Source organism: Erinaceus europaeus, chromosome 18 (assembly GCF_950295315.1).
Source record: "Erinaceus europaeus chromosome 18, mEriEur2.1, whole genome shotgun sequence".
Lineage (NCBI taxonomy): Eukaryota > Metazoa > Chordata > Mammalia > Eulipotyphla > Erinaceidae > Erinaceus > Erinaceus europaeus.
Genome location: NC_080179.1, coordinates 69,492,827 through 69,564,915, shown reverse-complemented (window position 1 = coordinate 69,564,915; position 72,089 = coordinate 69,492,827).

Sequence of the window (72,089 nt, the reverse complement as noted above, 5' to 3'; positions counted from 1 at the left end):
TTGTCCGTCTCTCATACTACTGTCCACTTTCTAGTTTTCTGTACTTGTTTGCCCTGTTCTTCCTCCATCAGGGTAGAAGGACTGTAATCACCCTCTGAACCAAATGCACAAGGAAGGTGCTTGACAGTGATTTACTATGTAGACTGAACTGCAGCAATCATTTTATTTGTTCTCTTTTGTAATAATTTTTAATTTGTTATTAATAGTACAAGATTGTAAGAGAACAATGTATAGTTTCATACCACACCCACCACCAAAGATCTGTATCCCTGTCTTCCCAAAGATAACCACTATAGTTCTCAAAAGTTCAGCAATCATTTTAAAAAGAGCTAGCTGGTGGTTTTTGTTGTTGTTGTTGTTGTTGTCTTGATCATTCAAGTTTTATTAAGATTTCTGTAAAAAGTGTTGATGTGATGCAGAGTTTCAAAGAATTAAATATTCCTAGAGATGGCTTCACAAAGCAATGGTGCCCTTCGTAAATACTCAGAAGTCACTCTTTCAACTCTCTTTGGGCTTTTATTTTTCTATTATCTTATATTCCTAAATCACTTGCTTAGTAAGCTCCCATTCTCTCTCTCCATGTGTCTCTCTCTTTCTCCTCTCTTTCTCATCATTCTTTGCTCTAGCAAACAGTCTTATTCTATCTTACCTTGCCATTATGATTACTTTTTGCTTTTTTGTTGTTGATGTTTGTTTCACTGCTTGGGGCTGACATTTTCAGAGACAGACAGAGAGAGAAGAGAGAGAGAGACCACAGCATTCCTCCAATGCAGTGGAGATTGGGTTAGAACTTGGGTCATGCTCATAGCAAAGCTGGTACATTATCTAAATGCTCTATTTTTCCAGCTCTCAAACTCCTTGAGGATAGCCTCTAGTGCTATCAAAATTTCATTTCCTTAGAGCACTGTGCTCTGTCAGCATGGTTATGATTTATGTATTATTAGTAGTTGAACCCCCAAACACTCCTTCAATTACTTAAATCTCATCTCACTGTGTACAGACATGTCAGACGTTCCATCAATATCCCATCATCAGGTAAATTTCTCCTGCATCATCCTGCCCTGGTCCAGCCTGCTGTCCTCTCCTACAGGTCGCTCTGTGTGGGCACTGACTACAACAGCTCTGAAGTCTCCTTACCCCTCTCCTAGGCTCATTTCTTCTGCATACCTGGCTTAGCAGAATTTCACAGAAAGTATTTAGTGCATCATGCAGAGAAGTGAAGGATTACCAGGTCTGAAAATGTCTTCACTCAGTCCTTAGGCTTGATTGATACTAATCTATTCATAGAATGTTAGTTGGAAACAAATTTCAGTAAATGCTATTCCCTTGTCTTCAAGCTTCTAGTAGTCATTGTTAAGAAGCTTGAAATCTGGAGTCAGCTGGTAGCACAGTGGGTTAAGTACATGTGGCATAAAGCGCAAGGACCCACATAAGGATCCTGGTTTGAGCCCTGGCTCCCCACCTGCAGGGAAGTCGTTTCACAGGCTGTGAAGCAGGTCTGCAGGTGTCTGTCTTTCTCTCCCCGTCTCTGTCTTCCCCTCCTCTCTCCATCTTTCTCTTTCTTATCCAACAACGACTACAACAATAAAACAAGGGCAACAAAAGAGAATATATATATACATATACATATATATATGTATATATATTCTCTTTTGTATATATATATAAGCTTGAAATCTAATTCTGATTTTTTTGGGTATGTGAACATATGTGCAATCCTATTTTTTAATATTGCTTTTTCTTTCTTCTTTTTTTTTTAATTTGATAGGCTAGAGAGAAATTGAGATAAAAGGGGGAGATAGGGAGAGTGACAGAAAGATACTTGCAGCCCTACTCCACCACTATTGAAGCTTTCCCCCTGCAGGTGGGCTCAAACCCAGGTCCTTGCACATGGTGATATGTACACTTAACCAGGTGTGCCACCACCTGGCCCCTTGGGCAATCCTTATTTTGTCCCCAAAGGTTAGAAGTTTCCCAAAGATATACTGTGTGCTTACTATACTCAGTTAAAAATCTAGTGGGGTCCCATTGAAATACTTCTTTTGGATAGTATGCTGCTTTGTATGACTAATGTTTGAGTGCAGTGTTCTCTCTCTCTCTCTCTCTCTCTCTCTCTCTCCTTAATTCCTCTCTCTGTCTCTATCTAAAAAAAAAAAAATTTAATAGATATTCCACATTATCCCTCATAACAAAATGACCTGGATTTTTCAGAAATATTGCCTATATAATAGTTTTAATAGCTGAGAAAATTAATATATACTTAAATCATTATTCACTTAAATTTGCCCTGTTATTTAGCCTTATGAGCTTTCAGAAGATGAAAGCAAATGACGAAGATGTGTAATGATAATCTGATGGGTTATTGTTGTGAACACTGGAGACCTGGGGGCTGTGAACACTGTGGGAATACCAGGTGTTTAATGTCAACACTAGATTCTGTGGTAGCAGCAGCTGAGGGACAAAGTAGCAAGGAACTTCAATGGCCAAATCAAAACAATCGAAGATCAAAGAGGCTTTCTGTGTCTATTCTTGTTAGTTCATGGTTGAGTCTTACTATGCAACTGGCAGATTTCTCAACATCAGCAAATATGTAATGCTATTTTAAAAAATAATTTATTTACTTTACTTTTGAGAGAGATGCAGAGGGAGAGGGAGAGGTAGGAGACAGAGAGAAACATCAGAGCACTGCTCAGCTCTGGTTTATGGTGGTGCAGGGGATTGAACCTGGGACTTTGGAGCCTCAGGCATGAGAGTCTGTTTGCATAACCATTATGCTATCTCCCCCTCCCCTTTGTTGTTTTTTTCCCCTTCAGGTTTATTGCTCAGATTCAGTGTCTGCATGATTTCACTTTTCCCAGTAGCCATTATTTAAACTTCTTATTTAAATAGAAAAATGAGGAGCAGAGGGGGAGGAAGAGGGAAGGAAGACACTTGTTCCACCACTTGTGAATTCCCCCCCTCCGCAACCCTTGGAGGTGGATCAGAACTGAATGTTGGAACTTGGGCATGTTATTGTGTGCACTCTCCTTGGTGAATCACAACCAGGCCCCTGGAAAATGTTCTGAAGGCCATTCACTGAGGCTAGTACTTAGAGTGGTCTTCACAAGTAAGAGATCAAACATCTACATACAAACTATAAAAGATGACTATAGAAATAGGATAATTGTTTTGTAAAGGATGTTTCTATAAGGCTCTACGATTCCAGTTTCTATCCAGCACACCATCATTCTTCAGAGTTGAGCAGCGTGCTCTGGGGTAAAGAGAGAGAGAGGTGGAGGGGAGGGGAAGCAGGTGGAGAGAAGAGAGAGAAAAAAAATCTATAAAAAATAAATTCTCCAAGAAAAAAAAATCAGATCATAAACAGAAACAGGAAAGAGAATATCACACAACTTTGGAAGAAGAGAAAAAGCTATAAAATAGAGACTATGAAATTACAGTTAAAGAATGTTTTGGTAAATTCACCCATAAAATAAGATGTATGAAACTTACTAGTAACATATCCATATCTGTCACCACACCTCCAACTTTTTCTCAAGGAAATTGATTAGCCAGCCAGGGAGCTGGTCTCACTAATTCTGTGAACAAGAGCAGGACCAGGGACAGGCAGTTTGTGCTGTAGGGAGCAGAGCTAATAAAATGGGTGGCAGTTATTTTTTCTTTAATCAGAACAGTCTTAGCAAACTGCTGCTGGCAATTGGTTCTCTCATTTCTTCAGGTCCCATTCCAGGACAAAAGGAAAATTTTTATTCTGTCTTCAAAAATTTTCTACCTCTTTTATTTTTCTAGTTACATTTCCTTTTATGTTATCTTCACAACAGGCTTTAAACCCACTTTCCTTAGGGCTAAAAAAGCTTCACTCCCAACACCCTGAAGGAAAAAAAAAAAAAACACATAAGCAAAAAAAAAAAAAAAAAAAACAGGTTTGAAATGATGCATAAGAAAATAATATAAAATGTGGTTGGTGATGAGATGGGAGAAATAACAAAGCATAGAATCATACGTGTTGAGATTTCCCCCGAGGTTATTTTGGTCCTCTGAGAAAAAGAAATACTGCAAATCATTCTGTGCAGCCTCCCTGGTCCCTAATCGGAGCCAACCAACTCCATCCCACGCACAGTCCTGGTCATAAGCACATGGCCTGTGTGGGACATGGATGACAGAAGGGAACCAACAATTATTGTTCATTACAGTGTTATTTATACCTTTATGAAGCCACATAGTTCACGATGGAAAACTAAGGCAATAGAGAAACGTGTCAAAGGAAATACCTTAAAAGCATGGCATGCTTTATCATTAGCTAAAAATAACAACTTTAATTATTGCATCGCATTATATCCAGTGGTAAAGAAATTCAGGTGTGTGTGTTGCATTCATGAATATGAAAAACTAGTAGATCCCACCTGTACAGATAGGTCTGAACCTAACGATTCTGTCACAATGTATTTTTATATATCAAGAAATCTTATTTGAAAGATTGATTTTTACCGCACTGCTTACATTTCACCACTTTAAATAACCTAAGCTCTTCAAGCAAACACTTTTTTTGAACATTACTATGTTTTTGAAATTTTGAGTTTCTGGATTTTCAGTTTCCAGTTCTCTAATGGTTTCCTTTAGATCAGAATCAGGAAGTGAAAATATTTGAATCAAAAGATAAGATTGCACTGCTATTCGTATTTTATGTCTGTTGTAAAGACACGTACGGATATATATATATATATACATATATATGTATGTATATATGTATATATAATTTTACAAGTATATTTTCTGCACTTTAGGAAGGCTGTTTGAGTGTCAACTATGCAGCAGCAGAATGAAAACACTCTTCAACAAGTGTCCTTTCTAAATTTTTTTTAACATTACCTTTATTTATTTATTGGAAAGAGACAGTCAGAAATTGAGATGAAAGGGGGAAATAGAGAGGGAGAGACTGAGAGATACCTACAACACTGTTTCACCACCCATGAAGCTTTCCCCCTGCATGTGGGGACTGGGGGTTCAAACTCAGTCCCCTGCACACTGTAACATGTGTACTCAAGCAGGTATGCCACCACCCTGGCCCCTAATTTTTTTTTTTTTTTATATTTTGCTCTTTAGGCAACAGGGTGAAGTTAGTGTACAAAAATTAAATGTCTACATGTGATTAAGCCATTCTTGTTTTAATTAGAGTTTCTTTCATTATGAATAAAGTTGAGTTTTTAAATCCCATCTGCTAAAAAAAAAAATGGATTCTCCCTTTAGCTGGGAAATGTCCTGCTCAAATTGTCTGCTCATTTTTCTGATCAGTGTTTATATTTCCTTAGTGCGTTTTAAACATTAGCGCTTTCTTACTTCTTAAGGTCCTGTTGAAGAATTAGTGGCATGCGTTAACAATCTGCAAAAGTATTACTTTCATCAAGATTGTGAACATATCTATCAGCACGAAACGTTTCCTTGTGTCCTTTGTAAGGTGACCTTCCACACAACCACTCTGCTACTGCCTGATACCAAGGCAACTGCTGACCTCTGGATTGCTTCCAGTTTGAGGTTATTACAAATATAGCTTTTATAAACATTGTTGTAGACATTTTTACATGGCCATATGCTCTTACTTCTCTTGAATAAATAACTATGAGTAGAATGACTGGTTCATATGGCATAAGGGTGATTAGCCATTCTAGAACCCCCTAGCTTATTTTATAGCCTCACCAGCAGAAAGTTGCTTTACATTCTTGTTAACACTTAGTGTAGCAAGTCTTTTAAATGTTCACCATTCTACTAGATACGGAGTATCTTACTGCAATTTTAACTTGAACGGACCTGATAATAAAAGTAAACATACTTTCCTGTACTTGTGTAAGTGTTCTATTGTGAAATGTTTATTCAGTGTATTTCCCCATTAAAAAAAAGTACTATCTTAATAATAACATATGAAAGCCAGGTAAGGTTCAACCAGGAATACAGATCTAATTTTTCTGTTTCCTTTATGAGAGTACTGCTTAGCTTGGTTATTTGCGGAGCTGAGAATCAAACCTGGGACATCCCATATGCTATTGCACCAGCTCCTTGGTTCACACAAATATAGTTGTTTTTTTTTCAAGTTTTTTTTAAATGCTTGTTTATTTATTCCCTTTTGTTGCCCTTGTTTTATTGTTGTAGTTATTGTTGTTGCCGTCGTTGTTGGATAGGACAGAGAGAAATGGAGAGAGGAGGGGAAGACAGAGAGGGGAAGAGAAAGATAGACACCTGCAGACCTGCTTCACCGCCTGTGAAGCGACTCCCCTGTAGATGGGGAGCCCCGGGCTGGAACCCGGATCCTTACGCAGGTCCTTGTGCTTTGCGCCACCTGCGCTTGACCAGCTGCGGTACCGCCCAACTCCCAACACAAATATAGTTTTATATTTAAAAATGAATCAGTGTGCTGTGCAACAAGGACAAACTGAGGGGGAAAAAACATATAATCACTTTAATAGATGGGAAAAGAGCAACTGACATAATTTAATGTATTTTTCAGTAACAAAGATACTTCCAGCACATTAAAATAGAAGAGGAGTTGTTCGGAATGAGAATACTGTCAAAGAAAAAATTACAAATTACCTGATGGTGAAGCTTGAATACTTTTTTCCTAAAAGTATGATCAAAACAGAGATTCGTGTTTATATTACCTCTACTCAAAATTATATTTTAGTCACTGCAAAAATGCAAAAGGAAAAAAACACTTAGATTGGAAAGAAAGAATTAAAAATGTTTTTATTCACATTTCACATGGGTATAACATGAGATTGAATCTTAAAATATATACTAAAATGAACCAGGGATTTTACCAAGACTACAGGAGAAATTACATGCACAGTTCAGTTGTAATTCCCCATAATAACAATAAGAAACTGAAATTTAAAATACGATTTAAAAGAACATAAAAATTATGAAACAATGAGAGAAATTTGAAAAAAAGGAAAATGTAATGAAAAGTGAAAACTACTGTTGAGAGGAATTAAAAAGATGTGAATAAGTTTAAATATCATACCTCATTTATAGAACAGAATTAAAGGGGGTCTGGTGATAGCGAAGTGGTTAAGTGCACACGGCAGGAAGCGCAAGGACCAGCTTAAGGATCCGGGTTCCAGCCCCTTGCTCCCCACCTGCAGGGGAGTCGCTTCACAGGTGGTGAAGCAGGTCTGCAGGTGTCTGTCTTTCTCTCCCCCTATGTCTCCCCTCCTCTCTCCATTACTCTGTCCTATCAAACAACACGAACTACAATAATAAGTACAATAATAAAACAAGGGCAACAAAAATGGGGAAGAATGAGATTTCTAGTGCAGGTATTGAGCCCCAGCAATAACCCTGGAGGCAAAAAAAAAAAGGACAGAATTAATATTTTAAGAGGTTAAAGAGGTCAGTTCTTATAGAAATAATTTATAGATTCAGTGTAATCCCATGCACATTTGCAGGATGCATTTTGCTGAAATTTACAAGTCGATTTTTAAGATTCATAAGACAATGCTAAGATCTTACAAAAAGCACAGCAAAAATGAATAAAAAGGGAAAATAAAGTTGAAGAATTAGTGCCATACTATTTCAAAACTTATTGCTAAGACACTAAGACGCTATAGTTTTGGTGTTAAATGATGGACAAAAAGGGACCGGGTGGTGGCATACCCAGTAGAGATTGCATGTTGTGGGTGTCTCTGTCCTTCTCTTCCCTATAAGTTTTGCTTTGTGTTTATCCAATAAAGAAATAAAGAGTCGGGAGGTAGCGCAACAGGTTAAGCGCAGGTGGCGCAAAAGCAAGGACCTTTGTTAAGGATCCCGGTTCAAGCCCCCGGCTCCCCACCTGCAGGGCAGTCGCTTCACAGGCTGTGAAGCAGGTCTACAGGTGTCTGTCTTTCTCTCCCCTTCTCTGTCTTCCCCTCCTCTCTCCATTTCTCTCTGTCCTATCCAACAACGGCAACAACAATAATAACTACAACAAGAAAACAACAAGGGCAACAAAAAGGCAATAAATAAATATTTTTAAAAAGTTAAAAAAATAAATAAATGATAGGCAAATCCATCATTGGGATGAAACTAGAAGTGCAAAATGTACAGATATATGGAGTGTGATTCTTTACAGATGTGAGAATGCAAGATAACCAAGCACAAGTATAAAAATCGTTTCAATCAAAGATACTGGAAAATTAACATTTCTAGAGGCCCGGTGGTGGCATAGCTGTTTGAGCACACATGTTACAATATGCAAGGACTCAGGTTCAAGTCCCTGGTCCCCACCTGCAGAGGAAAGCTTTGCAAGTAGTAAAGCATTGCTGCAGATCTCTCTCTTTCTCTCTCTCTCCCTCTCTATCTCCCCCTTCTCTCTTGATTCCTGGATGTCTCTATCCAATAAATCAATAAAGATAAAATATACAAAGAAATTCAACATTTCTGTAGCCATTTTAAAGATATTAATTAATCCAACACACAAGAAAGACATGTTCTTGTATTTCTTTGTGTCATCTACTTCTTTTTTTAAAATTCCTATAGTTATCATTGTAAATGTCCATCTCCTTTGTTAGTTATTCCCAGGTATTTTAACTTGTTGGGTTCAATTGTAAATGAGATTGCTTCCTTCAGTTCCCTTTCCTCTGATTTATCATGTGCATAAAAATGCCACAGACTTATTCTGGTTGATTTTTTTCTTCTACTACTTTATTGATGATTTCAGTAGTTTCCACAAAGTTTTGGGAATGATATTATCTCATCTGCAAATAATGATAATTTAACTTCTTCTTTCACAATATGAATTCCTTTAATATTTCTCTCTTGCCTCATGGCACTGGTGAGGACTTCTGGGACACTGGGACAGTGTTGAATAGGAGCAGTGAGAGTGGACATCTTAGTTTGGTTCCTGGTGTCAGTTGGGAAATCTTTTAGCTTTTTTCCATTGAGTGTGATGTTAGCTGTGGGTTTGTCATATATTGCCTTTATTATGCTGAGAGATTTTCTTTCCACTCTCAACTACTTGAGAGTCTTTATCATGAATAGGTTTTGGATCTTGTCAAACGTTTTTTTTTTTTTTTATGATTTTTTTAATCCTTTGGTTGATGTGGTATGGATCACATTGCTTGATTTGTGGATATTGAACTATCCCTCTTTCTCAAGGATGAATCCACTTGGTCTTGGTGAATTATTCTTTTAATATGTTGCATCTGATTAGACAAGATTTTGTGGAAGATCTTTGCTTCAGTTATCAGGGATAAAAGTCTATAGGTTTCTTTTATTTTCTTTTTCTTCTTTTTTTTTTTTTTGGTAGAGTCCTTTCCTGCTTTGGGGATCAGAGTGATATTAGCCTCATAGATTATGCTTGGGAGTGTTCAGTTCTCTCTTGTATAATTTTCTGGAAGAGTTTGAGGACAATGGGAGTTTAGTTCTTCGAATGTCTTATAAAATTCATTAGTATAGCCATCTGGATCTGAGCTTCTGTTCCTGGGAAGACTTTGACGACTGCTTCAATTTCTTTACTAGTAGTTGGCCTATTCAGTCCACCTACTTCCTCTTTCCATAACAATCTCATATGAATTTTTGTATCTCTGTATCATCAGTTGTAATCTTACCTCTTATCTCTGACATTACCACAGCTTCCTGCCCTCCTCCCTGCTTCCTTTTTTCCTCTTTCTTTCTTTTTTTCTTTCTGTCTTCCTTCCTTCCTTTCTTTCTTGCTTTCTTTCTCTCTCTTTATTTTTTTTCTTATATCTTGTTATATCTAACCATTGATTTATCTATTTTATTTATCCTTTCAAAGAACCAAATCTTGGTTTCCTTAACTTGATTGGTTTTTTTTCTTCTTGTTTGTTTTCTATTCTAATACAGTTTTCATTTTAAGAAATAGAAGGAACCACCAAGGCACCAGGTTCACATAAATTAAGTAGATGACTTTTAATGAATCCAGGGCCTCATACACATGTGATGCCAACACCGATACTTCAGACCAATTCTTTTTATTTTCCATTTAGACAGAGGGAGGGAGAATGGAGAAGAGACAGACACAGAGAGAGGAGAAGCACCATAATATCACCCCTGCCCCCATCCCTGGACCTCTTCTACTATCATTCCTATTGCTCTCATGTGGTATCAGGGCTTGAACAGAGAACCCAGGATCGTAGGCACAGGTAGGTATGAGCTCTACTAGGAGAATCGTCTCCTACCATAGAAGGATTTGTATTTAAGTTATCTGCCTCTGTTGTTTAATTTGCTTTCTGATGGAGATGGCTTACTTTTCTTTTGACTGTTTTTTGTTTGTTTATTTGTTTGTTTATTTGTTTGTTTTCCCCTTTTTTCCCAGAGCATTGCTCAACTCTGATTTACCCTGGTAGAGGGCAATGGACCTGTGACTTTGAAGCCTCAAGCATGGGAGTCTGTTTGCATAACAACTGTGCTATCTATCCCCATCCTTACTTTTCTTTCTTTTTTCTTTTTAATATTTATTTTATTCCCTTTTTGTTGCCCTTGTTGTTTTATTGTTGTAGTTATTACTGATGTCGTCATTGTTGGATAGGACAGAGAGAAAATGGAGAGAGGAGGGGAAGACAGAGAGGGGGAGAGAAAGATAGACACCTGCACACCTGCTTCACAGCCTGTGAAGCGACTGCCCTGCAGGTGGGGAGCCAGGAGCTTGAACTGGGAACCTTATGCTGGTCCTTGAGCTTTGTGCCACCTGCCCTTAACCCACTGCGCTACCACCCGACTCCCACAGTTACTTTTCTTTGGAAGGTGGGAAAGCAGCAATTACAAAGAGGAAGATAAGGAAGTAGAATGGTAGTGTCAGAGTTGAGACTAGGACAAAATACGTGGATTAAGACAGAAAGTAGCTCCCAACTATGAGGAAAGTATATAAACACTGTTAACTGTAAACCCCATCGATCTGACCTAGGGCACCATGTCTATTAATATTTAGCACAGGGACCTGTGTAACCTCTGCATCCCTGTCAGTTTGAACTCACAGTCAGTCCATAGTCACAGCTAGGAACATTTTGGGTTGCACTCATTTCAGGACCAGTCTTCCTTGAGTGACACTGTAGGTGGTCTCAGCCACCCTTCGTAGAGTGGGGCAGTCCCTACCATTGCTGTTCTGTATTGAGGGCAAGGTCCAATAGAGGCCCACAAGAGGGCTTATGATGATGTTCTTTTTTTAAAATTATTTTATATTTATTTATTTATTTTCCCTTTTGTTGCCTTTGTTTTTTATTGTTGTTGTAGTTACTGCTGTCGTTGTTGTTAGGACAGAGAGAAACGTAGAGAGGAGGGGAAGACAGAGATGGGGGAGAGAAAGACAGACACCTGCAGACCTGCTTCACCACTTGTGAAGCAATTCCCCGGCAGGTGGGGAGCCCAGGGCTCAAACCAGGATCCTATGCCAGTCCTTGTGCTTCGCATCGTGTGTGCTTAACCCGCTGCGCTATGACGCAGCAACAATGATAACAATAACAATAATAACTACAACAATAAAAAAGAACAACAAAAGGGAAAATAAATAAATATTAAAAAAATATTTTATTAATTTACATGTATGAATAAAATGTAAATACAGACAGGGGAGTCGGGCGGTAGCGCAGCAGGTTAAGCACAGGTGACGCAAAGCACAAGGACCAGCATAAGGATCCCGGTTCGAGCCCCGGGCTCCCCACCTGCAGGGGAGTCGCTTCACAAGTGGTGAAGCAGGTCTGTAGGTGTCTGTCTTTCTCTCTCCTTCTCTACTTCCCCTCTTCTTTCTATTTCTCTCTGTCTTATCCAACAATAATAACATCAATAATAACAACAATAATAAAACAATAAGGACAACAAAAGGGAATAAATAAATATTTTAAATAAATACAGACAGAAATTGAGAAGGAAGTGGGAGAAAGAGAGGGAGAGACAGATATCTACAGCGTTACTTCACCACTTGTGAATCACCCTCCCTACAGGTGAGGACCAGGGGCTAGAACCCAGGTCTTTTGAATATTGTAACATGTGCATCCTGCCACTTGGCTCCAACTGATCACGTTCTAGGTTCAGTCTTGTGAAGACCCAGGAGGAAATTTCAATGCAGGAACAAGTTGTCCATGTGAATGAAATGGAAACTGAAGAAGGTTAGGATAAACAAAGAGAAATGTTTTTAGATTACTCAGGATCATAAGCTGCCAGGTTGGGAAAAGATTTTATCTCTGGGGCTTGGTGCTTACATGACTCCATTTTTCCTGGTGGCCATTTTTTTTTGAGAGAGTCAATGAGAGACAGAGAAAAAGAGGCAGAAAGAATAAGACATCACAGTGACTAGAGACGCTTCCTTCCTGTGATGGCTCCCATATGGTATCTGTGAAATGAGGACTGATTGACTTTGGAAAGTGTCTTTCACAAATGGTAATTAATGTGTGTGTTCTATCTACTGAGTCACTTACTGGTCCCATTTCTTTTATATTTTATTGTAGACTTGGGCCAGCAAAATAGCTCACTTAGTGCACTGCTTTACCATCTCTGAACACCAGAGCACTGAATTTGCAGTGCATTGATCTCTCTCTCTCTCTCTCTCTCTTTCTCTCTCTGCCTTTCAGGCTCTATCTGAAAAAGGAATGTAGACTTGAATCTGGGTCTTTCACATTGATGGGACCACTGAGTCCCCACAGTCCAACATTTTCATGCTTTCTTTTTGACAGAGAGAAAACAACAATATCTTCTGTACCCTTCACAGAGTTTCACTTGCTTCCCTCTGGTGCTCTCATGTGGTGCCAGGAGTCTAGTCCAGAATCTTGCTCCTGAAAGATTTGCTCTCTCCTTGCTGAACTACCACCTGGCCCATAACCTATTCAACACACACCGCACTGGACAATTGGGTAGAATTATCTTTACTGTCACTTTTACTCTGTAAGCATAAGAGATTTTAGGTTGTTTTTAAAAGAGATTCAGCAGAGCCAGGACCTTGCACATTTATGATTTCACACACACACACACACACACACACACACACACACACACACACACACACACACACCAGCCTCCATAGCTTTTCTTTCTTTTGTTCATTCAAATATGGAAACACACAGAAAGTGGGTGAGGCACCACAGCACTAGAACTGATTCTGATGCCTTACTACTTCTTGTATGATGCCAGGGTTCAAACCTAGGCTACACCTTGGCACAGCAGGCACCTTACCCATTGAACTGTCTTTTCAACTCCAAGATTGTCCTTTTGTTCATATGAAATTGTAGAAACGGACTTGATATACCAAGCTATACGTTCACTCTGCTGGACCAACTCTGGCATGCCCAACTCCACCCCGCAACCTCATTCTCTGATTGCTGCCCAGTGAGTTTATGCCTCTTGCCCAAGATCACAAGAGAAGAGAGTTAGATAAGGATCAGGTGATCTAGGTAAGTGCCTTCCTGGCTATTACTCTCTGCTAGAAACATTTTGGGGAGAAATCTATGCTTAGGTAGTGGTGAAGAGACAGTGATATAAGGATTCCACTGTAGGCATCGCCATATAATAATCTGAGGTATTGGGTAAGTCCTTTTATGTCACTAAGTCTTGTTTCAAATCCTCTCTGCCTCTGACATGTATGGCACCTGTCAACTTCAGGCCAATCCTCTGATGTTACTATCTCAGACCATTTGACATTTGTGATTTGTTTGTGACTCCTACTAGCTTCTATGCCTTTCCCTTCTCTGCTCCACTTGACTTTGCTCATAAACCTTTTGTTGTCCTGCTCTTCAGTAATTCTGTCCTGGGCTTCAAGAGACTTTAGAGAGTGTGTTAAAGTCTTGGTGTTGAATAGACAAAGAGAAATAGATTACAATGGGGTCATTTTTTCTTACCTCTTTGACAAACCAAGTTAGAATTATATTTTATTGCAGAATAAAAGTACTGTGGACAGTTGGAGATGGAATGTAGCGATTATTCAGGCACCACTGTTACTTATGGAGAGTATGCCATATGGCTGTTTACTTCGGTGTCAAGCAAGACTGAGAAGGTCTGTGATAATAGACGCAGAAATTTCTGCTGTAAGAACCTCTTTTGCCTCCTTAGATCTCTTCCTTGTCATGAAAAAGAAGCTCATTGATGACTGAAAAATTCACTTTTCACTCTAATAGTGGCATATTATTTTCTTCCATGAAACACTAGGGGAAGATGAGGGAGAGATCTCCTTTTTTAAAATTAGGGTGGAGGTGAGGTTCTGGAGTCCTTTAGAAATGGTTGTGTTTGGAGGTCTAATAACTCCTTTGAAGGACCAAGGCTCTGCATTTTTGTCATTGTGTTCCCATCTATGCTATTTTCTGCCGTAATTTACTTGTCAGGAAGATCACAGGAAACTAGCAATTTACTCTGTGCATAAAGCATTGTGTGGCCATGGCTGTCTTTGCTTGCAGGGCTGTAATCTTTCATTCGTCTAAATGGAATGATGGATGCGCAGATCTCACCACTTGGCATACCCGCTCTGTGGTTTGCGTACGCCTCTAGTATCTTCATGGTAGAGCTCCTCTGACTAAGACAATCCCCTTAACACCCACCCAAAAGGGGCTTTAGACCATAAGAGAAGGTCATTTAAACAGGAATCTCCAAGATAGGTTTATAACCACTGGCATCCCATCCTTAAAACATCCACCAGTTATATTTGCTCGGTATATTTTAGACTCTGTATATAAGAAAAGAGTAAATAAAATTCACTACTATGATGATGCAGAAACACTGGTAATCACATAAAATGTTTTTGAATGGCCAATACATTTCCTGCTGTGTTTTATCTCCTTTCCAGCCAACGAACAAAACAAAACAAACAAACAAACAAACAAAAAAACGAACAAACACAGAACATCTGTTAATTACTTTTGGCCTTAGTTTACCAAGATCCTTCAAAGACCTTTTCTTCCTATGGCCCAACTCTCAGGCCCAGATTTGGGGTAGAATTAATCTAAATGGGATTAACAACTTTATCATTTTCCCAGGCTTCCTTCCCTTCTACCCAATCCCACCTCAGTGACAATAATCAAAACAATAGAGTTTGCAGTTTAATAAGATGGTTTCACTTGAGATAATTATAATGTTTTTTTTTTTTTTCATAGACTTTGAGAATTTTGTCTCTGGAGTTTACAGTGTGATTATGTTGGCCAAGAGATTCTGTTGTTGGAGATTTTAGCCAAGAGCCAATGTTTATGTCTGACTCTTGAAGTTTTCTCTGATAAGGAAGTGAGAAGAACAGGTAAAGACCTCTCAGAAAACTTACAGTGAATCTAATGCTGAAATAGCATTAGTAATAGTAGGGATTTTGTCAAGCAGAACTCTTATAAGCTGCTTTTCCACAACTGCATACTTTCTATCTAAGAGAAATTTTTATCTAAGATAAATGACAAGATTAAAAAAAATGTGTGTGTGTGTGTGTGTTGGGGGGGTGGGCATGCAGGGATGCATGGCCTCATACATGCATGAGTTTTCTGCTACTAGGCTGCTCAGGTAAAGAGACAGAGAGAGAGAGACAGAAAGAGAGAGAGAGAGAATGAACAAGAGCTTCTTTCAGTGCCATGGAACCTGATATATGGTGCTAGGGTTCAAACCCTATTGTATTGCACATATGGCAATGAAAGCATCTTACTTAATAAGCTATCTCTCCTGCTCCAGCACAGATGTATGAAACAATGACTCTACTTAAGCATTTAAGGGGTAAAGATGAGATAGGCTCTTGCCCAGGGAGAGCTCATATGTGACTGGAGAAAGCAACCAACAGAAAACACTGTGGTAAATGTATGCAAGAAATACTAAATGGGGTAAGGACTAAACGCTCCCATACATACACTTCACACACACACACACACACACACACACACACACACACACACACACCAAGAGAGATGGAGAGGGAGAGGGAGAGGGAGAGGGAAGAGGGAGAGGGAAGAGGGAGAGGGAAGAGGGAGAGGGAGAGGGAGAGGGAGAGGGAAGAGGGAAGAGGGAGAGGGAGAGGGAGAAGAAGAGGGAGAGGGAGAGGGAGAGGGAGAGGGAGAGGGAGAGGGAAGAGGGAGAGGGAAGAGGGAGAGGGAAGAGGGAGAGGGAGAGGGAGAGGGAGAGGGAGAGGGAGAGGGAGAGGGAGAGGGAGAGGGAGAGGGAGAGGGAAGAGGGAAGAGGGAGAGGGAGAGGGAGAAGAAGAGGGAGAGGGAGAGGGAGAGGGAGAGGGAGAGGGAGAGGGAGAGGGAGAGGGAGAGGGAGAGGGAGAGGGAGAGGGAGAGGGAGAGGGAGAGGGAGAGGGAGAGGGAGAGGGAGGGAGAGAAGGTGCTTGTAGGATGGCAAATACTTACCCACAGAGTTTCAGAGTAACACATTCACTGACTAGTTCATTCATTTCAAATATGTTTGGGTTTTGCACTCAGCTAGGCATTCCTGTGATTTCAAAGATCCTTTTGTCAAGGCACTGAGTCTACCAGATACTAGAAAGTAGACTGAAAGTCCTTGAGAGAGTTGGGCAGTAGCGCAGGGGGTTAAGCGCACTGGGCGCCAAGCGCAAGAACTGGCTTAAGGATCCCGGTTCGAGGCCCCCAGTTCCCCATCTGCAGGGGAATCGCTTCACAGGCGTTGAAGCAGGTCTGCAGGTGTCTGTCTTTCTCTCCCTCTTTCTGTGTTCCCCTCCTCTCTCCATTTCTCTCTGTCCTATCTAATGACTACAACAATAAAACAACAAGGGCAACAAAAGGGAATAAATAAATAAATATTTTAAAAAAGAAAGTCCTTGAATGATATGCTCAAACATTATTCTGCAAGCAATAGAAAGCCATGAAGACCTGGTTATTTAATAGGGGAATAAATGCCATGACATATGACATGGCCTTTGGAATGAGGTTGGGTTAGATGGGAAAAGCTGTTACCCTGGAGAAGGAGCTGCTCTCTAAATGGCAAAGGCCAGAACCAAGGCCGATGGTTTATGTCTAGAAGGAAGAAATACTAGCGGTTAAACTAAGAAAGGAAGCCAGGCATAGTTTCAGCAGTTTTTAATTACAATTCAGAAAAATCAGCTCTCCAATAGCTCAAACTTCGAAACAACAGGTGTCCAAGTACAGACGCGAGAGTAAGCAAGTTGTAGTCTATATACAGTGGACTACTACTCAGCTGTTAAAAATGATGGAGTCATCTCCTCTGCTTCATGTTGAATGGAGTTTGAAGGGATGGAGTTTGAAGGGATAATGTTAAGTGAGATTAGCCAAAAAGAGAGGGACAAATGCCAGATAATTTCACTCATAAGTGGAACTTAAGAAACAAAGACAGAAGGGGAAGACACAAGAGTAAAACTTGAACAAGGTTAGTGTATTGTATCAAAGCAAAGGATCATATCAAACCAGATGGAGGTTGGGTATTAGGGCCAGGAGGGTTTGGGCTCCTGGTGGGTGATGGTAGAAAAGGACCTAAGTTGGGAATGAGAGTGTTTTATAGACACCTATCGTAAGGAAAAATTACGTTCATGTGTTAACTATACTTTAAAGCATTACCTCCTTATAAAAGATGTTCAAAAATAAATGAATAAGTAATAGAAAGAAAAAAACTAACTCTGAAAGGACCAGATGGTGGCATATCTAGTTAAGAACACACATTACCAGACACAAGAATCAGATTCAGAAAGCCTACGATAGAATAGCAGGAAATGGAGAGCAGCCCCATCAACAGGAGCAGGGAGAATGTGGCTTGAGTATGACCGCTGGAAATGGCTTTCCCTCAAACAGCTTCTCTGAGTCTGCTCTCAACTCCAGCTGCCTGTAACCTACTTGGATCAGAATTTAAAGTGCTAGTCCTGAGAGTGTAAGAGGAGGGGTGGGGAATACACAGCAATCATTTAAGCTAATTTTCCTGTTAATTAATTTCTTATTTGAATGTGTATTGATTTGGGGGCCAGGCAGTGGTGCACCTAGTTAAGCGCACATATTACAGTGTGCAGGGCAGGGTCAGTCCCCTGGTGAAAGCTTCACAAGTGGTGAAACAGGGCTGCAGGTGTCACTCTGTCCCTTTCCCTCTCTATCTCCCCCCCTCCTTTCTCAATTTCTCCCCGTCTCTATCCAATAATAAATAAAGTAAAATAAAATGTTTAAAGATGTATTTATTTTTGTAAAGACAGAGAAATTGAGAGGGAAGAGATAGATAAAAGAGGAGAGAGAGAGAGAGACACTTGCACTACCACTTTGCGGCTTGTGAAGCTTCCCCTCTTCAGATGGGGAGGAGGACTTGAACTGGGTCTTTGTGCAAGGTAATGTGTGCACTCAACTAAGTGTAACCACCGCCTGGCTCCAGTTTAGTTTAATTCTTAACTGAAAATGAATTCCAGGCCATTAAATAGCATCCCGGTGATAATTGTCCACTCCAAAGACATTGAGTGTTTATAATCACCACTCCAAGAGATCTAGGTTTATTAGCAAGATGAAGCAGGCCATAACTGACGCAGAATATAAAACCAGAACAAATGCAACAATGAATCTAACAGTTGGACCAAATTAAACTTTGGAAACTGGGCCAGCAAACATAGCTCACCTGGATAGTTCTTTGTCACGTGTGGGACCCAGATTCAAGGCTGATCCTTTGACACTAAGGGAAGCTTTAGTGTCTTTTTCTCTCCCATTGCCATTCTTATTTTTTTTAATGTTTATTTATTAGATAGAGACAGGCAGAAATTGAAAGGAGAGGGGGAAGATTGAGAAGGAAAGAGTGAGATTTGTAGCCCAGCAATACCACTTGTGAAGCTTTCCCCCTGCAGGTGGGGATCAGGGGCTAGAACCTGGGTCCTTGTGTACTGTAATGTGAGTGTGTAACCAGGTGTGCCACCACCTGGCCCTTTTTCCCATTATCTTTCCATCTGAAAAAAAAAAAAGTTGGTGGGTTCTGCCTGAAAAGGACTCAGAGGAGGTTGTACAGGCTCCAGTGCTAAATGTGAATAGATATGGGCCCCGGGTTAGATCACTGTGGTTAACCAGTCAATTAAATTTATGTGTATTTCCTTCAAGTTTGTGAGCAGCTCCTGCTTCCTCCTTCTATACTCTGACACCATCTTCTCCGAGAATAGTTCTAGTCCATCTCCATGTTAGATATTAAGCTCAAGCAAAGATTACTACAACAGGCTCCTAGGAACATTCCTAAGCTAGACGTTCTAGCTTCCTTCCACCCTAAGGCTCTAGTTTCATGTGCTCTGCTTCTTCTTTACACTTCCTGTTTATTAAGCAGTTTGCCCTACTTTCCATCTCACTGCATTTCAGCCACCAAGTTGAAGATAGTTCTATGATTCCATGTTACTTTCCTGGGCAGACAACCTCACCAGTGTGTTCGGGAAACTCCCCTCTCCACCCACACTAGGGAAAGATAGAAACAGGCTGGGAGTATGGATTGATCTGTCAATGCCCATGTCCAGTGGAGAAGCAATTATAGAAGTCAGAATTCCCAAAGGAAGTTTGGTCCATATTCCCAGAGGGGTGTTTACAATAGGGACATTTCCAGTGGAGGGGATGGGACACTGAACTCTGGTAGTGGAAAGTGTATATATAGAATTGCACCACTATTATGTTACAGCTTTATAAATCAATATTAAATCACTAAGAAAAAAATTAAGAAAAACAAGTTGTTCCAGTACACTCAAGTGCTCGTGATGACTAAGTAGATACATATATGCATTTGAGACATATTTGAGATAATTCAAAGCTCTCAAGTTGGAGATGGCAGGCTGGATACTACCAGTACATGATTCAGAGCTCGAGCTAAGCATGGGTAAGTTCCACGAAGAAGCAGTACCCTTCTCTCTCTACCGGTACTGTCTGTTTAGGCTCCAGAAACAACTGGAGAAGTCAGTTCTTTTTAAGCCTTCTGCTACTACCTCACCCTCCTGCTTGTTCCTATATTTCACTCCATTCCTTGCTAGTTCAAAAGTATCTTTTGTGGGGGGTGGGCTGGGCGATAGCGCAGTGGGTTTAAGTACACATGGTGTGAGGCACGAAGACCAGAGCAAGGATGCCAGTTCGAGGCCCCAGCTCCTCACTTGTGTGTGTGTGTGTGGGGGGGGGGGGCGTGCTTCACTGGCAGTGAAGCAGGTCTGCAGGTGTCTATCTTTCTCTTCCTCTCTCTGTCTTCCCCTCTTCCCTCTATTTCTCTCTTGACCTATCCAACAACAACAATGACAACAATAAGGAGGGCAACAAAATGGGGAAAATGGCTTCCAGGAGCAGTGGATTTGTAGTGCAGGCACCAAGCCCCAGCAATAACCCTGGAGGCAAAAAAAAAAAAAAAAGGATCATTGGACCCACAATTAGGAAGAAGTTAACTCTCTCCATTGCCCAATCACAAAACTAATCATTCAGAGAAAAAAATGTGCGTGTAGCCACCCGCCCTTCAATTGGATGTGCTCTCTAGTGAGTGATCCACACAGAGCTAAGACATCAGTGCTTCATCAGGGGAATGTTTTCAGGAAGAGATCCCCCAGTTCTTGAATGCATGCTAGTTGATGAATTGTAATGGAGGCAGATCTGCAATCTGACTGGAGACACTTCTGTCACTGGTCGTTCACCTCTACATCATTCTTTATTCCCATAAGGCCCAGGATGCTGCAGTATTTGATACCCCATCCATCAATCCATCCATCAGTGCTTTCACATGCAGGCTGTGAAACAGGGTCTCACAGAGGACAAAGCAGGAAAGGAAAAAGGACAAACAAAGGTGTATTTGGACGCTCTTCCCCCTATTTAACCAGAGCAACTGTATCTCTTTTGTGACTCAGACTTTTATGTAGTATTTCTTTGAGGACAGAGTTCTGGTGTTAAAAATGATGTAACATATCTTTGTTTTCATCTGGCAGTTATCAAAACATTTTTGGCACTGGGATATATTTTCACTTAAGAAAAAAGGGACTTTGGAGAAGGAGGGTAGGGAAAGGGATGGAGGGTAGATGGATGTTTTGGTCCTGGTGCATGATGATGGAAATTACCTAGGTTGGAGGTGAGAGTGTGTTTTGTCCTTTTTATTATTATTATTATTATTTATTCCCTTTTTGTTGCCCTTGTTTTATTGTTGTTGTTACTGATGTCGTCATTGTAGGATAGGACAGAAAGAAATGGAGAGAGGAGGGGAAGACAGAGGGAGAGAGAAAGACAGACACCTGCAGACCTGCTTCACTGCCTGTGAAGAGATTCCCTGCAAGTGGGGAGCTGGGGGCTTGAACCGGGATCCTTAACAAAGGTCCTTGAACTTTGAGCCACGTGCACTTAACCTGTTGTGCTACTACCTAACTCCCAGAGGTGAGAATGTTTTTTTTGATATCTATCATAGGGAGATGAGAAATTGCATCCATGTGTCATTACCTGGATTGTAAACCCCCCCGCAGCAACAAAATGATAAAGGGGAAAAAAAGAAAAAAATATCAGAGACTTGAAAGAGAATGTCTTTAGATATGTATCTCTTGGATTTACCATATTTAAAATTAACATTAAGAGTCCCTCAGAATGTTTTTTTAAGGAACAGCTCTACTAATTCTATTATATGATAATATAAGTATCATATTTTGGTGAAATCATTTATTATCCAAAGCAAAAAATGAAGAGTGAGGAACCATTTTACACTTTTACAAGTCACTGTAATATTTGGCTTGGTCAAATGGTCAGATAGGTCGATGGGTTTTCATATCTGTTGTTTTGATGGAAGTCTATGGCATATCTCACAGAGACATAACACAGAAGGATGAACCTGTTAATGGTTATTTCAGATCATCATGGTTATTCTTCTTTGACACCGCATTAAAATTTGCCAATTAGTAGCTTCTTTAAAAAATACTTTTAAAATGTTTCATTTACTTAGGCTGCAGACAGATCAATAGAGAAAGGAAGGAGAGCTAGAGAAGGAGAGAAACAGCTGCAGCACTTGTTCATCGCTTGGGAAACTTCCCTCCTGCAGGTTCTTCTTCTAGCGTTTGCCCTTCTTCCGTAGCCAGTCAACAGCGTCAGCTTGAGCCTGATGTCAAGTTTCGAGACCTCCTTTGAATCTGGAGAGGTGGCAGTCGTTGACTATGTGGGTCATAGTCTGTCTGGAGCCGCAGGGGCAGTTCGGGTCGTCTCTGGCTCCCCAGCGATGGAACATAGCGGCGCAAGCCTGGGTGCTTGCACATGGTCACGTGTGCAATCGACTGGGTGTACCACCAACTAGCCCCCAGTTACTAGCATTTTAGAGGTTAAATGCAACATGTAATCAGAATCTTTATTAATAAGTGTTTTAAATTCTTTTTAAAAAACTTTTTTATTATCTTTATTTATTTATTGGATAGAGAAAGCCAGTAATCGACAGGGTAGGGGGAGATAGGGAGAGACACAGAGAGATACCTGCAGCCCTGCTTCACCACCCTACAGGTGGGGAAGATGTTTTAAATTCTAAATATCTTATCTCTCTTGCACTTTTTTGATAGATCATTTGTTAATATGTAAATTTATAACATCATGATCATCTAGAAAACATTAGTTCACTGACTCATTATTTTTCAAATTGACAGATTTTATTTTAAAACTTCAACAATTGTATTTAGTAATATATATATATATATATATATATATATATATATATATATATATATTACCAATCTCACCAGAAAACTCCCTAAATATTGGTGCTCCTTCAAACTCATTGCTGGCTACATGCTTTTCAGATTTCTAAATTTTGCTTGAAAGGTGTAATGATTTCATTGGCAATAAACACAGTCAGATGTTTCTTCTCAAAATGACAGGCTCACTTCATTTTTCAATGAAAAGGAAGGAGAAGAAGGTATGTAAAGTATTCAGGTTTTATCATCGTAATTTATCCGTCATTCTTTGGTGTGAAAGGGTGTTGCGTGGGGGAAAGTATGCAATTCAACATGCAAGTGAAACAGTCACCTAAGTATAAACTCAGGGTTAATACAGTATCTTTTAAAAAATATTTATTTATTTATTCCTTTTTGTTGCCCTAGTTGTTTTTTATTGTTATAGTTATTATTGTTGTCATTGTTGGATAGGACAGAGAGAAATGGAGAGAGGAGGGGAAGACAGAGACAGGGAGAAAAAGACAGACACCTGCAGACCTGCTTCACCACCTGTGAATCAACTCCCCTGCAAGTGGGGAGCCCGGGGCTTGAATTGGGATGCTTGCTCTGGTCTTTGTGCTTCACACCATGCTTAACCCACTGTGCTATCGCCTGACCCCCAGTCAATTGTATTTGTATAAAACAAAGTTTTTTGTTTTTTTTTTTTTAATTACAGGGGGAAAGAAGCAAGGGAGGGGCAGTTAGGAACATTTCAAAAAAAAAAAAAAAAAGGCAAGTAGACCAAGCTAGACCTTTCCCATTGACTAACAGGTCCCTGAAGGCACTTTTTTTTTTTCCTCCAGGGTTATCGCTGGGGCTGCATGATTGCACTACAAATCCAATGCTCCTGGTAGCCATTTTTACTTCCCATTTTATTGGGTAGGACAGAGAGAAATTGAAAGAAGAGGAGGAGATAAGGAGAGAGAAAGATAGACACCTGCAGACCTGCTTCACCACAAGTAAAGAGACCTCCCTGAAGGTGGGGCGGGGGCTTGAGGGGGTAGGCTGGAATGAGAATCCTTGCAAGGGCCCTTTTGCCTAGTACATGTGTGCTTAATTGGGTGCACCACTGCTTGTCCACCCACCCCCTCCCACACACACTTTTATGACTGAAATAATCTTCATTCTGCTGCCACTACCCTTCTGTCAAAGATATATTTTGGTGTGACCGTTTTTCTATTCCACAATAACATCTTAGGAAATTATTAAGAGTCTTCACAATTCTGGGGTCCAGCAGGTAGTGGGCACACATTCAATATATGAGAACCTGGGACGTAGTCCTAAACTACCACATGGGAGCATTGCAAGGGGCGAGCTTCACAAGCTATAGAGCTGTGCTGTGGTGTCTCTCCTCTCTCTGCTTCCTTTCCCTTCTCTGGCTTTCACTCTATATTGAGAGGATCAAGAAAAATGTCTGTCAGGAGCGGTAAAGTTATGGAGGTACTGAGTCCCAGGATAACCCTAGTGGGAAAAGAAAAAAAAAATCAATGTTGTACAATTCAGAAACTCGTCATGCAGTTATTTCATGACTAGTTTCTTGATCTTAAAACAAATTAGGCCAACTTAATAGTTGTGTTCAAATCCTTAATGTTTTTTTTTATGAGTCCTAAATTAAAGTTTGCTTCATGCAAGTTATAAGAGACATTTATCTAGCTCCGATAAATGTGGACGGATATTTCTGTCTACCTCCAGAGCATCAAAGTTCTCAGGTGTGTGACATAATTCCCAAGAGCTCTCACTTCAGATGGGTGCCCATCATCTCCATTTACTGCTTCACTTCTGACTCCCTGCCCCAACCCTTAAGCACTGTCACATGGTCTCCGCCATCTATCTCCGCCATCTTATGTGTTGTCTCTGCCATCTTATGTGTTGTCTCTGCCATCTTATGTGTTGACTCTGTCATCTTATGTGTTGTCTCTGCCATCTTATGTGTTGTCTCCACCATCTCATGTGTTGTCTCCACCATCTCATGTGTAGTCTCCACCATCTTATGTGTAGTCTCCACCATCTCATGTGTAGTCTCCACTATCTTATGTGTTGTCTCTGCCATCTTATGTGTTGTCTCTGCCATCTTATGTGTTGTCTCCACCATCTCATGTGTAGTCTCTACCATCTCATATTTTGCCTCCACCATCTCATGTGTAGTCTCCACCATCTCATGTGTAGTCTCCACCATCTCATGTGTAGTCTCCACTATCTTATGTGTTGACTCTGCCATCTTATGTGTTGTCTCTGCCATCTTATGTGTTGTCTCTGCCATCTTATGTGTTGTCTCCACCATCTCATGTGTAGTCTCCACCATCTCATGTTTTGCCTCCACCATCTCATGTGTAGTCTCCACCATCTCATGTGTAGTCTCCACTATCTTATGTGTTGTCTCTGCCATCTTATGTGTTGACTCTGCCATCTTATGTGTTATCTCCACCATCTTATGTGTTGTCTCTGCCATCTTAAGTATTGACTCTGCCATCTTATGTGTTGTCTCTGCCATCTTATGTGTTATCTCCACCATCTTATGTGTTGTCTCTGCCATCTTATGTGTTGACTCTGCCATCTTATGTGTTATCTCCACCATCTTATGTGTTGTCTCTGCCATCTTAAGTATTGACTCTGCCATCTTATGTGTTGTCTCTGCCATCTTATGTGTTATCTCCACCATCTTATGTGTTGTCTCTGCCATCTTATGTGTTGACTCTGCCATCTTATGTGTTATCTCCACCATCTTATGTGTTGTCTCTGCCATCTTATGTGTTGACTCTGCCATCTTAAGTGTTGTCTCCACCATCTTACGTGTTGTCTCCACCATCTCATGTGTTGTCTCCACCATCTCATGTGTTGTCTCCACTATCTTATGTGTAGTCTCCAAGGCTCCCTACACTATCACTTAGGCTGTTCAAATTCAGCCTTTACATATCAGCTGCTGGCAGAGTACTGATAGTGAAATGTAATGTCTCAGTCTCAAGTCACCTTCACCCCATGACCCTCTAGCTCTGATATTTTTTGTCATTTTATCCCTACAGGCTTCAGATTCAAGACCAGGAATTTGATTTGGTAAAAACCTTTCCCTTGATGGATGACTTGTTCAGTAGTTTTAGCTTTCTTTCTCTATAATCATCTTGGAAGAGTAGTTCCCAGGCTTTTGATAGTGCTTCTGACTGAGACAACAAATAGTAGGAGCGAAAGGAGTCATCATGTACTCATTCTGCATTACTCAGAGGCAGGTCAAATGATCAAACAGGCATTGGACTAATTGATAAGAGAAAAAGTAAAGAGATATTTTTACTAGCATTTATGCCTCCGGTACACATGGGATAAACCTAGATTCTGGGTAACTCGAGGTTTTTTAAAATTTTTATTAATTGATTGATTGATTTGCCTCTAGGGTTATTGCTGGGGCTCGGTGCATGCACCATGAATCCACTGCTCCTGGAGGCTATTTTTTTTTCCCTTATATTGTCCTTGTTATTTAGCATTGTTGCTATTATTATTGATGTCGTTGTTGCTGGATAGGACAGAGAGACGTCAAGAGAGGAAGGGAAGACAGAGAGAAAGACAGACACCTGCAGACCTGCTTCACAGTTTGTGAAGTGACCTCCCCCTCCCAGCAGGTGGGGAGCCCGTGACTCATGCCGGATCCTCACACCAATCCTTGTGCTTTGTGCCATGTGCGTCTAACTCGCTGTGCTACCGCTCAGCCCGGCAGCTCCAGTTTTCTAAAGCTAACTCAAATACCTAGCAGTAGTTGCAGTAACTTTGAATGCTTGCCCTGAGACAAGCATTTTTTAAAAGATTTTATTTATTTATTTATTTATAATTTGTTATTGGATAGAGGCAGAGAGAAATTGAGAGAGAAGGGGGAGGTAGAGAAGAAGAGAGCCATAGAGACACCTGCAGACCTGCTTCACCGCCTGTGAAGTAACTCCCCTGCAGGTGGGGAGCCGGAGCCTTGAACCGGGATCCTCACCGGTCCTTTGCGCTTTTGTGGCCAAGTGCGCTTAACCCGCTGTACTACCGACCAACTCCCACGCATTTTTTTTTATTTGTCTCATTTTCCTGGGACTACATCTATCTAAAAAGCTTCTGCACAGCAAAAGGAACTACAACCAAAACAGGGAGAAGCTCTTGACATGCCACACATCAAAGGCTTAATAATCAATATTATAAAGAGAATCTCCAAACTGAGAAACAAACAACACAATCTCATACAAAAATGGGGAGAAGATATGGAGAGAATATTCACCCAAGAAGAGACCTCAAAGGCCAAAGGACATTAAAAAAAGCACAGTCATTAATTGTCAAAGAAATGCAAATAACAATGAGATATCACTTTACATCTATGAAATGTCATACGTTAGAAAGGACAGTAACAACAAATATTGGCAAGGATGTGAAGAAAAAGCAATCCTTCTACACTTCTGGTAGGGATACAAATAAGTTCACCCCCTATGGAAAACTGTACACCTCTCAGAACCCTAGAAGTGGACCTACCCTATGACCTAGCAATATATCACCTATATATTGAAAGGAAACACACACACCCATCTAAAGACATCTATTTACACCTTCTGTTTATAGCAGTACAATTTTAACAGTCCAATCTTGGACGCTACTAAAATGTCCAATGACAAATGAGTGGAGGGGGTTGGGCAGTGGTGCACCAGGTTAAGCACACGTAGTACAAAGTGCAGGGATCCCGGTTTGAGCCCCTGACTCCCCATCTGAAAAGGAGTTGCTTCCTAAGAGGGGAAGGACGTGTCTATCTTTCTCTCCTCCTATCTCCTTCTCCTTCTTCTTCTAGCGTTTGCCCTTCTTCCGTAGCCAGTCAACAGCGTCAGGTTGAGCCTGAGGTAAAGTTTCGAGACCTCCTTCTCCTCTCTCAATTTCTCTCTGTCCTATCCAATAATATGGGGGGGAAATGGTCAGGAGCAGTGGATTCATAGTGTAGTCCAGTGTAGTCCAGTAGTGGAGCTCCAGTGATAACCTGGGGGGGGGGGAAGGATGGCTAAAAAAGTTATGGTATATAAACAGAATGTAAATACTATACAGTTGTTAAGAATAATGAAGTAGGGAGTAGGGTGGTAGCACAGTGGGTTAAGTGCACCTGGAGCAAAGTGCAAAGACTGGCGTAAGTATCCCAGTTCGAGCCCCCAGCTCCCCACTTGCAAGTGAGTCTCTCCACAGGCAGTGAAGCAGGTCTGCAGGTGTCTGTCTTTGTCTCCCCCTCTCTGTCTTCCCCTCCTCTCTCCATTTCTCTCTGTCCTATCCAACAACGATAACATCAATAACAACAACAATAATAACTACAATAATAAAACAACAAGGGCAACAAAAAAGAATAAATAAATATTAAAAAAAGAATAGTGAAGTAATCATTTCTGCTTCTTCTAAGATGGAACTTGAAGGCATTTTATTAAGTGAGATAAGTCAAAAAGAGAAAGATAAGGAAAAGATGATCTCACTCTAAGGCAGAACTTAAGAAACAAGAACAGAGGGAAATCACAGAGTAAAACTTTTACTGAGATTACTATATTGCATCAAATCAAAAGACTTCGGGAAGGGGAATGAGGAAGGTGGAAAGAGGTCTTGGGGTACTGACACACCCATATGTCAACAACAATACTGTAAATGACTAATCTCCCCCTGCCCCAATAAAATGAAAAAAAAAAAAACTGAAAAATTATAAAAAGAAAAAAAGAGCTTAAGAAAAAAATATAATGCAGTTAAAAGGCAAAGCGTAGGCCTCAAGCTATTAAGGGGTCTCTCAAATTGTGTTCTCATTGCAAGACACTGATTACCAGCCTAACTGAGGTTTTTAAAATATTGTGGGGTATAGTGTGGGAGATTGGAGGTGTAGGAGAAATCTTCCCTGTCTTTTAGATCACTTCAGCGGTTCTCCTCAGATAGTCACCTTACTGTACATTAAAAGAAGACAAAACTTAATTATAACTAAATATGATACAAAATAAAAGTTAAATTATGAAGAAAAACCGTATTATACATGTTTGGAGAGGAGAAGAAGCTATCAGTGAAAGGACAGAGAGAGGATCATATTGGAATAGGAGAGTTATGTGAAAGGGTATGTTTTTTTTTTTGAGCATGTGAGAATACTCAAGTTTGTTGTCAGACATTATATTGTTATGACATACTCTTACACAAACACGTATGTGTACATATATAGCACATATATTTGAACATAATACACATACACATTTTGATTGATTTACAATGTTTGTGTCCCCGATTATTGTTCAGTTGATGAGACAATAGTCACAAAAAGTGGAGAACTAACGATTGATTCCTTGCAATTGATAATGTGACCAGATACTTTTGATTTCTGAAACAAAACTGGTGGAGTCAAGTTTTCCACGGATCAAATGGATATTCCTGATGAAAATATCTCAGCAGACAGGTAAATCGGAGATTTGGAGCTCCAGAAGTTTTCTTGGTTTGCTCCAGATCCTTTTGCAGAAGCTAATAACTTAGGTCTGGTAAAATAGCATAGTGAATGAGCAGCAGTCTTTTTCAACAATTTTTTACTACCTTTATTTTTATTGCATAGAGGCAGCTAGAAATGGAGAGGGATGGGGAGATAAGAAGAGAGACAGAGAGACACCTGCATCCCTGCTTCATCACTCATGAAGCTTTCCCTTCTGCAGGTGGGGACCAGGGGCTCGAACCTGGGTCCTTGTGCACTGTAACATGTGCGCTCAACCAGGTGCGCCACCACCTGGCCCCAGCAAAAGTCTTACATGCCAGAGGCTCTAAGGTGTCAGGTTCAATTAATTCCCAGAACCACCATAAGCTAGAGTTGACTAATGCTCTATGTTATATATATAATCTTGGGGTATATATTATATATGTTATATATAATTATATAACATACAACATATATAATATATACTATATATATTTTTCTCCTTTAAATATATATATATGTACATATATATATATATAAATATATTTAAAGGAGATAATGCTGAAGAAGTGCTTTTGCAAAAGTTAATTTCTAGAGCCTCTTCTTTGCCAAGGAAGGGTCTTCAATCATCCCTGGTCAAGTCTTCTCTACATCTGCATACCCTATGGGGTTTCCTCATATTCTGCATGAAACTTGGCTACTTCTTCTGTGGAGTGTGGCTAATTCCATTTACTTCTGACTCTCGGAGAGCATATTTTGACATCTTCTCCTGACAGGTACTAAGTAAAGAAATCATTCCACTTAACTGGTTTATTGATTGAATTGAGGAATTGATTTTTTTTTTTTTAATGGTCTGCTGTAATACTTCTTCTTACTCTGTAGAGTAAGTGACTCTAAGCTGTTTCTGTAAAACTGCATGTGGGAAAAATAGACTTTTCCAGAGATGACAGAGTGTTGTGAAAAATAGGAGAATTTCAGCAAGCAGCACCTTCTGCTGCCTCAGCCTCTATTTTTCCTCTGGCTCCTGGTGGGCTAGTCTGTGTATCACCACTAATCTTGTCAGAAAGCTCCCTTGCTTATGCGGTGGGTGTCATTCCTCACTGATGTGCTGCACTGACAATGCCATCTATCACTGTGACTTGGGAAGCGGGGAGCTGAGATCTTGACTTTTGAAAGAAATGAACAATTAAAACCAACAGGGTGTTTTGTTTTGTTTTTTTCCTAGTTCACAAAGGCAAACTCAGCTCTGTTCCTTAAGATCCAATGAGTCACGTACTCATTTTTGGATACTAATTTTATTTTTTTTAATTGTTTTAATTTTTAATATACCACAGCACTGATCAGCTCTGCTTTATGGTGATGCGGGGAACTAAAACCCCTGTTCCTATTCTCATTTTTGGCGGTACTGTTGGTAGAAAGAATATTACAAAGGTTTGACCATTGTGGTGTAGTAATATAAAACAGATACATTTTCTTTCCCTCCCTAGCTTGAGGCTTACCTCGAAAGTGTGGCTGCCCATACAGTTTGAGGAAATACTTAAAGGCCACTTCTTATCATCCTTTACTCTCATTAAATATGTAGCTTTCTCTGGGGAGACAGCATAATGGGTATGCAAAACACTCTCATGCCTGAGGCTTTGAAGTCCCAGCACCCATTAGCTGGAGTTGAGCCAGCAGTGCTCTAGTCTCTTTCTCTCTTTCTGTATCTCTCTCATTAAAGAAATAAAATGTATTGGTTTTTTTTAATATGACTTAAGATTTTCTGCTTTCAATCTTGTATCAGAAATGGCAGAAATCAACCCCTTTTCCCACAGTACTTCCTGAAGATGACCTTGTCAGATCGCTGGTCATTACCATGGAAGCTGGGGCCAAAGGTCACATTCCACTTGTGCAACTTGAAACCAGGCTTATTCTGGAAGTGAAGCGGTTCTGAGGCTCCAGGTCCCAGAGTTTCCACAGTTTAGAGGAAAGCTGTTTGCTTAATGTTCAGGTGTCTCCATCCCTGCTTTTTGAATATGCACAACTTCCATTTGTTCATGCAGATTTGGTAATTGTCTATTTAATCACCTATTTGCATGCACAATTACTCAATTTGGTCACATCCACATGATTTGCATATGCAAATCTTGACTTAGGCTCTGCAGAATGATTGCACCTGCAGACTGCAGCCCGGCCCTTTTATAAACCCTTAGGGGTGGACCAATCAGCCTTGCCCCAAGAAAGAAAGCAATAGCCAGTAGATTTGAGGTTTAACTATTGACCATTAATTGTTTGTTCCACAAAACTGACTATTTTATTTTAAATCTAAAAAAAAAAAAAAAGGAAGTTAGCAAGTGTATCAATTATTCTTTAACAGGAGGGATAGCAATAATGTAAAAATATTTAACAAGAGAATGAAGGGAAAAATCCAGGATAAAGTTATTTCTATAAAAGGGAGGAGCAGGACTGGAGAGAGAGCATAGCAGCTGCACAGAGGACTTGCATGAGAGAGGTCTCAGCTTTGATCCCCAGCACTACCTCATATGCCAGAGATAAAGAGAACTCTGGGAAAGAAGTAGGGAAGAAAGAAAGGAAGGAAAGGAGGGAGGAAGGGAGGGAGGAAAAGAGAAAGATAAGAAAGATTATTTGGCTGAATCTTCTCCCAACATTCTCTGTCAGTATGATATTTATTAACACTGATACCAAAATTTTTTAAGCTTTAATTTTTTTTATATGAGCAGAAATCAAGTCATATCTGGTGGCAGGGACTGAACCCAGAGTCTTATACATATAAGGCATACATTTTACCTCTGAGTCTCTTCACTTTTCTCAGAAGAAAAACAAATGCTTTTATTACTATGGTCAGAAGGCTGAATTTGAGAAGCTGTCATTTTTTTTTTTATGAAAATAAAGCAAGTGAAGGAAATGGGTTTATTACAGTTGTCTTTTCTAACCAACAACCTTTATTTTAAGCTACTGTCTTCAGCATCATTAAGGCCCTACCTGTGCATACAATTGCTTCTTCTACTCATAAATGTTCAACTGAGCTCTCAACTGTTTCTCCAATGACTTTCAACATAGGACATACCTGGAAACCATGGGGAGGTCACAAAGCATGCTGAGGATGGAGGGAACATAGCTTCTTGGTATGAAGTGAGGGCTTTATGGATGCTCTGACAATAGTTTCTCCTGTTTTAGGTAGATGTCTAATTTGTGAGGGAATCTAAAATTTAGATTGTGCTATACATAGCTCAAGGTCTGGCATGTAAAATCATCATACCAAGCCCCACCTCTACAAAGCATTAGACCTGTAGTTCTTGAAAGGCCAGGGAACCCAGTACAGTTCAACAAAGACCAGCTCTCTTCTTAGAAGAAGGGTCAGCCCTAAGATTGGAATAAGAGTTAGAGGCATTCAATAAGTCACGATGGCTTATATTAATTTGTAACTATTGCTAATATAGCAACTTATTATTTTCAACATTTCTCTATGTACAATTTATTAGTGTCAGAATATCTGCATCTGTAAGTTTCCAGGGGGCTAGTGATGGTGCACCCAGTTGAGTTCATGTTACATTGTGCAAGGACCCAGGTTCAAGCCCCTAATCCCCACCTATGGGGGAAGTTTTGCAAGTGCTGAAACAATACTACAGTTATCTCTCTTTATCTCTCCCTTATACCTTTCCTTTCCCTATGGATTTCTCTTTGTCAGTATCAAAGAAATCAATAGTATGGAGATCATTTAAGAAAAAAGAAACTATAATTTTCCATACAAACCAGCTGTTGTTGCTGGGAAACTGTGCCGATGCAGTCACATCTGCCATGTTGTCCCCTCAGGCTACTGCTAGTTCCCGTGAGAATTGGGACATTCTCGGAGTGCCTGTTCCACCATGTTGTGCCCTCAGGGCATTGTCTATATCCCCGTGATATCTGGAGTGCTTTGGTTACTCCTCCCCCCTCCCATACTCACGAGAATTATTATCCTATCCTGGAGTGCTATGGTTACTCCTCCCCCTTCCCATTCTCGCGAAAGCTGCTCCTATAAAAGCCCTTCTTCTTCCGCACCTCGCTCTCTTGCCAGCGCTTCACTCGGGTGTTCAGACGCAGGAAAGGTTACTGCGTGAGGTGGCCATTTTTGCTACCTCCACATGGCCCAACCTGCCTCTCTAGCACCCAACTCTGAGGTGCCAGCACAAATAAAGATTTGTGTTTCCTCTTTGCTCCGGACCCCCCCTCTTTCTTCTCCGCAGCCTGCGCACAAAAACATGTTGTCACCTATTTTTCTTCAGCATTTCTCAACATTATTAAAAACATATTCAACTTGGTTTTCTCTGTGTTTTCTATTTTATCAAAACACCACAATTTATGTTATTTCTCCCCATTTAAAGTTGTAAACAAAGATTGTTCTCTCTCACTTTCTCACTCTCTTGCATTTAATGTAACACTACTGTGAAGGGTTTACTTTGTATTTTTTTTATTATTCATATTTATTGAAAACTGACAGTCAGAAATTGAGAGGGGAAGAAGAGATAGAGATGAACAGAGAAAGAGGGACATGTGCAACACTGCTTCACCACTCACAAAGCTTTCCTTCTTCTGGTGGAGTCCGGCGACTCGAGCCTGGGTCCTTGTGCATTGTAGTATGTGTGTTCAACCAGATGAGTCTCCTGTGAAAATTTTAATACACATTTCATAGTTCATCTTGCACCTGGGAGACAGATCACTTGATAGAGCAAGTAGCCTGGGCAGGATCTAATCCCTAGCACTATATAAGAACACCATGCATAGCACAAAGGAACTCCATGGATGGTGGAGCTGTGCTAAGGTGTCTCTCCTCTCTTTCTTTCTACACCAAAAACTGGAAAGAGTAAAAAGATTCGATTTTTTTAGGAGACCACCACTCAAGAGTATAGTATGGGCATGAAGGCTTCAGTTCACTCCCTTGCACTACATTAGTAAGAAAAAAAAAAAAGCTAATACTTAGAGAAGTGGGGAGACAGCTAGCTCAGCATTAGAGCATAGGACTTGCATTCCTGAAGTTCCAGAAAACCCAGATTCAGTCCCCAGCATCTTCAATTCCCAGAACAGAATGGTTCCCAAGTGTCTCTTTTATAAAACTCAACAGGAGGGAGCTGGATGCTGACATACCTGATAGAGAGCACACATCATCACATGCAAGATTATGGTCCCCATCTGCAGTGGGGTGGAAGTTTTATGAGTAGTGAAGTAGTGTTATAGATACAGGTCTCTTTCTCTCTCTCTCTCTGTCTCTCTCCTTCTTTATCTCCCCTTCTGTCTCCATTTCTATCTCTATCAAAAATAAAATAAATAAAAATGGCTACTAGAAGCAGTTGATTCATGGTACAGGAACTGAACTGTGTTGATAACTCTGGGGACAATTAAAAATAAAATTTCAAAAAGGCAAATTGTTGGTATGCTTCTAAATTCTGCTTCTAAGACCCCTTCTGTTTCATTGGTTTAATCCCCCTGCTTCACACTGTATTCTATTTATATAACCACTGTTAATTAACAGGGCATTGGTTTAATCCACTCTTCTGCACGTTTTTTTCTTCTCCCCACCCCCTATCCTACGTATATCCTCTTTGGATCTGACTCTTCCACCTCAGGATAGATAAGGACAAGATTAGAGATAGCTTAGATTGCATTGCATTCCACATGAATAAAGACTGAACTGCGTACCACGCTGCCATGAGTACCTGGTTGTCTCTCTCTCCCACCCGCGAAGCTAGCCCAAGAGCAAATAATTAATTTTTTACCTTAAAATGTTTAAGGTAGATTGCTGAAAAGAAGAAATTGCTATGCAGGGTATATTGCTAATTGGTTTTGACAACAGTCTGGTCTGTCATCCATTAATAACAACACTGATCCAAAATTTGTTACTGTTACAACTCCACTGAAATCCACACTATAGAGTAGACATTTGTTAATCAGCAATTATGGAACTGGCTTTTTAGAACTAAGAAGAAATTTTGTGTTTGGGCCATTTGGGCAAGGGGTTGGTCATATACTCACATACAAATCAATGCATACATGTCAGCATCCTTGAAAGTGCTAGGAATTAGTGTTTCCAAGAGCTTATTTCAACCCATATGCAGCAAAATCCCTGGAAGTGATAGACAAAATGCAGTGAATTTTGTTTCTAGCTAGAATTTAATTTATTTTGATTTCTCTTTTGAAGGAGGTGTATTTTAAAATTTTCTGGGTCTGATGTATTATAGTAGCTGGGATACACAGAAAGCATTGTTTTATGAAATTTCTCTTAAGGGAGTGTCAGGCTGTGCCACAGAGAAGAGAGAGAGGAGATCCAGAGCGAAGAGGGAACACAAATCTTAATCTGCACAGACACCTCAGAGTTGGGTGAGAGCACAGTGGTTCGGGCCACGAGGAGGTAGCAAAAATGGCCGCCTTCTGCTACGCACAGCACCATAGCTTGCGTCCGTTTGCCGAAGTGAAAAACGGGCAAGAGAGACAAGGGGCGGAAGAAGAAGGGCTTTATAGGGCAACAACCAGGAGTGACGTGTCAGGACAGGATTGGTTGAAAAAAGCACTGCGAGAATATCGCGGGAAGTAGCAAAGCCTGAGGGGACAGCTTGGCAGATGTGATTGCATCTGCATAATTCCCCAACAAGGGAGGAAATTTAAGAAAAGAACAGCAGATAGATAATGATGTGATTAATGGAAGATTCTAGATATGCTTGTTGAGTTCATGTATAGAGGAGAGAAATCTCATTGGATAATCTGAGAAGATACTTGTAAGATGTTGCTTTCATCATCACATTATATTGTTGTTGTTGTCGTCATTGTTGCTGTTATCAGAGCACTGCTCAGCCATGGCTTACTTTGCTCCAGAGACTGCCCCTCAGGTACAAAAATTTGCATAAATTGTTGCATAAATTGTTGCAAAAATTTGCATAAATCTGTTGCATAAATCATTGTGTTATCTAACAAACTAAAGATAGGTGAACTCATCTCCATGTTGCAAGTGATGAAACTGAGTCTCATAGGTTCACATGTATCCCAAGTCACACAACGTAGAGCAGATTAAGGCAGAATTTGAACTCTGGTCTTCTTCACCCAGTTGGAAAAACACCAGATTCTGAACACTGTCCTTGCTATGTTCAGGAAGACGGGAAATCTGACATCTCCATCCATCCTCTCTCTTCTGAGTGTTCTCCCAGAGGAAGAGCTGTCCATTAGTTTCTCTTTCTCCCAGTGACCTTGAAAACCATCTATCTTTCCCAATAATTACTTGGATGAAAATGGTGAACCCAGCTGCTTCCCTGGTGATTCTTTAGCTCAGCCTCATAAAAGATGCTTTTGTAGAAGCTGCTGCTTGTCTCTCTTTGACTTGATAACTCCCAAGGGCAAGATTACCTACTACCAGCTGCTCCTCTCTACATGCAAAGGGGCTGAGGAAAATCAAATGTTGATTAAATCTACACATTGTCTTTGCCATTCCCCCTCCAGTGAACAGCCAGAAAAATCACTGGAGTCATAAGACGTTAGCTTCAAGCTCTTTCAGGAGCCCCAACAGGAATATTAAGATGAAATAAACAAGAAACTAGAGAATAGTCTTCCTGATCTACACAGAGACCGTGACCTGTGTTTTCCTCTTCATTCTTCCTCCATCCAGAGGTTGTTATTTAAAACCGAGCCATCAAGGATTCACTCTTGAGAAGGAAGTCTCTTTTGAAGTCAGAGACCTCTGCAGAAATTCTGCCTCTTTCTGGACACCAAGAGAGTTTTTGTTTGTTTGCATCTTTTGTTTTCTAAAGTACTTTCATTTATTTGCTTAGTTTGGATAGAGACAAGAAAAATTGAGAAGAAAGGAAGATATAGAAAGGAAAAGCTGTTAAAGTTGGACTCATCCAGATTATATCAACACACATGACCATGTGGTAGCTACCAGATATCAGACATTCAGGAATCTGTATGCAGAATTTCCATATATATATATATATATATATATATATATATATATATATATATATATATATATATATACTATTGACTAGAGACAAAGAGAAATTGAGAAGAGAGGGGAGGTAAAGAGGGAGACAGACACCTGCAGCCCTGATTTACCACTTGTGAGGCTTTCCCCCTGCAAGTGGGGCCAGGACCTTGAATCTGGGTTCTTGTACACTGTAATGTGTGCACTTAACCAGGTGCACCACCGCCTGGTCGCAGAATTTTCTAAAAGAAATCAAGAGGACTAGTTGTCTGTGTCTTAGATCCTCATAAGGTGAAAGACAAATTTTAAAAATAGAAGCAGAAAGTAAAGAGAAGGTTTTTCTCATCTGATTGATTTATTTTCATGAAAAAGAGATCAGAGCATGGGTCAGCTGTAGCATGTGGTTGTTCCAGGAACTGAACCTGGTACCTCTGGCATTTCTGGCACCTCAGGCAGGCAGATCCAGTGTGCTACTGCAAGCCCTGCCCACTGACTTTTGTTTACTCAGTATATTAACAGGACCATATGATCCATTTATTTGTTTGTTCATTTATTACCAGAGCACTATTTAGCTCTGGCTTATGGTGGTGCTGGGGATTGAACCTGGGACCTTGGTGCTTCAGGTATGGAAGCTTCTTTGCATAAATGTTCTGTTATTTCCTCAGTCCCTCTCCTTCTCTTTGAAGTAGGGGTACTGGGTATAGAAATCCAGGCAGCATTATACACACCACAGCCTAGGGGTGAGGAGCTCAGACAGGGGAGTTTATGGAGCCCAGACAAGTGCTCAGAAAGCCTCTTCTAAACCCACAGCAGCACCAGAGAGGGCAAGGTCAAAGTTCAAGCTATCAGATGAAGGTTTCTCAGCTCTCTGTATCACTTATTTTTCACCCTGTGGGGTCTGAAGCCACTAGAGCAAATTGGCATGAGATAGAGAGAAAGAGATTGACAGAGAGAGAGGGGGCGAGATCCAGGGAAGAGACAGAGAAAAGATTGACTCTACTTTATTTTCTTTTTTTTTGCTTCTGTCGTTGAGTCTTTTTTTTTTTTTAATTTTTTATTTAAGAAAGGATTAATGAACAAAAACATAAGGTAGGAGGGGTACAACTCCACACAATTCCCACCACCCAATCTCCATAACCCACCCCTCCCATGATAGCTTTCCCATTCTCTAGCCCTCTGGGAGCATGGATCCAGGGTCATCGTGGGATGCAGAAGTGGAAGGTCTGGCTTCTGTAATTGCTTCCCCGCTGAACATGGGCATTGACTGGTCGGTCCATACTCCCAGTCTGCCTCTCTCTTTCCCTAGTAAGGTGTGTCTCTGGGGAAGCTGAGCTCCAGGACACATTGGTGGGGTCTTCAATCCAGGGAAGCCTGGCCAGCATCCTGGTGGCATCTGGAACCTGGCTTCACCTCAGACTGTGTCCAGAGACTTCACGTGTGGAATGAAAACCCTTCAGCTTCATTACTCGGGTGAGACCTTTCCTTTTATACTACTTTATTTTCTTATTTCAAACTTAGAGCTTAAAGCAAATCTGAGCTTTAAGGTAGAAGGTGTGTGCGTGGGGGGTGGGGGGGGAGACCTGACAGTGAATTACTGTTTGGTCATTGATTAATGTATAGGACTAGGTTCTAATTTCTGATTTAAGAACTCATTCATGACTTTAAAAGACCACCCAGCTACTGTTCAGTTAAAAGTCAAGGGGGAAGGTTATCAGTCTGCTTGGATTTTTATCTTAGGACAGTGAAACATAAATAAATTCATTTAAAGCACCAATGGCAATGACAGAATTACATTCTGATGACAACTCAAGTTGTGCTTATCCAACAAAAGGATTGCACTGTACTAACCCCTCTAGCAGTCCTGACAGAGGCATTTTCTGAGATTAAGAGGTAGAACCAATGTGCCCAGTACAGCAGCAGTGCGCTGGAACCGGAGTTCCACATGGGTGGGCGTGTCCGGGGTCAGACCATCAAGCCCCCAAGTATCTTGAAATGACAGTGTGGAAAGGTAGTAAGACTAGACTGTACTCAGGCTCATACAGATTCCCAGTCAGGCATTCCTTATTCAGCTAGGGAATAAAGGGTGACACTGGGCACATCCTGAAAATTATTCCCTCTTGTGAAAGAAGACCCCTTACTCAGAGGCCTTGCAGGGCTTATGCAGACTTCTAAAATCAACAGTGCCATCACTGTGATCAATAATGCTATCAGTGCCTCATCGATTGGTGTTAAGTGAGTGTCAGAGACCAGCGGAATGAACTGTGACTTATATGCATCTAAACCTCATGCAGTTTGGTGCTGTAGCTCAGTGTTCCCAGTGATTGTGTCTTTGGTGAAATTGGATCCAACCTTTAGGCCGGTGGGACATAGTTAGCTTTGAGCACTAATCTTTATCATCCATTTAGCTAGTGTGAAAATAGTTTTTTTTTTTTTTTAATTTTTTGGTATTACATAATAAGTTGTCACAGAGAAAAGTCATGCTCATTACCTTATAAGGATCTGAAGAGTTTTTTTGTTAAGAATTTTAAGAAAATTTATTATAAAAAAGAATTATGGGCATGAAAATTTAGAAAATAGTGCACTCCCCCTACCCCAAAAGAGGTTGCTGGAAAGTAGCAAAAAGAAAAAAAGCCTTCTGCAGATGCTTTTAGGGATAGCAGAATTACAAGGTATTATAGAAGTTATGAAAAGTGGATGCTATGCTATTGTATTATTAAATGTATCTTAGAAATAAATGTTTCTAGATCCTCACACACCTTCAGATTTTTCAAGCCTGTTGTCTTATTTATTTATATTTTTATGCCAACAGAGTTACCACTGGGGTTCAGTGCCTGCATGAAGTCTCCACCATGTCCAGTGCCACTTATTTTTATTAATTTTCCTTTCTGTTCTTTTCTGATAGAGGTAGAGCTACAGAGGAAGTAAAAGAATGAAAGTCAGACACCTGTAGCACTGTCCCCTTACTAACAAAGCTTCCTCACTACAGGTGGGGACTGGGGGCTTAAACCTAGATCTTCACATATGGTAATGTGTAAACTCTACCCAGCCCATTTGTCTGAAAAATTTAATTTGGCTGCTCAGCTCTATATTTTACCTGAAAATTTGTATCTGATTTCCCTTTTCAGTGCTGACCAAGTTCTACCTTGTTCACATGCAATACCTGAGTGATCCTATATAAAGAAATCACACTTTTGTTGCTAGGAAAACTCTTTTTTTTTTTTTTAAACTTTAGACCATCACTGCTCCTCCAGGCTGACTTTTTCAGGATAGCATTAGGATAGCAATGATTTTTTAAAACCACTTATTTATTCAAAAAGAGTCATTGAACTATATTAATGATGGACTGAGATCAATTCTGAGGGCTATACAATTGTCAGTAAGGAAAGGTTCTCTCCTTCATAAAGCATAAAGTAGAAAAGGAAGGGGAAATAGTGAATGCAATCATACCAAACTATGATGAATACTATGAAGGGGAAAATGGACTAAGGTAGACAATGGTAGAAGAACCTAATTGGGTGGTGGTTGAAGATGGCATCTTCATAATGCCACACAAATTAAGATTTAAGCTGTGGCCATGCACAGACTGAAAATTAAACCATTCTGGAAAAAAAAAAAAAAAAAGCTGAGCAAAGAATACATGCTAACGTCCCAATATAGGATAGGCATTCACAGGAAGTAGGATAGGCATTCACAGGAAGTAGGATAGGCATTCACAGGAAGTAGGGTAGGCATTCACAGAAAGTAGGACAGGCATTCGCAGGAAGTAGCTAGTGGCTATTGCTTTTGTCTGGACACTGGTGGAGGGGTGGGGGTACTAGCAGGTAGGTGAACAAGTGAGGAGGCAGCTGGCTGAGCAGAGACTCTGGAAGGCTAGCTGCAGCTCTTGGGTGCGTATTCTGCCTGCTGTATCTCGTTTGCTATCCTAATGCTAAGAATTTACATTTCTGGGGGCCAGCAAAATAGCTCACTTGGTTAGTACTAGTGCAACTCGGACTCAAGCACAGCATGCCCACAACACTGAGGAAGTTCCTGTGTTGTGGTCTCCACCCCCTCCTTTTCTCACTCTTTCTCCCTGCCTCTCTTTCTTGACCTTTCCTCCTGAAAAAGTCAGCCTGGAGGAGCAGTGATGGTCTAAAGTTTAAAAAAAAAAAAGAGTTTTCCTAGCAACAAAAGTGTGATTTCTTTATATATACTTGATACTAATTGTCAGATGTAGATTCTCCAAATATTTTCTTTAAACTCTGTGCTTTGGGAATTTTTTATGAAGACTTCACCAAACAGCCATGTCCAACTACTAATTCATTTTCTAGTCCTCACGCACCATTTAAAAAAATACATTTCATTTGTTTTATTTTAATGAAAGAGAGAAAGGTACAGAGAAGAGACCAGAGTATCACTTGTCTCTGGCTGGTGGTGGTCATGGATTGAACCTGGAACTTTGGGCACAAAAGTCTTTTTTGCATCACTATCATGCTATCTACCAAGGCTTTTTGATTCCTTTCTTGAGACGGGAATGGACAGAGGAGTGAAAAGCTCCTCATAGGGACTCAATCTTCCTGGTGACTAGACTGCTCCTGAAACTATCCTGAAGTCCAAGAAGAGTAAGAGACAACCACACCACCCAGGAAATGAATGTCCAAGGACTTAAGAGCTTTGTGTCATAAACTGGGATCAAAGGCTAAGTATCAGAACAATGACTACATATATACATATATATATATATATTCTTTTAAAAACATTTTTATATTTATTTATGTATTCCCTTTTGTTGCCCTTGTTGTTTTATTGTTGTAGTTATTATTGTTGTTATTGATGTCTTTGTTGTTGGATAAGACAGAGAGAAATGGAGAGAGGAGGGGAAGACAGAGAGGGGGAGTGAAAAATAGACACCTAGAGACCTGCTTCACCATCTGTGAAGCGACTCCCGTGCAGGTGGGGAGCAGGGGGCTGGGACCGGGATCCTTACGCTGGTCCTACACTTAACCAGCTGCACTACCACCCGACTCATATATATATATATATATATATATATATATATATATATATATTAGTGCTTTTATTATGGAAGAAATAAAATGGATATTAGGGGCTCTGTGACAGGAACATACACTTCCTTTTTTATTTATTTTTTAGTTTTTTTCCCTTTTGCAGCCCTTGTTGTTTTGTTGTTGTTGTTGTTGCTGATGTCATTGTTGTTGGATAGGACAGAGAGAAATAGAGAAGGGGAAGACAGAGAGGGGGAGAGAAAGATAGACACCTGCAGACCTGCTTCACCGCCTGTGAAGCGACTCCCCTGCAGTTGGGGAGCCAGGGCTCGAACAGTATTTTATGCCAGTCCAGCCAAATGATGGCAATTAGCAGGCCGTTGCAAAAAAGTCAAGAGATTCTCAGAGGCCTGGAGACCTGGGAGTGACCTTGATTGAGTCTTCAGGCCCAACATTCAAAGTTCCCAGGAATTCTGAGGATCTTCCCCAAAGGAGGTCTCCTGATCGCTTTGTGGAATGTCCCTTCTCTGTCTCTAAGCTGAAGGTCTATCACATGCAAGGCTCATTCAGAGGTGTCTCTGTTCTCAAGAATCTCAGGATTTAGTGAAGGTGATAGGAGGTACAAAGCCTGCAGCCATGGGGACAGAAAATGCTGAGGAAATGGGTCACGCCATGTGCAATATGGCCTGTCTAAAATAAAAATGAGGAGTGGAGAGAGAGCTTTGCCAGGCTTATGGTTTAGGTGTTAACTCCAGTACCCCAAGGCGGCTGCTATGGTACCAGCACCTCCCCCAGTGCTGTGATATCTCTCTCTCTCTCTCTAGTTCGTTCTGCCTCAATTATCTGAATGAACAAGTGACCTGAAATGCCACATGTATGAAGCTGTGGATCCACAATAAAAAAAATAGAAGGAGCTAGTGGTGACTCGCCCAGTAGAGTGAACACTTTACCATGTGCCCTCGCCCCACCTGCAAAAGGGACGTTTCCCAAGTGGTGGGGCGGTGCTACATGTATCTCTCCTCCTCCTCTCCTCCCTCCTCCTCCTTTCTTCTCTTTCTCCTGTCATCCCCCCTCTTCCTTCTCTGTCTCTCCCCCTCCATCAAAACTGAAAAAAAAAAAAAAAGAAAGAAAGAAATAGAAAAAACAGCCACTGGGAACAGTAACACTGTGAAAACATCAAGCCCCAGCAACAGGCAAAAATAAAGAAATAAAATACAATTAAGTTAAAATGACCAGTCTGAGTGACTTACTGTAGAAGTTGAAACACATTTCATATATGAGTTCTAATTTTTTGTGCTCAGTTTCTTAGCTAAACTTTGTCACCAGGTTGACTGTTGCCATTCTGTGAGTCTCTGTGAGTCCTGGTGTCCCAGAAGACTCTGGCCCTCAAAGTGATGAAAACCCTCTGCCCTCAGATGAGAACTTCAGAGGACTGATGTCCTTTCTGGTTGGGGGGCTATCCACATGGAGCAGCTAGGGGCACACTGTTGCTTAAAGTCTGGTCTCTAGTCATTATCATTAACAGCATTATACAGATGCCTGTTTCCAAGGGGACACTGTGACTGGAGTCCGGTGTGGAGGCTGGCTGAAACTCGGCCCTGATGCAAGCAACTGCTCCACCAGTAGTTCTGTTCTTTTGTGTCTTTAGAAAAAGAATTCACTACACAGAGAGGAAATTGCGGGGCTATAGTATGCTGTGCTGTTGGTATGCATGAGACCCCTTCTGTTTCATTTGGTTTAAATCCCCCCTGCTTAACACTATTTCTGTTTACATAACCACTTCATTCTATTTACATAACCGCTGTTAACAAGCACTACCCTCCCTCCAGGGCATTGGTTCAATCCTCACTGTTTCATGATATGTTTTTGCTCCACCCTGATCCTCTCCTTGTCACATCCTGTTTCCACCCTACTTGGCAAGTGTATATAAAGACAGCATTGTGAGTTTTAGGGTACCTTGAGTTTAGCTTAGCTCGTCTTAGATTGCGCTACGTCCTGCATGAATAAAGAGATACTGCCTACAGCTCAACCATGAGTCCCTGGTCGTCTGTTACCCGCCCGTGAAGCCAGCCCGGCGAAAACAACATAACCCGGCAAAAATGACATAACCCATCGAAAACAATATATGGCGCTACAACGTGGGACTGAACCTGCGCAACTCCCAGATAAGTGAAGACTTTGCCTACCTATGCACTATGGTCTTCTCTTCTACTTATGAAGAGGTTTTCCAAAGCTTCTACTGTTTCATTATGAGACAGTTTCTCTGTCTCTGGAACATTTTACTCTGGGCCACACTTCGGTTCCCTGACCGGGAACTTTGGTTTCTTATGACGAGGATCATAGAGCTTGGGAGATGCATGGAGATTTCTCCTTGGACTTTCTGGATTCCCTCTCCCATGTTTCCTGAGGAAAAGGACTACATTTTGCTCCGGGTCACAGTTTGGTTCTTTATGACCGTGATCATAGAACTTGGGATATGCATGGGGATTTCCACTGGGACTTTCTGGACTTCTTCAAGCATGTTTCCCATGGAGAAGGACTACTCTAATTTGAAGAACATTTTCGAGTACCCTGGCAGTTCCCAAGTATGGAGACACGTGGTTAGTTCTACTTTCCTGATTGGATTCTTTCTTCAATGGGAAGACACTTTTAAAAATGGGTGCCTGAAGCAATCCTGCAGGAATAGTCAGAAGCACCCTAAATGGAATTTTGAGGAGCTTTTTGGACTAGGACGCCCTCCGGGGACTCTTAATCCTACATGGTGAGATATTGATAATCTGGTTCAAGTTGCGTTTCATAAGAGAATGATTTGAATGACTGAATTTTTGTTTGACATTGACTTAAGAAAAAATGCTGGACGCAGCCATGATTTCTAGAGACATCCAGAAACAATCCAAAAAATTGTTTTTTCCCTCCTTTGATTTCTCTTTTACGTCTTGACATGAATCTGAAATGTTTAATCCTGAAAACTGTATGAGTTATGGGTGGGGCAGATAGTGCAAAGATTATGTTAATTATTCTCATGCCTGAGGCTTTTAACCGTGGTTCTTCTGTTTACCTTTCCACATTTTATTGAGTTTAAACTGTTTAAACAACCTTAAAATCATACTAGAAAAGGATTTCCAATTATAATGGAGTTATCAATTATAGTAAACTTCTAATCTGCTACAAGTTTTGTTTGACAAGTAAGTGAATTTCAGCTGTCAAAGTCTTCACATGAAAAAGCATCTACTCAAATGGAATTCCTGGAAATCCATTTGGATCCTGTTCTCTGACATCGCCCACAAGATGGAATGACTACAACACACCCCCGGAAACCAATGAGGTGACCTGGCATGACCTGAAGAAACAGATTCACAGACTCCAAAGCTCACTCTCTACAGAAAAGCAGAATTCTGGTGGCCAACATTCCCCATCGAGACAGACGTGCAGCATTTCATCCTCTGGCATTTTCTTCTGTGGTCAGCTACTTTGGACTGACACCTCCATCGGACTTACTGGTACATACTGCTGTGTTTCTCAAAGACTAACTTCAGCCAATTGCCTTGAGACTTTATAGACCATGTCCCCTCGCCTGCAGGCTCTGTCCCAGAGGCAGAAAACTCCCCCTCCTTATTAGGTTATGCCCACAGAGGCATGAAGCGCCCCAAGAGGCAAGAGATGCCCACAGAGGCAGGAAATGCCCTTTGAGGCAAGAGATGCCCCCAGAGGCATGAAGCATTCCCAGAGGCAAAAATGCCCTTTCGCCTGCTAGACCTTTCCCTTTGAGGCAAGAAACATTCCCCTTGGCATCACACTGGTTATTGCTGCTCGCCTATTTTGTTTTCCATGTTTTATGCCAGTTCTTTTGAAAACGCCTGTACGATATAGGTTTCTGTTCACCCCACAATGGCCATTAGTTAAAAAGAAAGGGGGAATTGTTGGTATGCATGTAACCCCTTCTGTTTCATTTGGTTTAAATCCCCCTGCTTAACACTATTCTATTTACATAACCACTTCATTCTATTTACATAACCGCTGTTAACAAGCACCACCCTCCCTCCAGGGCATTGGTTCAATCCCCACTGTTTCATGATATGTTTTTGCTCCACCCTGATCCTCTCCTTGTCACATCCTGTTTCCACCCTACTTGGCAAGTGTATATAAAGACAGCATTGTGAGTTTTAGGGTACCTTGAGTTTAGCTTAGCTCATCTTAGATTGTGCTGCGTTCTGCATGAATAAAGAGATACTGCCTACAGCTCAACCATGAGTCCCTGGTCGTCTGTTACCCGCCCGTGAAGCCAGCCCAGTGAAAACAACATAGCCCGGCGAAAACGACATAACCCATCGAAAACAACACTGTGCAAAAAAAAAAAAAAAAAAAAAGCAATCCAGTCCCTGTGTCATTCATCCTAGTGATGCCACACTTCAGGATATCCCCTGGTATGATAAGCAAAGTTATAATGGTCTCAACATAACATCTGGATTGAAACAAAAAGTGTGGGGCTGGGAGGTAGCCCACCTGGTAGAGGATTCTTGTCACCACCTGTGAGGACCAGTTTAGGGCCTTGGTGACCACATGGGGAGCACCAAACAAAGGGGCACTGCACACATCTGTCATGTTGCCTTTTTCTCAATCTCTCGCCCTGTATTGAAAAACAAACAAAAATGCACTGGGTGGAATTGTGCTTATGGTGGAATTGTGCTTATGCCAAGCTCCAGAGGAACCAAAAAGAAGAATGAATGATAGTGGAAAAAATAAAATAAAAATAAAAATAAAATAAAATAAAATGAGTGGGTGGGAGGAAAAAATAACCAGAAAGAAGGAAGGAAAAGAAATGGAATGTGTGACTAACAGTTTAAGGGAACTGGTTAGAGGATAAAAAAAAAAAGTCACAAAAAAGAATTACTGCTGGTGTTGTAACACCACAGTGGTAATGAGTTGTTCATCTGTACATGCAAACTGCACTGGCGTTAGGGAAAACATTTCTCAATATTTGATTTGATTTTCCAATCTTTGTGATAGTCTGACAACAAGCATTGGCTGCTTCTAGAAATGTTGTTTATTCTCCGCCCCCCCCCCCAGCACTATATCTTAAATGTGACACCCGCCACCCCAATCTGGGAGAGCTCCTGGCATGTTCATATTTTCTCCCACAGATCCACACACCTACATCTCTGCTCTTGAACTTGTCACTATAGTTTACTAGTTGCCTGTTACTATCTAGCTATGAGCAATTTAAAAATACTGGATTGACAGGAAATCCCTAATGCATTTTTTGCATAGAAAAGCACAGAACACTAGTCATGATGCTTCCAACAACCCAATATTTTATTCATTTATTTACTTGATTATTTTATGAGCGTGAGATCTAAGGACGTGCCGTGTCAGGGATTGAACCTGGAGCCTCAAATGTGCAAGTCCTGTGCTCTACCTGATGAAACCACTTCCTTGCTCTAAGCTAGTAGCCTCATTCTATCCTCTTCATCCTCCTCCTCTTCCCAGTCCTCTTCCTCTCCTCCTTCCCCTACCCCCTCCTCTATTTTGTAATCAAATTACTGCTCATTTTTTATTTAAGGTGGTGCTAGGATTGAACCAAAGATCTTAATGCCTCAGAGATGAAAGTCTTTTGCATAACCATTGTGCTATCTTTCCGGTCCAAGCTGTGAGCTTCTTATGTCCTCTTCCTGGCTGGTTGTTTCTATCCAAACTTCCCCCTATGGAAGGATTTCAATCAATATTTGTGAAACTAAATATTGCAATAATTGACCAATCAACTAAAGAGTCCTATCTATATATGCCAATATAAATATAATTCCCAGTGATACTCAAAAAAGGTAGAAAAAAATTTGTGTGTGTGTGTGTGTGTGTTACACTGTGAAAGAAAAGGTGAATTCACCATCATCTATGAACTGCTTCATTGAATGATTTTCAGCGTTCTGACTCAGACCTCTTGTCGTGTTTACACAAGTTGTAAAGTTAAGTCTATACAGTGCCAAATAAATGAATATTTGGAATGTATTGGTCATCATTGGGGAAGTCAAATAATACACACTTTTTAGAGATTGTGTATTAACCATTTGACCTTTGCTCTGTTACAGCTCTGATTGGGCCAAAAAACTGAGACTGTGAACCATATGGCGGGCAAGGAGTAGCTTTATTCCTCGAGTGGATTCAGTGGTTTCTAGCTGAGTCTGAAGGAATTTTGTTCAGCTCAGGCTACTTATTGGCTTTGGAAAGGGAACCTGGCTTTGGGGGTTCCTAGTGACAACTGATTGGACAGAAGTTAAGGAAAGCAGCAGAAACTTTAAACTGGGATGGACTAGGATAGTCGAGGGTATGGGAATGTGAATATGGAAGCCCTCTACGAATGGGAAAACCCGCCTCAAATGGGAGTTTCCTTCTCAGCCGACAGGAATTGGGGAGTAGAGGCCCACCACAAACCACTGCGGTTTCCCTTTCCCATTTTATTCTTGCCTGCTATTTTTTACTATTTCGGTTTGAACACCTAATTCACTAGGAAAACCTTTATCTCATTATTATTTTTTTTTTCACATCAGTATGTGGCTCACCTACTTAGCAGAAGGCCCATTATAGGGGGCTCCTTGGACCAACTTACCAAGAGTTCATACATTGTGACAGGCTGAGCAGACTCTGAGTTAGCCAAATTCTGCACAATATTGTCCATAAATCATTCCTGGAGGGCAACCAGCTGGAAGAATGTCCCATTTACCCAGGAGCAGTCTCAGAAGTCAGGCCTAAAATGATCCTACATTATTTACAGGACTCCTTCCTTGTCAAGGAGTCTGTCACAGACACCAAACAATGTTCGCCTCTGCTTATGCATGTCTCTTTTTCCCTTACATTTTCATAGCTTAAGCTCGGTAGGATTTTATTTATTTATGTATTAACATTATTTTTATATTTTACCAACAGAGTTATCACTGGGGCTTGGAGGCTGCATGACAAATCTATAGCTTCCAGTGGCTAATTTTTCCTTCTTATTTGTTTATTTTTCTTTTTTTAATATTCATTTATTTATTCCCTTTTGTTGCCCTTGTTTTTTATTGTTGTAGTTATTATTGTTGTTGTTGAATAGGACAGAGAGAAATGGAGAGAGGAGGGAAAGACAGAGAAAAGGGAGAGAAAGACAGACACCTGCAGACCTGCTTCACCACCTGGGAAGCAACTCCCCTGCAGGTGGGGAGCTGGGGGCTGGAACCGGGACCTTCCACTAGCCCTTGTGCTTTGTGCCACCTGCGCTTAACCCGCTGCGCTACCTCCTGGATCCCTGTTTATATTTCTCTTATTTGATAGGACAAAGAATAATTGAGAGAAGAAGGAAGATGGAGTGAAAGAGAGAAAAAAACCTGCAGCACTTGCTTTACCACTCATGAAGCTTCTTCCCTGCAGCAGGGGACTGGGGACTTGAACTTGTGTACTCAGTTGGGTGCACCACTGCCTGGTCCTTCTTTATAGAATTTTTTTTTTTTAATTTTAGACTGTTTTATATATCGATTTATTTATTTCCTCTTGTTGCCCTTGTTTTATTGAGTTTTTTTTTTTTTTTACTTTTTTAATGTTTTAATGGATTTAATAATGATCAACAAGAGAATTTTAAGAATAGACTATTGGGATGAGATCTCGGCTATTTAGGTACCAGTCTTAGCTCTGCTGTTCATTTCACTGAGGCATGTCCTTTATGTTTATGGGTCTAACTTTTACTTGGTGTAAGTTAGTGTCCAGATTTTGGTCATCAGTATAGAATGATTTTCTTAAATCTTCATAATAAAAAAAAATTCTGTTCTTCTATTTATCATGTCTAAATATGACAAAAATATCTGTGACAGAAAAAGAGAATGAAAAAGACTATAATATTAAATCTACCTTCAATTTGATGGGGTCTTAACTTGAACTTTTGTTGTGCACATGTTAAAGCAGCATACGGGGGCCAGGTGGTAGCACAGCTGATTGAGAGCATATGTTACAATCGCAAAGATCAGGGTTTGAGTCCCCGGTCTCCACCTACAGGGAGAAAGCTTTGAAAGTGATAAAACAGTGCAGCAGCTCTCCCTTTCTCTCTCTTTCCCTCTCTCCTTCTCCCTCTCTATCTCCCCCTTCCCTCTCTATTTCTGGCTATCTCTATCCAATAAACAAAATTTAAAACAGCAACTATCCAAGTGAACTACTGATATTCCACTGACCTGGTTTTCAGTAATTTTCAAGGATTATTTTCTAAGCAAAATGATAAATAGGGAAGTCAGGCGGTAGCTCAGCGGGTTAATTGCAGGTGGGGCAAAGCACAAGGACTGGCTACCCGCCTGCAGGAGAGTCGCTTCACAGGCGGTGAAGCAGGTCTGCAGGTGTCTGTCTTTCTCTCCCCCTCTCTGTCTTCCCCTCCTCTCTCCATTTCTCTCTGTTCTATTCAATAACAACGGCGACATCAGTAACAACAATAAGAACTATAACAATAAAAAACAACAAGGGCAACAAAAGGGAATAAATAAGTAAATAAATAAATATAAAAAAATAAATATAGTGTTTTACATTTGGGTTTCTTTTTTTAAAAAAAGATAAATAAATAAGCCAGATAATATCTTCAAGAGCTAGTAATTGTTTTGGACCATAGTTACTCTCTTCTTTACTTTGCTGCTTATTTCTAGAAGCAAAGATTCACTATGGCCAACTCTACTCAACTCATGTATGGCATTTATTTCTTAGGAGTATGATAAAACTATTTTTTAACTCAATTTGATGAGTGGGAAAACTTTTCCAGTGAGACTAAAAGTATGACAATTGGAGTTGTTATATCAGAACTACATTAGAACAGTTTAATTAATGTAATGTGCAGTCTACATGTAAATATATAAAACAATTATATAGAACTCATATTAATTAACCCTAATCTGTAATATTCAAGAAAATTTGTTCTAATTTTATGTAACGTGACATCATTATTCATACTAAGTAATTATATAGTTCTATCATTGAGATTCATTTTATGCCAACAAATGGATTCTTTTCAAGTTAATGAATCATGAACTCATTAAATAATATATCACTTGGATTAACATTTCTTTCATTAGTTATAATTTTAATATGCACTCTACTAGAATTCATAATGGAGAGGGGTATTTAAAGTAAAATGCAGCCCCTTCTTGATTAATGATGAGGTCGTCGCCAAATTTGCTAGGTTCTGTCTTTTTGTCCAGGAAGTAAAAGGAAATCAGGACTAGCATAAACTTAGGACTACAGTCCTGGACAGTGTATCCAAAGATAGTATGAAGAAGGACAGTTTTCTCTTCTCCATGGGCAGAGGGACAAGATGTGTGGGTCTCCAGAGTATGCTTAATGGAAGTGGGAGTGTTTGTAAGGAAGATTTCCCAGAATGTTTTAGGGCCATTTCTCAATGGGACAATGTGGACATTTGGGGAGGGATTGCTTGATTAAAAGTAAAAAAAATAAATAAATAAAATAAAATGCATTTCCTCAACTGAATTTCTGTAATAAGGTAGGATTTCGAGTAGGATAACTACTTACACATCTTCTTTGTTCTTCATTCTTTTTTTTTTGTTTTTTTTTCTATTATCTTTATTTATTGGATAGAGACAGAAATCGAGAGGATAGGGGAGATAGAGAGGGAGAGAGAAAGAGAGACTCCTGCAGCCCTGCTTTACCACTTGCAAAGCTTTTCTTCTGCAGGTGGGAACTGGGGGCTTGAACCCGGGTCCTTGTGCACTATAATATGTGCACTCAACCAGGTACACCACCACCTGGTCCCTGTTCTTCATTCTTGGATACAAGAAACAAAATTTAAAACAAAGGTGACTTCTAGGATATTAGTGAAATGAGTGTTTTATTATTCCATCAAACTGCTAGCTCTCCAAGCTTATACAATATCCTAGAGTAGTGTTTTTTTTCAAATTAATCTTTAATTAATTTATTTTTATAGAGAGAGAAAATGAGAGGGAAGAGGAGAAACTAGGGGGGAGACTCCTGCGACACTGCTTCACCACTCCCGAAGCTTCCTCTCTGCAGGTGGGGACCAGGAGCTTGAACCCACGTCCCCACGTGTAGTATGTGTGCACTAGTCTGGGTGCACTGCTGCTCAGATCCCAGCACAGTGTTTTCACTAACACTTGAAGTCAGCCAATGCAGCTTTATTGGAGCTCTGAACAAGGTTGGAACTATAGCCCGTGAGACAGCTTTCCTACACAGTGTGCTGCTTGAGTCCCAGTTTAGACCTCAGTCCTCACTACATTGAAGGAAGGTTTGGTCTTATAGTTTCTTTCCTTCTCTTTCTGCCTTCCTGTCTTTCTATCTCTTAAAAAAATTCGAGGGGGGGGGGTCGGGCGGTGGCACAATGGGTTAGGCGCATGTGGCGCAAAGCACAGGGACCCGCGTGGGAATCGGCGCCCCACCTGCAGGGGAGTCCCTTCACAGGCGGTGAAGCAGGTCTGCAGGTGTCTATCTTTCTCTCCCCCTCTCTGACTTCCACTCCTCTCTCCATTTCTCTCTGTTCTATCCAACAATGAACAACATCAACAATGGCTATGATAATAACCACAACGAGGCTACAACAACAAAGGGGAAAAAAACAAGGGGGCGGTGGATTCATGGTGCAGGCACCGAGCCCAGCAATAACCCTGGAGGGAAAAAAAATTCAGACTGGGACAATGAAGTAAGAAAAAAAAAAAAGCCAATTAGAAGGTCATTTACTGCCTATTGATGCCACCATTTTAGCAATCTGTTTTTCTTTTTCTTTTTAATTTCTTTATTGGGGACAGTAAATACAATAGTTTGTACATGCATAACATTTCCAAGTCTTCCATATAACAATACAACCCCCACTAGGTCCTCTGTCATCCTTTTTGGACCTGTATCCCCCCCCACCCCACCCACCCCAGAGTCTTTTACTTTGGTGCAATACTCCAATTCCAGTAGCAATCTGTTTTTCTTTTTCTTTTTAATTTCTTTATTGGGGACAGTTTACACAATAGTTTGTACATGCATAACATTTGCAAGTTTTCCATATAACAATACAACCCCCACTAGGTCCTCTGTCATCCTTTTTGGACCTGTATCCCCCCCAAACCACCCACCCCAGAGTCTTTTACTTTGGTGCAATACTCCAATTCCAGTAGCAATCTGTTTTTCCTTTTTTTTTTCTTTCATTTTTTTAAAGAGAGAAATGGAGAGAGGAGAGGAAGATGGGGGGGGTGAGAAAGACACCTGCAGACCTGTTTCACCGCCTTGAAGCAACTCCCCTGCAAGTGGGGAGCTGGGGACTTGAACCAGGGGATCCTTATGCCGGTCCTTATGCTTTACACCACGTGCGCTTAACCTGCTGCATTACAGCCCGACTCCCGAGCAATCTGTTTTCCTAATGGTACCTGTTTCACTCTTTTTTCTCCAAGCTTTTGTCTTCTAACAGCAAAGCACCAAGGATCTTGGTTATGACAAAATTGGCCACTAAAAGCAATGGGTATTTACTTTCTCCCTGTTTTGGAGGTGAGTAGTGAGTGTGACAGCAGAGGATTAATAGGGCCTAGTTCCTTTAAAAATTCTGAGGGAAAAATCCATCCCAAGCCTCTGTCCTAGTTCTGTGGTTGCTGGCACTTTCTGCTGTTCCTTGGCTAGTGGTTTCTATCTCCATCTTCACATCTTTATATGGTCTTTTTGAGTCTGGCTATGTCAAATCTCTTCTCTTTTCCTTTTTAAAAGAAAGTTTAGGATATTTTTAATTTTTTAAACTTTATTTTATATGATAGTACAGAGATGAACATAGAGGGAAGGGAAGTAGGGAGAGACAGATAGCTGCAGCACTGCTTCACCACTCATGAAGCTTTCTCCCCGTAGGTGGGGACAGGGCTTGAATCCAGGTCCTAGTGCACTATAATGTGTGCAATATGAACCAGGTCTGCCATCTCCTGCTCTCCTCCCCTCTTTAAAATGACTTTGAAATTCACTGATTAGTAGTGAGGGAAAGCAGAGCAACTCTCCATCACATGCATTGCCAGAGATCAAACCCAAGTCTTTACCAAAGGAAGCCTCACACTTCACAAGCATAGCCGCACCTCGACACTGCTAAGACACACCCCCCTCCAAACCCTCTTTTCTGATATAAAGGCAACAGTCATTATAATTACTGTCTACTTGAAATTCACAAGATCTTTAACTCATTGTTTCTGTGAAAGACCCTATTTTCAAATAAGGTCCCCTGTATAGATATCATGGTTTAGAGCTGGAAATATCATTGGGGAATCATTTCAACTAGCAAGGAGACAGTCCAAAAGTAGAGAAGAGAACTCAAAAAGACAAGTAGAGGATGCAGTTCCCAAAGTTCCTCAGATGACCCAAGTCATTGAACATAAACTCACCCTCAGTGTGGGTCTTTGAATTGAACAAAAAAATCCTAGGGCTGGGAGAAAGTTCAAAACAGTATAGAAGTAATATTTCTCCTTTCGTTTATTGTTTCTCTCTCCCTTTCTGTCCCTCATCCTCTGTCTAGAGAGAGAGAGAGATAGATAGATAGATAGATAGATAGATAGATAGATAGATAATAGATGATTGATAGGTAGAAGATAGGTGATTAGATAAATAGATAGATAATAGATAATTGATAGGTAGAAGATAGATGATTAGATAGATAGATAGATAGATAGATAGATAGATAGATAGATAGATAGATAGATGATAATAGATAGGGAGACACTGCTGGGAAGGAAGGAATCATGTAATTAAAGAGCCCCAGTGATAACTCTGATTATAAACAATGTAATTTAATTAAACTAATAAGAAATACTGGGTCTCTTTTATGATTTTTACCCACAAAACAGGGGAATGAAATGTCAATAAGGACTGCTTTGGGTTACAGATAATAGACAATACAGATGTAGAGAACTAAACAAACGGGGTTGTTTTTCTCCCTCACATAACAGGAGCTCTGTAACAAAGTAGTTGTTGATGGTTTGGTGGGCTAAACTTGTCTGGACAGCTCTGCAGTGTTCTTAGATATTTCTTAGATATTTCTTCATGTTTGTCACTTTACAAGACAGCTCACTAAGCACCCAGTTGCAAATGGGTATTCATAAGAGAAAGAAAAAATGATGGTGCTTCTGTGAATCTTTGATCAGAAAAAGCAAAATCTTCCCCTGAGACAGGCAAACATGTGTCTGCCTTTCATTGGCCAGATCTATGTCAAGAAGTTCCTTTAATCACAATGAACAGAAAAAGGGAGGGTTTCACTTCTGTGGCCTCCAACACTGAGGTGGTGAGGGAGAAGAAAGGTTGTTAATTAATCCTTTCTTAAATAAAAAAAAAAAAAAGGAATACATCACACACAAAAAAAGAAAGGTTGCATATTAGTTTTGTTAAGGAGTAAAACTAGCAAAAGGAGAGAGAACTGTTCTGTTAATTTTTAATTGCCACTCTACTGAGTGAACCACTACCCTGCTTCTCTTCCACTATTTTTATAATGTATCTTCTATACTCTCAGTCAAGAGAAGCTATGAGTATGAAAAAACAGTGAACTGGTGGAGAAAGATCTCAGTGTTGGTTTTATCCTTCTTCACTCTTGAATAGACAATCTGAATTTACTAGGACTGAGTTTATTTCATCTGACATGAACCACTGGGCTGGATAGCCTTTAGTGTTATCTCTAATTTTAGATGTCTACGTTTCTCTCAATATATATTCTATAAGGTGTTTCTTTTTTTTCTTTATTGTATTTGCAGCGATAATTTTCTGTTAATTTTTCATAACTGGAAATATAGATTACTAAAGATGGAATCAGAATCAGAAGCAACTATGGTGATAATATAGTGTGGGACACCCTTATTCTATGAAGCATAGTTATTACAGATGCTATGAGAAAAAAATGAACTTTTATATTATATCCTACATAATATTTATATAATAATGTTTTTTTTAATTTCTAATGAAGGTGGATCAACCTGTTCAGAATAGAGCCAAGCCTAGCAATGGCTACAGTCATCCAGAAGTTTAGTTGAAAACAATTGCCAAATTAGGTGACAGTGTAACAGATTTCTGAAAGGCAATGTAACAGATTTCTGAAAGGCAATTTTTCGTTGGATGTGAAATGAGACTCTGCTTTCCTTGAAGCCACAGGAATTACCCTTATTTAGAGCATACCTGAATCAGTCATGTTGAGACTTCATTCTCTCCTTGCTTGGTCCTGACTGAGTAAGTCATCATTTTTATTGGGTAGGAGAGGCCCCACTCCAGCTTCCCTCAGAGGACTGACTCAGGAGGCTATTCTCATGAGGCTAATTCCCAATGAAAGCACAGGAGCTCAATCAGCCAGGAAATAAGGACCTTGAATGAGGTCAAAGCTGTGGCCATATCTCTGTCTGTTTTTCCGAAATTCCTTGACGGACAGGGTTACATTTCGTACAGTATGAAAAAAATCAATAGGCAAGGAGTATTTTCAACCACTCAGCGCAGCTGCATGACTAACATTGGCCAGAGGCGAGCCCACAAATGAAATTCTGACGATTGTTAAACCTTTGGCAATTTAAAAAGCAAACAAAAGATAAAATAGATCTGCTTGAGTTGTGCTTAAAGTACTTTGATCTGACATGCAAATATCAAGCATTGGACTCCTTTGTTGTGAGTGGAGAGAATGTCAGCTTAATTGGGGAAGGCATAGGCAAAGGCTATTATAGTCTGCCAGGGTGAAGAGTGGAGGTACATATAATCCTGTTTATACTATTTCTGGTTTGGTGCCATCCCTCCATGTCCACTCCAGTCCTGTTTATTAAGTACATTATTTATTTATTTATATTTTTAAATTTTTATTACCTTTATTTATTGGATAGAAACAGCCAGAAATCGAGAGGGAAGGAGGAGATAGACAGAGGACACCTACAGCCCTGCTTCACCACTCGCAAAGCTTTCCCCCTGTAGGTGGGGTCCAGGGGCTCAAACCCAGGTCCTTTTGCACAGCAAAATGTCACTCAACCAGGTGCGCCACCACCCGGCCCTTATTAAGTATATTATTTCAACTTTCACTGCCTCACTCAACCAAGATCACTGAATGATTACATGGTTGAAACACTTTTCCAAATAATTCCGATGCCCTCTTTTTAAAAAATTTTTTGTTTGTTTGTTTTTTACCAGAATATTACTCAGCTCTGGTTTATGGCGGTATGTGCAACATGAACCTGGGACTTTGGAGCCTCAGGCAAGACAGTCTCTTGGCATAACCATTACGCTCTCTCCCAGCTCATCATCAGTGGTAACTATAGGTCAGTAGCAACAAGTTGTTTACTCAGAGGTTTCTAGAAGTGACATCTAAAAGTTTAGTCACACAATGGAAAGCAGCTTAAAATGTGTCTGATTTTCTTAAATAAAGAAGATATGCTCCCTACACAGGTTTAGTTTAACACTTCTAATGAGATTTTGAAATAATGTAATTATTTAGTTCCAGAGAAAATGTACTAGGTATGCAGATAACATTGACATTGAGATTTTTGGATACTACCTCCATCACTTAAATATATCCAGAGAAAGTCAGAAAATGTGTTTCTTAGGACATCTATTAGAAAAATATAGGGATAACTTTTTTTTTAATTATAGAAAATCATATATATATATATATATATATATATTTTTTTTTTTTACAACTATGGCAGAGATTAAACCAAATTGTACCAAAACAATAGACTCAGGGTAGAAAGCAGTTTGGTGTGTGTGTGTGTGTATGTGTGTGTTTCGGGGGGCACTCATGGGGTCCTGGTGCATGGTGGTAGAGGGGGAGACCTACACCAGAAATAGGAGTGTTTTGCAGACACTTATGTGGAGATGAGAAATTGTACCCAGGTGCAAACAGCTATACTGTAATTTATTAACAATCTTCCCCAATAAAATGATTTTAAAAATGATAAAAATATGAACTGACTTTTATTCCACTTTTCCATATTTCCTGTTCCAAAATCTTTTATTGATGATCTTATAACTTTTAAAAGAATACATACACAGATTGAAATATGAAATTTTAAAATAATTCAGTGACCTCCACATCTAATTGTTTAAAATATTCTAAATTGAGTTAAGATAATTATTAGTATTTAATTATCCAAAACAGAATAAATTATTATAAATTTGAAAACATTTTAAGCATAAAATGCAAATTATAGTTGCATATTTCTTAGTAAGTTGAATTAAACTTTTAAAAAATAAGCCACCATGTGTCTTGGAGCCCTGCCTCCCCAGATCCCTGTCCCATTAGGACCTGCTAATGCTCATGTTCAGTGGAGAAGCAGTTACAGAAGCCAGACCTTCTACCTTCTGCACCTCACAATGATCTTGGGTCCATACTCCCAGAGGGTTAAAACATAGGAAAGCTATCAAGGGAAGGAATTGGATATGGAGCTTTGGGGGTGGGCAATGTGTGGAAATGTACCCCTCTTATCCTGTGGTCTTGTCAATGTTTCCATTTTATAAATATAAAAAAAGGAGAAAAGTAAGCTTATAAGGAAATGTTATGTATGTTACTTTTAAATATAAATCATTATGATGATTGCTGCTTTATTTTGTGATTATAAACACCAAGAAACATTCATATAAACAGAGAAAACATTCATACAAACAGGAATTTGTTAGTTACTAATTGAATAGCTCATTTTCTCAATGTGACTCAATATTTAACTTCCATCTGAAGTTTTCACACTTCAGAGTAAGAACTCAAGACTATTTAAGAAGGCTACCATAATTTACACATGGACTGGAGCTGCCAGTATTTCCTCTTCTTAAAATTTTATTTGATTAGTGATTTAGTAATGATTAATAAGATTGTGGGATAAGAAGGGTACAATTCCATGCAATTCCCGCCATCAGAGTTCCATATCCTCTCCCCTCCATTGGAATTTTCCCTACTCCTTATCTCTCTGGGAGTATGGACCAAAAATCTTTATGGGGTGCAGAAGTAGGGAGGTCTGTCTTCTGTAATTGCTTCTCTCCTGGACATAGGCATTGACAGGTCGACCCATACTCCCAACATGTTTCTATCTTTCCCTAGTGGAGCAGGGACATGGGGAGGTGGGGTTCCAGGACACATTGGGGATGTCGCCTGCCCAGGAAAGTCATGTTGGCATCATGGTAGCTTCTGTAATATGGTGGCTAGAGAGCATTTAGATATAAAGCAGAAAAAAATTGTTTAATAATCAGGAACCTAGAGGTAAGAGTATAGCATTAGAAATTTGGGGTCTTCATGTTGGAAGAAGCTAGGAAGTCTGTTTTAGTTATATTCCAATAGTTCCTCTTTTTAATATTGCTTTCAAGGATTTTGCAGGCAAGATATTGTACAGAGAAAGTTGTTTCCTGCTTGTTCAGGGCAGATCACATCTCAAGATTGGTATTTAGGACTGGGCTGTATGAATTGATAATCAAAATCATATATTGATCACAAAATAAATGAAAGAATGTAAGAAACTATCCTTCAGTGTCCTGCCAGAGAAGTAGACTAGGATCAATGGTGCCATCAATAAAGTGAGCTCAACAACCCCCACTCTAAAAACACAATCAGTGACCATGATGAGTTCCCTGTATTCTATCATCTACAGGAAATGATCAAACAGATAAAAAATTATTCTGGGGATGCATCACACAGTGAAGGTAGAGCAAATGATATGTAGAGTTCTTTCCAATTTGATATACTCAAGGGCCTAGAGGTGTTGAACCCAGTTGAGCACTTGCACAACCAATCTGATATTCTTAGAACATTAGTATAGAGAAGCACAGTGTTCTAATGTTCATCATGCCCAGCAGCAGTTGTAAAGCAGTATTTATGATGAAATAATAGTATGTTGCCTAGTCATGAAATAAGCAATATAACCAGTAACACAACACTGTGGAATATTATTTGAACTCTCTGGAAGGATGATGGATTTGCAAGGATTAACCACACTTTCATGATTAATTCCCTTTGTGGTCCACGGCATGTATTTCTGAGGCTTCTGGGTTTGGAAATACAGGAAGACTGTGGCTAAAACATAGAGAGACCAAGCCAGGCAGATCACTAGGGGATCAAAGCAAGAAACTTGGCTGTACTCAACCAGTTCTCTGGCCAACCTAGATAATCACATATGTGTCTTTTACAGTTAATCCCAACTCAGGGGGTTGGGGGCTGGGAGGATGAGCTTCATTTAATGACTACATTTGATGCTAAGGTCCACAGTAGGCAAATATATAACTATACATGTAGGCTTTTGAAGGAGAATTTTGGAAAGGCCCAAATGGTTGTTGGTGTTTTATATATGAAGTTTGCTCCCAACTGTGACCTGTGTGTACACAGATTTAACTTTATGACTGACACCAAGTGCATATAATCACATTATAATTTCATTAGTTCATGTTACAATGAACATAGAATTCAATTAGCAGATAAGGGTTGAGGTACAAACCTCTATGCCACTAGTTTGGGGGACAGACTTATATGTGGATATGGGAGATGGGCAATATTCCCCACAGAGGTCACTATCCCTAAGCAGGGCTCCTTGAAAGTTCTTACTGAAGAAGCCTTCTTGACTATGGACAGACTAGAAGACATCTCATTTTTGGCCTTACTAGATACATAGTTATATAACACAAATAAGAGGTATTAACAGAAGCACCCGTGGGTTGTATTCAGGTAGAATATAGTCTTTCTAGTTTCTTCAGCAAGCTTGTGTTTCTGTTTGCAAAGTCTCTCTCTCTCTCTCTCTCTCTCTCTCTCCTCTCTCTCTCCCTCTCTTATAGAAAGAGAAACAACTTGTTGAGTGAGTGGCTATCATCTTTTCACCACTTGGACTACATCTCTATCTAAGTGACCTCTACTTTTTCATCATCTGGGGTTATTGTAATATAAATGCACATGATATTTTGAACTGTCAGGATTATTACAATATTCATATATATGACAGTAATCTTAAAAAAGAGCATGTTTCTAGACTGCTATTCATCCACTTCTTTCCATTTACTACCAGTTCCCCAGATGTTTTAGACATTATGATTTATATACTCCTTTGTTCTGCACTTTATTTTATTTATTTATTTATTTAAAATTTTTTTTGAATCATCTTTATTTATTGGATAGAAACAGCCAGAGGGAGTCGGGCTGTAGCGCAGCGGGTTAAGCGCAGGTGGCGCAAAGTACAAGGACCGGCATAAGGATCCCGGTTCGAACCCCGGCTCCCCACCTGCAGGGAGTCGCTTCACAGGCGGTGAAGCAGGTCTGTAGGTGTCTATCTTTCTCTCCCCCTCTCTGTCTTCCCCTCCTCTCTCCATTTCTCTCTGTCCTATCCAACAACAATAATAACTACAACAATAATAAAAAAAAAAAGAAACAGCCAGAAATTGAGAGGGACGAAGGAGACAGAGAGACACCTGCAGCCCTGCTTCACCACTTGCAAAGCTTTCCCCCTGCAGGTGGGGGTCAGGGTCTCAAACCTGGGTCCTTTCGCACTGTAACATGTAGCTCAACCAGGTGCGCCACCACCCGGCCCCTGTTCTGCACTTTAAAATGCTCACCATTATGTGCAACAATCTCACGTAACCTCATAGAAGATACCATTTGATCAGGTTTTGTTCCTCTCTTTTACATAATTCTATCTCCCCATAAACAAAGTCTATAAATGATAAATGAATAATTCAGTTGATGTACTTGAACTTTAAAATTCATACAGAGTGCCTAAATTTGCATACAAATAAACTTTATTATAAATGAAAATGTTATCTAATTCTAAATATTACTTGATCAATTTTAATACTAATTTATTATGATTTTGTCACATATAAATAGCATATTTATCTATACATTCTATTTACCATGTACTAGTCAGTTGAGTATGTCATGCAAAATTATTACTGCATTCTATTGACTTATCTCTGTTTTCTGGCTAACTTGCATAAAACCAGTACTTAATAACATTTCATGTGGATATGGGTGAAACATTTGAGTAACTCAGTGGTGAATGGTAAATGTATTCTATAATTTTTCTTGACTCTGTACACTCCATACATCTCAACAACAAAGTACCTCAAGGAAATAGAATCTCCCCAAATTTGTGAATACATATCTGTATTCTGTGAAGCCCTATTGGAAAGCTCTTACTGAGTCAGAAGGTTTAGAAATTGAAACAGTCTGACTCTGACAGAAAGAATTCTCACTCTTCTTTTTTTAAAATTTTTTTTACATTTATTTTTATTTATTTATTCCCTTTTGTTGCCCTTGTTGTTTTATTGTTGTAGTTATTATTGTTGTCATTGTTGTTGGATAGGACAGAGAGAAATGGAGAGGGGAGGGGGAAGACAGAGAGAGGGAGAGAAAGATAGACACCTGCAGACCTGTTTCACCGCTTGTGAAGCGGCACACCTGCAGGTGGGGAGCCAGGGCTTGAACCGGGATCCTTATGCGGGTCCTTGTGCTTAGCGCCACCTGCGCTTAACCCACTGTGCTACAGCCCGACTCCTGAATTCTCACTCTTCTATCTTAAATAGGTGCTTAGGAGTTGTTGAAAGCTGCTTATCTCTCTTTGTCACTACTCCTTCTTTTGCTGACTTTATACTAAGCTCCCAAAATGCAAATATATATATATATATATATATATATATATATATACATATATACTCATTTTTGAAATCTTCTCAATCTCTTTTAATTCTCTTTCTATAATAATCTTTCCCTTTTGTTGCTTTGATTTGCTTTGTAACTGTCCCTAAATCAACAATGTCACTGACCTATAGAGCACTGTGGCCGGAGGGAAGAAAGGAAATCTATCCACTTTGTCAACAAGTTCAAGGCCAGCAACACAATTTTTTTGAAGTGAGTTATGTTTCTGGCTCACATGTTATAATGAGATGTGAAGACTGCCACCTGTTCTCAAAGAGAAAAAGAGGGGGGTGATGGGTATTATCGTGAGCAGCAGGTGAATTCCAACATTTGCTAGAACAAGGATAAACTATCTTCATGTGTGACATGCTGTTCTTGGATTTATTACTAGAGTTGTAAAATACCTGTAAAATAGTAGATGAATGAAAATGAATAGGGAAGATTTGAGATGCATCTTGAAGGTAGTCTATCTGATATCATTTCATAACACTTTATAGACGCTCCTCTGTTGATCTTTTCTACACATATGGATTTTTTTAAATTTAAGTCCTCTTCTCTGCTGTTTCAGTAATGCATACAGCATGAAGGTAAAAGAGCAAACTCAGTTACAGCAGTTTGAGTGGTGTAGTTGACATATGACCCAATTTCACAAGATTCTTTCAAGACACACCCATAAGTTCTAGCCCATGGCTGCTTTTAGCATTTGTAATACAGTTAAAAGATTTGGATTTCCATGATGTCTGCACGAGAATGAATAAAGTATTCCTGTAATGTAGGCTGAATAATGGTCCTTGTTCAAAGAACTTCATGCCAAAATTGTAACTCATGCATTTTAATAATCCAGAGATTCAAATGTTCACATATTCATTAACAGCCAGACAAATGCATATTTATCAATATCAAATGAGACTCTAAGCTATCAGTTGTTTATGATTATCAATATACATATATTCTCTCTTACTAGTTTGGTAATTATTTGTTGGTATTCAGTAATTATTTCCAGATGAATAAATTACCACAATCAGCTCAGTATTAAGCAAAGTCAGTCCAAATTTATCAGCTGCCCTCTCTTTATTCTTATTTTTTTTTGTAGATAGAGAAGTAGATAGGGAGAGATAGAGAGAGAGAGAGAGAGAAAGAGAGAGAGAGAATGAATGGAAGAGATCACAGCAGGGAAACTTCATACTTTATTCAGTGTGGTGGGGGCAAGGGTGCTCACATGGCAAAGCAGTACACTCTCCAGTTAAGCTGTCTCAACAAGGCTCAGTTGTTTTCTCCACTGGATCACTAAACTTTACTCCAAACATTAAATCCAATGGACATGATTTAGCTCCTATTAGTCTACTGTGCAGCTGCATGTCAAAATGTTGATCACTTTCTTTGTCTACAGTGACAGCACAATCCACAGGACCTCTGCTAGTATCTGAAAATAATTTCTCTTATTATGTCTGCTTTCTTCATGGAATTCTCTTTTTTTACTTACTCTTTTAAATATTAGTATTCTCCAGTACTCCTGGCAGCATCCACTTTTATCACTCTAAACTCTTCTCTGGGGTCATCTCCTCCAAGATCATTATGAATCATAGATTGCATTTGGCCCATGAAAGAATAATAAAAGAAAAATGATGGGGTTCTGAGACAGGACGTTCATTCTGAGTTGTGCTGTGGCTCAAGCAGGGTAGGGCTGGTGCAGTTGGTCTCTTTCCCATGATCAGTTATAATATGCCGTGTATTGTACAAGAGGGAAGGAATCTGGGGAAGGAGGGGAGGGGAGGGAAGGGACCAGAGAGAGTGTTGGTCCGACCCCATTGAAAAAGAGCTTAGACATTCATCAGAACTCTAGAAAAGGATTCACCTTAGGACCCAGGAATTCTACCCCCAGCGATATACCCAGGCAAAACAAAAACACCTCTCTAAAAATACCTATTATGCAGACCAATGTTCCTAGTGGCTCAGTTTGTAATAGCCCAAACTGAGAAACAGCCCAGATACCCAACAACAGATGCATGGCTAAAGCTGTTGTGATGTATTACAGAGTGGAGTACAATGCAGCTATTAAAAATAATGAGACCATCTTCTTTGCAATATTATGGTCATAACATGAAGGCATCATACTGAGTGAAACACATCAGAAATAAAAATACCAGTACCAAATGATATCACTTATAGGTGGAACTTAAGAAGAAAGGACAATAAGGTAGGCTATAAGGTGAAACTTGGACTGGAGTGGTGTATAGCATCACTACAGAGGATTCTGAGGAAGGTGAGAAAGGGTCAGGATGAAGAGATATTGGTTCCCAGTTGTGTTTCCTAGACAACCACCAATTAAGGGGAGATGAGAGGTGGTGTTTATGTGTTAAAGACTATGCTATAACCCGTTAACACCTCAACTGAAAAAAATAAAAAGGACTTTGTATGGAAACAAATCAAGAACTTCTCATGGCATTGCAGTGAAACCTCTGTAACAGAATGATTCCACAGGGTCCAGAAGAGGCCAGAAAATTGAGGCACACTCAAATGTGTGTGCGCAATCTGCTGTCAGACATTTTTGTGATTAACACATACACTGGAAATTGAAATTCAAGATCCATTAGTTCTGCTTCCTGAAACTGGCTGGAATGCCCTTTGACTTTGATTGGACATACATCCCCTCTCATTCATTTAGAAATGGCAAAGTGCAGCCTACTTCTCAGGCAAATGGGATCAGCTTTCCTATTGACCACTGAAACAAACAGTATTGTGAGTTTCACGTTGATAGGGTTATTTAGGGGACATGGGGACCAGGAGCCAAGGCATGCAGAGGCCAGGTGGGAAAGATTAGAGAGATACAAATGTCTTCTTTCTCGAAGGCACCCACTCTCCCACTGGTGGGTGAGATCAATGCAGGTAACTCAATGTACTAATTCAATCTCTGAAGGATTTATCTAAGTAAAGAAGTCTTAATTATCTGTTGGGACTGACTCCCCTGACTAAATCAAATGATCACGAGTTCTCTGTGTCTGTGTGTGTTGCATAGATAATCATTTTAAAAATAAGTGAAAGCTGCAGAGCTAATTGCAGCATGATCTGAAAAGTCCTCAAAGAATAGCAAACACCAGGAACAAATGCTGTAGAAGAAATAGGGAGGGATGATGATGTTTCCATACAATTCTGCTTCAGAACTGTTCCCAGTTTGCCCAGGAAAAGTGTTTACTTAGCTCAATTTAAATAGAGATTATGTGGTGAGCAGATGGAGTCTATTTGAGGCAGTTGGCGGGCTCGCCTGTGAGACCTCAGACATGGACTGGGTGGGGAGACAGCAAGAAGAGGGCTGGGAGGGGGGGAAGGCAAGGGACTCCAGACAGAGCAGATGTTTACAGAAATCCTTCTAGCCCCAAAACTACTGGAACCTGGGACTGTATCTGAGTCTGGACTTCAAAGAATCAATATTATGATATATGCTTGGTCTTGTTCTAATATATGTATATGTATATCTCTAACTCTATCTCTATATAATATAGTTCCAGGTTTTTTAAATCCCCTAAATAGAATCTAGCTGTGCTTTAATAATAGGGATACTTTCAGTTGATAACTATCTTAAGCTTCATTTCTTCTTGCTTCTTGTCAAACTATACAGTCATAAATTCTTTTAAAAATTTTTTAATATTTATTTATTTTGTCGCCCTTGTTGTTTTATTGTTGTAGTTACTGATGTTGTCGTTGTTCAGTAGGACAGAGAGAAATGGAGAGAGGAGGGGAAGACAGAAAAGGGGAGAGAAAGACAGACACCTGCAGACCTGCTTCACAGCCTGTGAAGCGACTCCCCTGCAGGTGGGGACAGTCATGAATTCTAAGTAGGAAAAAATAAATAAATAAAATTGCATTCTGGTGTGTATATTGTTAGATCAGCCTTATACAACAGAACTTTCTATTTCATTTATTTATTTAGACAGGACAGAAAGAAATTGAGAAGGAGATAAGATATAGAGAGGGAGAGGGAAAAACACATTCACAGCACCTTTTGTGAAACATCCCCCCTGCAGGTGGGAGCTGACCCTTTTGCATGCATTCAAACTCACGAATTTAACCAGGTGCCCCACCACCCAGCACCAGAACTTTCTATTTGAAAACTACACACTGTCCAATGCAAGCAACAATCACAGGTGAAAACTGAGCTCTAAAGATGGACTGTTTTCTTCCTGTCAAGCAAAAGTTTAATAAGCAAGAAATAACAAGCTTAGGATCACTCCTTTTTAAATCACTTTATCTTCCAATGACAGTGCAAGAGGAAGGATAATATAGAAAATGGAATTTCTCAATATGATATTTTCACTGAGAAAATAAGAAAAAAATGATGGATAGAAAAAAGAAATAGGTAAGAGGGAGTTGGGCAGTAGCGCAGCAGGTTAAGCGTAGGTGGCGCAAAGCACAAGGACAGCCATAAGGATCCCACTTCCAGTCCCGGGCTCCCTACCTGCAGGGGAGTCGCTTCACAGGCTGTGAAGCAGGTCTGCAGGTGTCTATATCTTTATCTCCCCCTCTCTGTCTGCCCCTCCTCTCTCCATTTCTCTCTGTCCTATCCAACAACAATGACATCAATAACTACAACAATAAAACAACAAGGGCAACAAAAGGGAATAAATAAATATTTAAAAAATAGGTAAGTGAAATGACTGAGAATTTCAGAGGTTGGCACCTAGGTCTGCCTAGAAGTTGTTTCAATCAAGCAATTAAAAAAAAACAGGATTACAAAGATAGAGTCCCTATATCAATTTCTGAAGACCTACTTTGGTCAGGAACAGAGTCTGAGAAAAATAGTATACTAGCCACATAGTTAGATTTATATAAATCTAGGTTTAATAACTTTTTTTGGTCTAAAATTCCCTACCCTTTGGCAATCATGGTGACAGTGAGTAGCAGCTCTCTTTATTATTATTTTTCAATTTAATAATGATTGACAAGATTGTAGGATAAGAGGGGCACAACACCATACAATTCCCACCACCACAATCTTTCCTCCATTGGAAGTTTCCCTATTCCTTATCCCTCTGGGAATATGGAACAAAAACCTTTATGGGGGTGCAAAAGGTGGGAGGTCTGGTTTCTATAACTGCATCTCTGCTGGACATGGGCATTGATAGTTAAGTCCATACTCCCAGTCTGTTTTTTATCTTTCCCTGGTGGGGTAGGGCTCTGGGAAGTTGGGGTTCCAGGACACATTGGAGAGGTCATCTGCCCAGGGAAGTCAGGTTGGCATCATGGTAGCTAGCATCTGTAACTTGGTGGCTAAAAAGTATTTAGATATAAAGCAGAACAAATTGTTTAATAATCAGGAACCTAGAGGTAAGAATATAGCAGAGGAAATTTGGGCTCTTCATGTTGGAAGAAGCTAGGAACTCTATATTAGTTATATTCCAAGAGGCCTATGACTCACTAATTTTTGCCTGAGCCTGACAGCTAACATGTAGGTGGGCTAAAGGTGTTGTCTTTTAAAGGTGTTGGCTAAACGTGGGACATGGTGTCAAGAGTTGAGAATAGGACTAGAAAGCTGGATCTGGGCAGAGAGTAGCTCCCAAATATGGAAAGAGTATATAAAAATCATTAACTGTGGGAGTCGGGCTGTAGCGCAGCGGGTTAAGCGCAGGTGGCGCAAAGCACAAGGACTGGCATAAGGATCCCGGTTCGAACCCCGGCTCCCCACCTGCAGGGAAGCCGCTTCACAGTCGGTGAAGCAGGTCTGCAGGTGTCTATCTTTCTCTCCTCCTCTCTGTCTTCCCCTCCTCTCTCCATTTCTCTCTATCCTATCCAACAATGACAACAACAATAATAACTAAAACAATAAAACAACAAGGGCAACAAAAGGGAATAAATAAATATTTAAAAAATAAAAAAAAAATTTTAAAAATCATTAACTGTAAATTCCATCAGTCTAATCAGGTCCCATGTCTATTCATAGTTAGCACAGGAGCCTGTGTAACCTCTGCATCCTTGTAGGTCTGAGCTCGCATTCCACTTCGTAACAAAGACACAGAACCTAGATGTAGACCAGAGCCCATGAGATAGAGAATAAGTGCACATCTGTCCATAAGTAAGGGGAAATATATACACCTTAAAGTAAAAGTTCACAGTAGTCGCAGTGACTCAATAAGTGTAGCAAGCAAGTAGAGAGACCTTAAAAAGACACCATAAAGTACCTAATCAAATAGTTTCTACTTAGACCTAGATACGCTCCTCATCTATTTCCTATTTCATTTACCTCAATTACTCTAAATCCAGCCATGCCAGATAAAGTAAGGACTGAAAAAGCTGGATGAGGGCAAGAGGCCAGCACACTTTACTGATGGATCACTACCGGGCCACCCCAACATCCTTGGCTCTAGTCAGGGAATACTCGGATTCCCACATAGATATGATGGGACTAGATGGGACTAGACCTTTAACAGATCCCACTTTCCACCATCACTGGTCATCTCCATGAGGAATAACATCATAAACTCTCTTGCGGGTCTCTCCAGGACCTTGCCTTCAATGTAGAACAACAGGGACTGCTCCCCCCTCTCTGAAGGGTGGCTGGGTCAACATACTCCACCACTGGAAGAAAACGGGTCCTGAAATGAGTGCAGCCTAGAATGTTCCTAGCTGTGACCATGGATTGCTAGCTCAGACCTAGTGTGGTAGCTCTTGACCTTGTTAGAATTATTCCAGAAATGACATTTTTAAACCTAGATTGGATTCAGCTGGGAAGATGAATCAATTGCACACTATTGACAGCTCAGTTCTGTTACTGAGTCTCAGAAATATATTATTTTATGGCAAATTGCACTTGCCAAGTTGCTCTATAGTGAATTACTAATATTTATAGAATAAAATTTCCACAGATTCTAAATTTTGTTTTTCAAGCACAAATTGATTCTTGTTTTTAAATCAAAATAACAGTTTAACATAAATTATAAGACCATAGACTGAGTCTTTGATATGTAGACTATCTTAAAAGTTTAGACCAGGGAGAACAGAAGCAACTGGTGGCACAGCTATATACTAATACTATCAAAGAACATAAATTATAGTAATGTTGTGTATGATAGAGCAAAACCTAACAAAGGGATTCTTTCAAAGTTAACCCAATTGCCAAATAATATGGTTATAGCAATAATTACCTATTGCCTTCTTAAACCCTAAGACAGTAGGAATCTCCCACTTCCTCTATAGAGCCTATATTTCCCCAGTCCTGGAACATCTAGAGTGGGGCTCACTTTCCTGCAAGTTTCTCTCAGTTCATACCAAATGATATTGCATCTGCTGATCCCAACCTAATAAACGCAACGAGTACCACCTCAGTATGCTTCACTTCAGACTGTGTCCAGAGACGCCAGGCATGGAATGTCAACCCTTCACCCTCATTACTCGGGTGAGACCTTTCTTTTCATAGGATTCTCTAAATCCATTCCAGGTAGTTCACTTCCCAACAAAGTCTCAAAACCTAAATATTGACCAGGTCCCATGAGATAGAGCATATGTTCACATGTATCCATAAATTAGGGCAAAATATATACCTGAAAGCAAAAGTACACAATAGTCTGCAGTGAGTCAGTATGAAGTTCATAATGAAATAGTGTCTACTTAGACTTAGATACCCTCCTCACCTATTTCCTATTATATTTTCCTCACTCACTCCCAAGCTATTCTTATCAAAGCAAGGACTGCATAAGCTGAATAAGGGTAAGAGACTGGCATACTTTAATGATGATTCTTTAGTCACTCTCAGGCCACCCCATCAGCTGGGGCCCTAGTCAGGGAGTACTGAGATTCCCAAACAGACATATGGGCCTAGACCTCAAATAAATGCCTCTCTCCATTGTTACCAGTCTTCTATATCAGGAACAATAAAACATACTCCTGTGTGGACCCCCATAGGACCTTGCCCCCAACTTGGATCAACAATGGTAGAGAATATTCCATCCTCTGAAGGGAGGCTGGACAACATACTCTATGCTGTACCTGAGGAAGATAGGTCCTTATATTGGGGCAGCTTGGAATGTTCCTACTCATGACCACAGAATGTGAGCTCAGATCTACAGGGATGCAGAGGTCACATAGGCTCCTAAGCTGAATATAGGCTCCAGATAAAATCAGATCGATGGCGTTTACAGTCAACAATATTTATACACATTTCCTATATTTGGGAGCTACTCTCTTTCGAGATCCAGCTTTCTGGTCCTTTTACCAGCCATGATATCATCTCCCAAGATAATAACTAAGGATGCACCTGCATATCAGATTTCAGGCTCAGAGGAAATATATATATAGCCACAGGTCCTTTGGAATATAACTGAAATATGCCTACTAGCTATCTACAGAAAGGAGACGCCCCGAACTCTTCCTCTGCATTACTCCAGCCTTTAGGTTCATGATTAGTCAGCAACTTGCTTGGCTTTATATGTTAACTCTCTTTTCAGCCACCAGGTTCCCAGATGCTAGCCTGATGCCGACCAGACTTTCCTGGACAGACGACCCCACCGATGTGTCCTGGAGCTCTGATTCCCTAGAACCCTGCACCGCTAGAGAAAGAGTGAGGCAGGCTGGGAGTATGGCTCGACCTGTCAAGTACATGTTCAGCAGGGAATCAATTACAGAAGCCAGACTTTCCACCTTCTGCATCCCACAATGACCTTGGGTCCATACTCCCAGAGGGATAAAGAATAGGAAAGCTGTATCAGGGGAGGGGGTGGGATACAGAGTTCTGGTGGTGGGAATTGTGTGGAGTTGTACCCCTCTTATCCTATGGTTTTGTCAATCTTTCCTTTTTTTAAATAAATAATAACAATTATATGACTTACATTTTACTTTTTCCTTTATTTATTATTTTATTACTGTTAGTATTGTTGTTTTAAATCATTTTATTGGGGAGAGGGTTAATGGTTTACCATCCAGTTGGTGGGGTATGGTGCATGAGATGCCCCCTCCCACATACACACACACACAGGTGGGGGAAGGGACTCAAACCCAGGTCTCTGCACACTAAAATTTGTACTCGCAACCAAGTGCACCACCACCTGGCTCCACTATGATTTTTTCCACTAAAAATTGTTCATTGTTGTTATGACAGAAAGGAGAAATGTAAATCATGTAAAAGTTATAAACTGATTTTCCAACCTGAGTAAAAATTAGCTAGACTATTATTATCATTATTTTTAACTTTGAAACAGGGAAACAAAGCATACCCAATTCAACTGCATCTCCAATGAAGAGGTCTGTATATAGCGAGGAATTTTACAGTGAAGACTTCAGTTTGTATTATGTCTAGTTAGCGAAGATAAATGAAACTGAGGAGAACAGGTCTGAGTAGTAAATGGGGCAATGAAGGTTAGGAAGAGTTCTCAGGTATCTAAGTCACTCTGATGATGGCAGGAAGGAGAGTAAATAGTAGAAAGGGGAGAGAAAAAACTTAAGCAAGAAGTAGAACTAGAAAGACTTGTAGTAAATCCTGCTTATGGGCTCTTGAGTCAAGGAGTACTGCTTTCCCTGTCCTTTGAAACTTAGACTACACAGAGCATATTCTCCAACCAAGGACTCTGGGGCACCCTCTGAAGAGAATGTTCATCTCAGGGCTGCAGTGATTCTAGTCAGAG